This window comes from Brassica rapa, chromosome A09 (genome assembly GCF_000309985.2).
Source record: "Brassica rapa cultivar Chiifu-401-42 chromosome A09, CAAS_Brap_v3.01, whole genome shotgun sequence".
Lineage (NCBI taxonomy): Eukaryota > Viridiplantae > Streptophyta > Magnoliopsida > Brassicales > Brassicaceae > Brassica > Brassica rapa.
Window position 1 is genome coordinate 26,857,657 of NC_024803.2, and position 71,747 is coordinate 26,929,403.

Genomic DNA, 71,747 nt, shown 5'->3' on the forward strand with positions numbered 1-71,747 from the left:
CGATCAAATTCGGCCATTAGGGTTTGAAGTCTAGCTTCTTTGACCCTGTCTGCTCCCATATGTCTCGCTTTGATCGCCTCCCACACTTTTTTAGCATTGTCTATGTCTCTGGCTTGTAACACCAGAGTTTCAGGTATCAACTGGAAAATCAATGCAATTGCCATATCATTCTTCTCGATTTCCTCTGTTCCTTGATCAATCACGTCCCATGCTTTGTGTACTGAGAATATCTGTCGTTTGCAAGAACGAAGTTTTAGGAGAATTGAGCTGCCCACTTTCTTATCTTTTATTCGTAGCCGTATGTGTACGAAATTAAGGTGCACTTCAAGCATAACCAATATCTCACGTCTATAATTAACCGACTTTGTACTTCGTACTGATTTAAATTCCTCTTGTTTGATTGTTGGGATGAAGCTAATCTTTAAAAAGTACAAGCTTTCCCAGAGAAGGCATTGGTTAATGACTCGTTAGAAAAGATCCCCACATGCCTGTTAAGACTTAAGAGAAACGAAAACTGGTAACTTCAATTTTGCCTGACCAAGAAAATGACAACTTAATTCATCACAGAAATCAAATCTAGGTCATACGGATTTATATCGTATCCCAAGTTTTTCCTTTACCATGCTACACCGCTTGGACAATTTATGTATATTTTAAACGATCGATTCGGTTAGTTCAAGATGTAAGAAGTGATGAAATTTTCGTTTCAGATACCGTGTCTTCGAAACAGGTTGGAATGTTAGAAGAGATTTTATGAGGTCAATCTAGTGAGAATCTCCGTTGTTAGATCAATGGGGAGATCTTTGAGACTTGGACGGTCTTTAGACTCGTCTTTGATATGCTTCCATGCATTTAGGTTCTCTAACTATTTATGGTCTACATCACTAGGGAATTTTAGCTATTTATACATAGATTTAATATTAAACCATTGAGGAATAGGAACCTGGTTGTCGTTTGTTGATGTGTTGATATTTATAAGTTGTTCTTATCGTTTCCATATAACGTTCGTTTTAGTTAATTAGATTAGATAAGGAATTACATGTCGACAAAAAAAAAAGATAAGGAAATAGATTTATAACGAGTTTGAATTAGAAACGAGTTCACAATATTTTTTTTTTGTTTGAGGGTGTTGACCATGTTCTAGACACAAAAGACACAGTAACAAAAGTATTTCCTAAAACAATCCCAAACCACACTCTTATTATTCTTTTAACTCAATAATTTCACTCAAGTCCTGTAGGAATACTTTGTTCATGCCTGAAGAAATTCTCAGGATCAAACTTAGCTTTAATCTTCACCAACCTCTCAAAGTTTCCCTTGAAGTATTTATTCCCCCATTCTCTTGCATCACTCCCCTTACCATTCATCCCCAAATCAAGATCTCTATAGTTCACATACGCGGCTCTAGGGTTTTTCGACACATACTGCTCCATGTAACTATACATATCCCTCATCCACTCCATATGCTTGGCCTCGCTCGCTTTCCCGTCTTGCCACAAAGTCAGCCATTGGATCTTGTACAATGTCCCACTCCTATGTGGGAAAGGTGTCTCTGTCTCAGGGATTTTCGCCATCATTCCTCCATAAGGATTCCAGATAGTCAATGGTGAATCCTCTTCTAGAAGCTTTTTCCATAGTCCTTCTAGTCCTTCTATTGGAATTGCCTCTTCTACATAGTCTGACTTGGCCTTGAAGTAATTCTTGAACAAGGATTTTCCATCAAGTAGAGCTTCGGGTGGCGCGGTGCTCGGGAAACCAGCAATGTACATCACTGACTTGATCCAGCTTGTCTCTACACAATCTTTCTTCATTAGTCCAAGCTGTGGGAAACTCCTCTGCATCACCTGTGAAAAAAACAAGGTTGAAATTGTCATAATCAAAATTTTTTTCCTAAATTCGTGATAAACTTATAACCCAGACTTTCATAATATTTCAATATAAACCCGCCAGGTTACCTGCATGAGCCTATTAACGTCACCAAGAAACTGGCCTTGGTACGAAACTGAGATAGTTCTTTCTTTGCTTTTAGGGGTCTTGCTCGCCGGCTGTATGATCGCGCGGATAAAGAGATCTTCGTCGAGCTTGTCTGCGACTTGTTGCCATTTGTACAAGATCCTAGTTCCGTCTTGCTCTAACGTCTTCGTGACAGTGAACACCGTCACTGTCTCCGGCACAGGAACTAGCTTTATTTTCCAGGCAAGGATAACGCCGAAGCTTCCTCCACCACCGCCACGAATGGCCCAGAAAACGTCTTCTCCCATCGCCGCGCGGTTCAAGATTTTGCCGTCCGCGTCAACGATTCTGGCGTCGAGGACGTTATCAGCTCCGAGTCCGAACTTACGCATCATTGAACCGTATGCTCCGCCGATTATGTGGCCGCCGATGCCAAGGCTGGTGCATAAACCCGCCGGAAAACCATGGACTTTGCTTTTCTCTTGGATCCTTTAACCAATGAAAAGTAAAGTGATTATATAATCGGGTCATAATCATAGATTAACCATATATATTCCAGTTTTCAATATATTGGTTCGGTTTAAGAGTCTGGTTATAAAACCAGTTCCTTAACCGTAAAAAACAAAACGTAACAGTTCGGAATATTTCAATGGGTTAACCGGATTTTATGTTTGATAAACCGCATATATCATGATCTGCTCGGTTCTTTCTGGCATCTTATACCAAAAAGAATCACGAGTTCAAAAACATTTTTTCTTAACTTACAGAGTGTGACAGTGACAACTCAGGAGATGGGAGCCATAGGTTTAAAAGTTCTCTTAAAAACTAATAAGATAAGAAACCGATTTATACTTTTGTAAATTCGAATATATTTTTACAATAAGTCCTCTTCCTTCCTTTTTAATAAATTGGAATAATTTTGTGTAAAACAAAATATGTAAACATTTTTTTTTAAACTAGTGTAGCTAATACTACTTTTTGTGGCGTAGTGGAGGAAGGGTCGGGAGTATATAAATCGTTCTAAAGGCGAGATAAATTAAAAAAACTATAACAAATGATTCTCTCATCAAAAAGGACCAAACATACATAAGATCCGTGGAGTAAACAAGTATTTACCTGTAATAAACCTCTCCAATAGAAGCACCTGCGTGAACCCACGCGGTGTTACTTTCCAAATCAACGTTGATGTGCCTAAGCTTCGACAAATCAACGATCACAAACGCCGTTTCCATCTCGGAGACGTAAGATAGGCCTTCATAGTCATGACCGCCGCTTCTTAACCGCAAGTGAAGCTGCAGCTTCTTGGCACAAGCCACGGCGGCTTGAACGTGTGTTTCGTAAAGCGGCTCGAAAATAAACTCAGGCTTCGGATTTGAAGGCATCAAATAACGGAGGTTCTGAGCGGACGTCTCTAACGCCATTTTGTAGGAAGAGGCGTTTAGGTCGCGAGTGAAGAACGAAGAGTCCATCGGAAACGAAGCGTCGGAGTTGTCGACCAAACACATCACGAAGTCTTGTTGGATTGTGGAAGATGAAAATGGAATGTGAGAAAGAGATAGTAATAGCAGCGCTACGAGAAACGCGTTTGCGTCTGTTATTATTGCAGACGCCATTTTTTGGTTTTTGTTTCTTGCTTATGAGGTTTTAAGGTTGCTTGATGAGTTCATATGTATTTTTGGGGTTTTATAGGGAGAGGGAAGAATTTTATACGTAAAGTTGATGTAATAATTACGTCATGCTCTTTTACTCATTACGGCTACTATTTACGTAGTGTATAGTGTTCTTCTGTTTTATTACAGTTTTGGAATCATTAACATTTATAGCCTTTTTGGAATGGGAGTTTATCCGTATAACATTTCCATAATAACTTCTTAATTTAATTAAAACTATCTTCAATGGTATTCTATCTTTTCAAAAAATTTAGAGTACAATATAAAATGACTCCTAAACCAAACTATTATAGTTTATTTATAATTTTATTAAATTTAAAAATAAAATAAATATAACTGGAATAAAAATCAATCTTGTTTTGAAATTATTCTATATCTTATAAAAGAATAGAACTACTTTATATAAAATAAAAATGTAATTATACATTAGAGATGCTTTAATAGTAATATACAATTTTTCAATATTCTAAAAATTGGTTTAGGAGGCACATATGCACATGCGACAAATCTGGATGCCTAGGCGAGAAGTAGGTTTTATCCAAAATAGTTTTCTTAAAATCAGATTTATGCGCTTAGACCATTCTAAAATTAGTTAATCAATCTAAATTGGTCAAATCTCTAAAATCAAATAGTAATATTAGTTTAAATCAACAAGTTTATCTAATTTCTTTCTTCTTTTGTATATCTAATTTTTATAATTCATCAAAAAAAATTATAATTAAACCTAAAATCAAAATATCTTATATAAATGTAAAGTATATAAATAATAAATTAATAATTTGTTAATGACGGGTTTTTGAATAATTTGCATAGTCGCTAGTCCTCTATTAAGCGTCTAGTTACCTCTAAAAAACTTTTAAACATTGGAATTTCTAACTTAACTATATTTTATGCATCTAAAGAAATTATTACTTTTTTAACAAATAGTAACAGTAATTTCAATTCTATTGTACATAATGCTTACTTAATTGTGGAAATTCCTTTAGCCGGATGATTTGACTAAGAATTTATTAATATTTATATACATTAAGGGGATATCTTCAACTCAGAGTTTGAGGTGATTATTTTGAAATGACAAATTCACTGTAATTCAGATATAAGTTTTAAAAACTCATTTAGAATATATTATTATCGAACTTGACATTTTATTAAGTATTATGAAATCCACTGTTATTGAAAATATTTGAAGTTGTATAGTTTTAAAGTTTTTCAAATGATTTTTAGAGCGTTTAAATGGAGTTTTGTAGTTAAGAAAAAAAAAAATCAAATTTCATGGTTTTATGTGATAGAGTAGTTTAGCAACGTTCATTTTAGACTCTTAAATTCATATAAAATCATCTAAATTTTTTATTAAAAATCAAATCACCTGAAACTTTAGATTGAATATAGAGCAAATTAGCTCAATATACTGAAAAGAGTGGGATACCATTGAATTGATGGAAAATGGTAGTGATAGGGGGAAAAAATTGAAAGGAAATAGGGTACGGAATGCAAATAGGGGAGAAGTTGTGTGTAGGAAGTACAAATACTCTTGAATATACTCCCTAAGAGATATTGGGTTCAAGTTTTGGAAAAAATGATTATTAATAGGTATGTAGATTAATAAAATAAAAGTTTACATGAGACTCTTTTAGCATTGTGCAAATATAAACGTATGGCATCTTCACTAATAATCATATGTGACTTCTCATGAAGCATATAGAATTATGGTTTGTAAAACCGTTTCAAATAATAGTTTAAAAAATTGGCATTAAAATTTTCTATTAGTCTTGAGACATTTCGGCCTTAGTCCGCCCGAAACTGCTCTTAAATTAAATATCTACGTATCAAATCATGAATGTGAATTAGAATACATAGATGTCAATATGCCATCTTTCTGGAGTGCACCAAATATAATGTCTTTCTTGCCTTGGCAAGTACGAGTTCCCATAAAATCATAACTAACCTTTTTATTCAAATTATTTGTATTTGTTTCCTTATTTCTTAGCACAGCCATACGAGCAGGTTGCTAACCGAATTATCTGTAACATTGGTGACTGAAAACCTAGCAGAATTTTATGGGAACTCCCACTTGACAAGGAAACTTGCTCGTTTCTGTGATGACAAAAATGAAAAATAAACGAAATAAAATTTGGTTGGTCAAGTGGTTTGAAGAATAGTTTATTTATATCATAAGGTTTGGATTTTGATTCTTAAAAAATGTGAATTAAGCAAAATAACAAAAATATTTATGAAAAAATCTTCACCATAACGTAAAAATTAAAGTACCGTCAGAATTTCATAAGACAAATTAGGACGATGTAGTCAAATGTAAATCTTTATATCATATATTAATGTCATAATTAAGGAACGTGAAAACATAAAATGAAATGAAATGAATCTGTTAATCTATAATTCGTTTTATTGCTAATTGATTATGACCCCAAGTTTATGGAGGAATACATGGTGCTTGAAAGTAGGTCATAATTTGTGGGCTTTGACTTTCGAGGTACAAGGTGCTTCATAATTTCAAAGATACTGACACCACCATCTCCAGTAATTTTGGCTCAAAAGTTAATTTCATTTTCGTATATTTATCTTAAAATAAAATAATTTAATATAACTATATCTCTCCTTTTGACTGTCTAATAAGATATTTACTTTATTATAGATTTGATTCATACATACATCTTCGGGAATTCTGTTAAGTTCTATAATACAAAATATCATATCAACCGTGCACCCTTTGATACATTACATCGAGCAAGTTTAACATCTTTTCTTTTCTTATATGACTATTAGAAATGTCATATATGGTTATTAACTCACTGACTTAAGGGACGTTAGATATAACAAGAAATGTCTGAATTCTATCAACAATAAGTTCTAGACGACGTTGCATTATAACGTTTATTTTAGCTACCTTTTAATATTAACATTTTACAGAGTTAACAACAATTCTTAGTTTTAAATTTTCAGTGGTTGTTAAATTTAAGATGTAAAACTCAAGGAATAGGAAGATTAAATTAATTCCATTATTTTCCTTGTGTTTTTCAAGAAATTCATTAGAAGTGTGTATTTCTAGAAGTAGACAAATGGTTGAATTTTTTTTAGTGCAGTACTATTTCTATTGTTTGATAAAAATATGTACAATACTATTTAACGATATAATCAACTGTTGAAACCACCAAACCATAAGCTCCACCATGCTTGTTAACGCGTATCCACTTTAGAAGTCAACCTATAAAACCATAAGTAATATGCCTCATTTTTTTCATATCCTTTTTCCTTTAAAAGATTCCCAAAAATACCTTGTGTTTACATCTTGTAGATTTCGGTTTTACTTGTAGGTCTAAAATGGCTAGTACCTGGAATCATTTTTTTTATATAGATTAGAAAAAGTAATAAAATATATAAAATTAACCTCCAAAGATTAACATAAAAATCCATATTTGATATAACTTTTTAAAAATAACATGATTTATTAAAATGAAAATAAAATGAAAAAATTTCATAGGATAATACTTTTTAGTTTATTTTCACAAAAATAGTCATCAAAGAGGTCCACAATCAAAATTTTTTTTATTAAAAGGTAAAATACACTTATATTCTATAGTTTGCTAATCTGGATTTAGAGTTTAGTGTTAAGAGGTGGAATTTTGAAACTGGAATTTCCAATTTAAAAAAGAATAAATATTAAAAGATTTAAAATAAAAAGGTTGTTTTGGTCATTTCTTTATAAGGCTATTTTGGTGACAAAACTTAAAAATGACTATTTGAGAGAATTGTCCAAATCAAATATAAAAAGTTTAATCAATATATAAGCCACAAAATTTAACATTCTTTCTTTTATATAAAAATATTTTGAAAATTTAATTTTTTTTTTAAAATAATATTTTTAAAAATTAGCAACTTTATAAATTAATAAAATATTATAGTTTTGAATTATTAATTTATAGAGATTTTATTGTAAGCTGTTTTGTTGATCAAATTGCTTAATGTTTTTAGTATAATATTTGATAAAATAAAATAAAATAATACAGTATGATTTATTACAAAGAAAATAAAATCTACGAAGTTTAATCAATATAAAGCGCAAAAGTAAATTTCTTAAATGTTAGAATTAAGTACTTAACAATCAAATATGCAATATATAACCATAACCAAAAACTAGTATGTGTCTTTTGTCGTCCAAAATATATTTGTTCCATTATAGGATCTGCATTGCTTTTGCGTTTTGGTGTAAGACCTAAATAAGTAGTATGATATTTTTCTCACAAATCAAAATACTAAGATAAGTGGTTATTTTTGTCACAGAAAAATAAAAGATAAGGGGTGATTGATAGTATTTGTCGCCAATTTGGCTTAAATGCAACAAAGTGACATCAGAGGTCTTTATCTAAAGATTAATTATGCAATGACATAAGTGGCCCATACTTTCTTTCAAATCCTAGTTTTTAAAAATATTTTGAGATAATCACACTTAAGTAACTGTGAAATTTTACTTCTTTTACGAATCATAAGTCTTTCTATAATAGTATAGTATACCGGCGTTTTAATGATACGAAGTAGCCTTACGGGCGGACGACGCATCTACATTATCTCGATTCTTTAATACAAATGTAGATTGTATAACGTCACCTGGATTTAATGCTGTGCTCATCGCGCCATGTTATAATTTATAAATAGGGATTCTAATTTATGAGCAGTTTCTAGAGGTAAAAATGTGATGGGAAACAATCCCGTTAGAGGAGTCTAATTAAATAGCTAAAATTTGCCCACCGCCTAAAAAGTCTAAATCATTTTTATCGACACAGAATAGAAAACACTTCACATGTTAGGATAATAATCTAATTTCTTTTAGTTGAAAAACAAACTCTACCGACAGTTCTTCTCAATTGAAGAAAAATTGTAGGAAATTATTTCAAAAGTACAAAAAGTCACTAATTTAGTTTAAACTAGTATTTTCTCCCGTGCTATGCACGGGCATTTATTTTTATAACTCTAATACTTTTTTTTTGTAATTTACAATGGAATTTTTTTGTAGGGTTATGAAATTTACAGTGGAAATAAATATTATTTATAGAGTTATATTTATTGGTGAGCTTAAAAACAAAATTATTTTTTAAATATTAAAACAGTCCAATATGGACACAAGATGAACATTATACAATAGTTGCCAAGAAAAGATGAAAATTATATATTACTTTACTTATAAAAAAAATTTACATATGAAATATCAAATCGAGAAAAAGCAAATATTTTTTAAATAATTAATTAACATATTTGTATTTTTTTATTTTATATTTATTTTTGTTTTGTAGTACTGTTTTCCTAGTATTTTATTAGGTTTTCTTTTCTTAAATTATATTTGCATTAAAAACATGGAATCTTAGTTTCTAACAGAAATTGCAAATGAAAAGTGTATCAACAAACTTCTAGGAGACTATAAACAGATAAAGAAAGTATAAAAAAACCAACCTGATCAGGTGAGATCTTGATCTAGAGAGTAGGCATATTTTGTTCTCGTTTTCTCTACCAGCCGAGTTTCTTGGGTCCATTTGTTGTCTTTTAATCATCTCCACATTTTACATTTTTATAATTCTCTTTTTCTGAACTATCGCTATGAAAATAATTTAAAAAAAAAACTATAGCTACGACAACAGTTCAGTAAATCAGAAATTGATTTTCCATTTAGAAATGATATTTACATATCTTGTTTATCTTTACCTTTTTCACCATGTAATATGTACGTAGCGTTTTCCTTTTTCCAGTATCTGAAAAGAGAAAACTTATAAATTGATCAAAAGAGTACAAAAATTTATGAAAAAAAAATTATTTGAGAATGAAGAGTTTGTGTGTGTTTTTAGTTTCACAAACCTGAACTTTATTCTTCATCCTCCAATTTTGCAGTAGAATCCACCTATCAATCTATAGCATATACTGTTTTTATTTTGCTCATTTAGTTGAAAAGGTATATTTTGAAGACTGTTGTTTTGCTACTATTTGGTGAGAAACTATTTTGATCTGCATCTAAAATTGTAGTACGATCATTAGAAGCTTTAGATTTACAGGTTAGAAGTTGAAAATTCAGGAAAAATCAACGAAGTTGTTGCAAAAAGAAAAACTTACAATTTCTAAATGAGGAAGAGTTGAATTTAAAAATATGCCAACGTGAGTGGATTTCAGAGGGAGATAGTGGGTGTAGTGTGAGAATTATTAGGGATTTTATTTTGTAAAGAAAAGAAATTAATAGAAGCAGTTGATAAAGGATATGTTATTTGCTTTAAATTTTAATCTCAATTTTATTTTTTCTTGCATTTTCTTTTTAATTTAAAATAATTTCCACATGGCAATCTCTGATTCGCCAGGCGACTTGCGCTTCAGTATATAAGGGATAGGTATAAAATTATATGAAAGTTTTATAGAGACACTTCACATGTCTCTAAATAACAAAACAAAACGCTGTAGTAAGAATTAGCTGATTTTGAAAGAAAAAAAATTACCACTATAGACCAACTTCTGGTTTAGATACGTCAAAATCACACGAAACACACAAAATTATGATTAATGTTTTGGTGTCAAGATCGACCCACTTAAAAAAGATGTTAATCTTATGGAATTATAGGTGCATGTGTATGAATTTTATCATTTTGAATTGATCTAATGTTTTTGTTTAATGGCAAGTGTAATTGGCATTGAGAAATTGCGCCGGTTAATGCGCGAATAGATAAAGCATTCAAAAGCTCGAATACAAATCAACAACGTCAGTCAGTTTTATATCTTCCAAATGATGCACTTCCAACTTTTGGTGGGTGGTCCGCTGCGTCGGTATATTTATAATATGCACAGAGAGTGAGAGACACATTTCCTAAGCTTATGCGTATGCGGATAAATTTCTTCTTCTGAAAAACAAAGCCACGGTTTGACATTTTTACATATTTTAAAAAAGACGGGGTTAATAAATATTTTTTTACAGGAACTATTTGTTTTCTCTTTAAGAAATCTCCAGCTAGTCCATTGGTATTTTGAGAAATAAAACATATACCAGCCAGTGAAATTTTTTATTAAAAATAAGCAATATATAGTATATGATTTTTTTTTTGATCGAATGTAGTATATGATTAAAAGGTTTTTATTGCAGGTAAGTTTCAACCCGCATAAAAAAACATAACAATTTGGACTTTGTCTTGGAAAGAGGTCATATTAAATATATGTTTGTGAACATATGAATTACAATGAAGTGAAATTATGGCAAACAAGATTAGGTTTGAATACAAGTTAAAATTTAATTTCAGCGGACCAATACTCCCCAAATATGTACGGTCTGAATGAGTGTTATTTATATAATCAGACACATTAACAACCTTCCGTCAAACTAAAAAAAGAAATCAATAAATTTCTATCGTATTCTAGTTTCACCAACCGGCACATGGTCCGCATGCAAATCTTTAAATCTGCTTTGATTTATTTAACAATTAAAAACACACAACACAAAAACAAATATTTATAAAATTCTCTGTATGGGGTTTTAACTCCAGATTGCATATTTATTTTCATTGTAGTACAACACTATTTTACAAGGGTCGAGACATACTAAACATGTCATGATCCACTATTAGTCATTCTCAACTTCTAGTAGATAATGCTTGCCACAAGATGCCAATAGTAAATATATGTTAACATGTTACCACTTTTTCTATGATGTGGTGGTTGGATCGGGTCAACTCCGATTTAATCTGCCGATTAAGTGCTTAGTGAATATTGCAGAGGCAAACTATATCAAACAAATTAAAAAAACAACATTAGATGTCGACCAATAGAACAAACATGATTTGTGAACGTTTGGTCGAAATTTTCACATCGATCCTTCTGAATCTTGGATGTTAGTCATATACTCTCCTCACGTAGTTATGTGTTTTTCTTGAGTGACATCAAACTTCTCCAATGTTTTAAGTGACATAAACTAAGACATTAATCATTTAACAAAGCCAAGTTCCCATGTTAGTTAGTTTAGCCATAAAGCTGCGAAATACTCCCACGCCCAAGCAGCAAGCACTAACACAAACAGTCACATGTATCTATATTATTTTATTACATTATGCTAAAAATATCTCTTCTGGATAAGCTCTAAAACTAATATCAATTTTATTGATGATTTGTTATGATATGTAATAATCATGATGATGTGAAAAAGCAAATATGTACTTTAAATCGTTTTATGTTCCTTTACATCCTTAATAATGTTTCATAATCAACGGTCTATATAATTTCACAACATAATGGGCATAGCAAAATCATTACAATCTTCTTTCGTGTTCTTTTCCTAATAAAGTTGGATATAACAAAGATTTTCTTTTTGCCGTGAAGTTTTTTTTTTTGTTAAAGCTCTTTGCCGTGAAGTTTGTAAACCAATGTCAAGGTTTTTGAAATTCAGTTCACGAATCATGGTACCTTTTTAATCCGAGGAACTCGAAACTAAATTTCTCTAATACTTCTCATTACCTTAAAATTTGTAAACGAACAAGTAAAAACTTGTACCAAAACCAGTAACCTTTGTTTTTAAATGCGTCGTCTATAGCTAACGAATATACAAACATGGAGCAGCAAAAACTAATATTACTTCCATCTAATGTTTTGAAACCCGACCCAGATCCACGGTTGAACCGGCAAATTTAAAAATCGTATAAAACTATTATTATTTGTACTTTAGAAAAAAACTATTATTTTAAAATGCGAGAAACCCACAAAAAACTGTTAAAACCCGAAATCCGTCTACTGCTTGAAACACTGGTTGAACCCATACGTAAATTTTACTTATTATTTTCTTATTTTCAATTACATTAATAGAAGAATTTGTTTTGTATTTTAATTGAGAAGTTATCTTTTTAGCTTTTTAAAAATAAAAAAGATTATATGATCAATGGATTATGAATCTATTAACAAAACTAGTTGAAGTAAATTGATATTAGTTTATTTTTGTTATTGATAATCTATTACAATTTTATGTTTTACCTTTAGTTTATTTTAGTTTTAAAGTTTAATTTTATTATTTTACTAGACATATAAATATTTAATTATTTTAATTTTTGATATATTATTATTATATATCATAACTCTTAACTTGTTACAAAATTGTTAATTTTTCAATTATTTTTTAATATTTTATATGTAAAATGAAAATAAAAATAAATAGAACTAAAATTAAGTATTTTGTAAATGTTTTTTAAAACATAAAATATTTCGTATTTTTTTCAATAGCTAATATATTACTATATAACAAAATTAGTTAATTTATTAATCCATGGATCGTCCGCGGTCGATTTAATAACCTGGTGGCCTTGGAAATAGTCCGGTTCAGAGGGGTTTAAGAACATTGCTTCCATCTGTTTTCTAACGACCGGTGTTTAAAGTTGTTTTAGTTGTAGTTGGAATTTTGTGTTAATTTTCAATCAATTTTTTATTATTATAATCATTAATAAATATAATATTGATTTAGATGATACTGAGGTATATACTAGACTAGTATAGATGTCCTAACTATATATCATATAAAGCTTTAAATTCCAATATTGACGAAGGAGAGACATGAGCTTAAAGACTTTGTGAAATTTACTACAGTTTATGTAAACCACCGTCTTCCCAACAACCTCTTCTTTCCCATTGTCCCCTTCCCTTCATATACATTTATTGTGTATAGACTTTTTACAGACCATAAAATTTTATCTTTTTAGTAAATAACTTTTGGTTTATTTTGGTTTATCATTATTTATTGGTTTAGTTAAATGTATATATTACATCCGGTTTGTCCCGGTTAGCTGAGTAGCATCAAGTGTATATACGTGATCATTTGGTCACACATAAAAGTTAACAGAAAGTTTCCTTATTTTGTCTTCTTCTCTCTGTCATGCGATCCTCGTTTTCTCCATGATAGCTTGAGCAAGAAGCTCCAATTTCTGTTCGTTTGTTTTACTAAAATGGTATCAGAGCGTTGAGCACAGCTCAACATCGTTTTCTGGTTCGATCGAGCTCAGTTTCGAGGTTTTCTCCTCTGTTTTCTGTTTCGCTCGATCTTCGTTTTCTGGGTTTCTTTCTCCGATCGTCGGTTATCCCACGATGGTTGTTCATCTCCGTCGCGGTCGCCGTTCCGGTCGTTCCACACGTGCTGGTAGCTCGAATCCTCTTCCTGGTAGCTCCCCTTCTGTTCCTGAAGCCGTTGCAGCTCCGTCTTTTGAAGATTCGTTTGCTCTTGCCGCCGTTATGAACCCCGACAACGTTCACTCTCCGCTGTTTCTTCATCACGCGGATCATCCAGGCTTGCAGATCGTTTCCGTACAGCTTGATGGATCCAACTACACCCAGTGGTGTTCAGCCATGAAGATTGCTCTTGACGCTAAGAACAAAATCGCTTTCGTCGATGATTCTTTACCTCGTCCTGAATCAGGTAACCCTCTGTTCAAGATCTGGTCACGCTGCAATAGCATGGTCAAATCTTGGCTTCTCAACTCTGTTACTAAACAGATCTATGGCAGTATTTTATCGTTTGATGATGCAACTGAGATCTGGGATGATTTGCATAATCGTTTTCACAAGACAAACTTGCCTAGAACTTTTCAGCTGATACAGCAGATCCAAGACCTCCGCCAGGGCTCTATGGATCTCTCCAGTTACTACACAACACTGAAGACTCTTTGGGACAATCTAGATGGTGCTGAGCCCGCTGAGATGTGCTTGTGTTGCAACACTTTCAACTGTGTCAGTCAACGTTCTGCCAAGGCAAAGGTCGAGCGGAGCCGTATCATTAAGTTTCTTTCTGGTTTGAGTGAAAAATACTCCATCATTCGTAGCCAAATCTTAATGAAGAAGCCCCTTCCTGACCTCGCTGAGATTTGCAACATCCTTGATCAAGACGATAGCCAACGACAGTTTAACTCTGTTGTTGCTCCTGCTGCTTTTCACGTTAGTCATGACTCAGCTTCGTCCTCTGCGTTGCTCCAGTCACCTAACTCAGCTCAGTCTCCTAGTATGGTTTCTAGTGATGCCAATGTCTCTCAGCCTGGCGCTTTGAATGCTTTTCACAAGAAACCAGGACCAATCTGCTCCCATTGTAACAACACCGGTCATGTTGTGGATCGTTGTTACAAACTCCACGGTTACCCAGTTGGTTGGAAGAAAGGTAAATGGGGTTCAGATAAGTCCAAATCATCTGCAGTGGCTGCAAATGTCTCTTCTCAGGACCGTCCCTCTCCTGTTTCTGGTCTGGATAATCTTGTTGGTCAGTTAAACAAAGATCAGATTCAGAACTTCATTGCCTACTTCAGCTCTCAACTTCAAACTAAGCCTACTGAGTCTGGTTCTATTAATGTCTCTCAACGTCATGATTCTTCTGGTATAACGTTTTCCTCCTCTACCTTCAGTTTTGTTGGTCTTTTAAGTCTCGCTAACTGCGTTACTGACTTACATACCTGGATCATTGACTCTGGTGCAACACACCATGTTTCACATGATAGAGGCGCTTTTCTTAGTCTTGATACCTCTGTTAATCATTTTGTGAACCTTCCTAATGGTTCAACGATTAAAGTTGGTGGTATTGGACAGATAAAGCTCACTGCAACTCTGGCTTTGCAAAATGTTCTCTTTATACCAGAATTCAGATTAAATCTCATGAGCATCAGTTGTTTGACATCCGATCTTGGAGCTAGAGTGACATTTGATTCTGGCTGTTTTGAAATACAGGATCCTTCCAAGGGGTTGATGATTGGAAAGGGTAGACGGACAGCAAACTTATATGTATTGGATCTGGATGCTGCAGGACATACGGATTCAGCTGTTTCTTCTGTTATTTCTAACGCTGTTGTTGATGCTTCTATATGGCACCAACGTTTTGGTCATTCTTCTTTTAAAAGACTTGAGCTTCTACAAGATGTACTTGGGATTTCTAAAGCTAAGAATAAAGGGTTGTTACACTGTGACATTTGCCATAGAGCTAAACAAAAGAAGTTATCTTATTCTTTAAATCCTAAGCTTTGCTCTCACCCTTTTGAGTTACTACATATCGATGTTTGGGGGCCATTTTCTGAGCCAACACAAGAGGGTTATCGCTACTTCCTCACGATAGTGGATGATCATACACGAGCCACTTGGATTTACTTATTAAAGCTGAAAAGTGACGTTCTTACGGTATTCCCGGAGTTTATTCAAATGGTGGAAAGACAGTATTCTGCTAACGTGAAGTCAGTACGCTCAGATAACGCACCTGAACTTCGTTTTGATGCACTTTATAAAGCCAAAGGAATTGTTTCTTATCACTCTTGCCCTGAGACTCCTGAACAGAACTCAGTCGTCGAGAGGAAACATCAACACATCCTCAACGTTGCCCGTGCGTTGATGTTCCAGTCTGGAGTTCCTTTAACCTTTTGGGGCGATTGCATTCTTACCTCGGTATTTCTTATCAATCGGACACCTTCTCCAGTGATCTCAAACAAGACCCCATATGAGTTATTAACTGGTAAGCTCCCTGATTACACACATCTGAAGACATTTGGTTGTCTCTGTTATGCGAGCACTTCTCCCAAACAACGTCACAAATTTCAAGATAGAGCTCGTGCTTGTGTCTTTCTTGGCTATCCCTCTGGTTATAAAGGTTATAAACTGATTGATCTTCAGAGCAACTCTGTCTTTATTTCTCGGAATGTGGTCTTTCATGAGGAGTTATTTCCTTATCTCCAAGCGTCTCCTCCTACTGGATATGAGGACTTCTTTCCTCGGTTATACAGTCCTTCGTCTTCAGTGCCGTCTGTACCCTCCCCCAGCTCCCCTGTTGCTTCTATTCCTCAAGTAATTCCAGATGAGGTCTCTCTTCCGGCTAAACGAGTTTCACGACCACCAAGTCATCTTCAAGACTATCATTGCTCTTCTGCAATATCTTCTACAGAACACCCTATCTCAAACGTTCTGTCTTATGCTGCTTTATCAGATCCTTATATGATCTTCATCAACGCGCTTAACAGCATCCCTGAGCCTTCCTCTTATGCCCAGGCTGTCAAGTTCAAAGAATGGTGTGATGCAATGGGGATTGAGATTACAGCTTTAGAGGACAATGAAACTTGGATCATTTGCTCTTTACCTGAAGGAAAGCAAGCAGTGGGTTGCAAATGGGTATTCAAGATCAAACTAAACGCTGATGGAACAATCGAACGCTATAAAGCACGCCTTGTAGCAAAGGGGTACACTCAACAAGAAGGCTTGGATTATGTTGAGACTTTCTCTCCTGTTGCAAAGGCAGCTACTGTGAAGCTTCTTCTTGCGGTTGCAGCTGCCAAAGGTTGGTCTTTAACTCAACTTGACATCTCTAATGCATTCCTTAACGGGGATCTAGAGGAAGAAATCTATATGACTCTACCACCTGGATACTCACCAAGACAGGGGGAATCATTTCCACCTAACGCTGTTTGCAAACTGAAGAAATCACTTTATGGTTTGAAACAAGCTTCTCGTCAATGGTTCCTGAAATTTTCAGAATCTCTACTCCAGTTGGGTTTTACTACTTCTTCCGGTGATCATACGCTATTCACCAAACACGCTGGTAATGTCTACATGGCTGTACTGGTTTATGTTGATGACATTATTATCGCAAGCAGTTGTGATCATGCTACAGAACTTCTCAAGAGTGCTCTGCAAGCATCCTTCAAGCTCAGAGATTTGGGGCAACTCCGTTACTTTCTTGGTCTGGAAATAGCTCGTTCATCTGCTGGCATTACTTTGTGTCAACGAAAATATATTCTTGATCTCCTTACAGAGACTGGATTACTCGGGTGCAAACCTGTCTCCATACCCATGGATCCCAGTATAAAACTTTCAACAGAGGATGGTGATCTCCTGGAGAACGCAGTGCAGTATCGTCGCCTCGTAGGGAAACTTCTCTACTTGACATTCACTCGACCTGACATCACCTTCGCCGTTCATAAGTTATGTCAATTCACTGCCTCTCCTCGTGCACCACATCTTCACGCAGCTTATAAGGTCCTACATTACTTAAAAGGCACCGTTGGACAAGGTCTTTTCTACTCTTCTACTTCTGATATGAAGCTCTCTGCTTTTGCGGATGCGGATTGGGGAACTTGTCCCGACACTCGTCGAAGTGTCTCAGGCCTTTGTATGTTCGTTGGTCCAGCTCTAGTTGCTTGGAAGTCAAACAAACAAGAGACTGTTTCTTGTTCTTCTGCGGAATCGGAATATAGGGCCATGGCTGAGGCTGTCAAAGAAATGATTTGGTTTCGGAACCTTCTGCAAGATCTTTGGGTCGACAATCCAGGTCCAGCTCCTCTGTTCTGCGACAACACCGCTGCCATTCACATTGCCAATAACGCCGTGTTTCATGAAAGAACCAAACACGTTGAACGTGATTGCCATGTTGTTCGTGAGCGGGTTAAGTCAGGTATGATCAAGACTCTACACGTCCGTTCGGAGAATCAGCTAGCCGACATTTTAACTAAACCTCTTTACCCTGGTCCCTTCCGTCATCTATTAAGCAAGATGGAGTTCATCAACTTATATGCTCCATCTTGAGGGGGAATTTTGGTTTATTTTGGTTTATCATTATTTATTGGTTTAGTTAAATGTATATATTACATCCGGTTTGTCCCGGTTAGCTGAGTAGCATCAAGTGTATATACGTGATCATTTGGTCACACATAAAAGTTAACAGAAAGTTTCCTTATTTTGTCTTCTTCTTTCTGTCATGCGATCCTCGTTTTCTCCATGATAGCTTGAGCAAGAAGCTCCAATTTCTGTTCGTTTGTTTTACTAAAAATAACAGTATATACCAGTTCAACCCTCTTGTGCTAGGATTTCGATCATAAAGATTTGTAAAAGCCAGACCTGGCGATAAAATACATTTAGTTAGACCCATCTGAATTTCAGAAAGACATTACAAATATTGTTTTGTGTGAAACTATACATATTGACAATTTTAATCTAGAACCCTCGCAAATATTCGGCTCTAAACTAATAGGCCTAATAACGGCCCAAAATTCATAAATTTGGGCCGTATCATTTCACCTCTCCTCATTTGACCCTCTGTCTTCGTGAGTTCATCTTCTTCCTCAAGCAAATAAACAGAGATCAAACAATTCAGTCCAATGAAAGCGAAAGAGAACCATCGCTCTCGATGTCAAACCGGAATTATCTCCCGATCGCCGCGCCGGAATCCGCCTCCTTCCGACCGCGGCGTCTCGGAGAGTAATCATATCTCCTCTTCTACCTCTTGACTGCCGTTTATTAACTAAGTTTTGACTATGCTTGAATAAGATTGGATTATATTCTATTCGAAAAAGAAAAGAGAGGTGAAAATGTTAACATGATCATGTACAAGGCCGGCGAGGTCTCATCCGCCGACTCTAGTCGTCTCTTCCTTTCGTATTTTTTTAAATTAAAATGAGATAAATAAGAATAGTCGTCTCTCTGACTTGTCTAGAAGAAGAAGATGATAAGTCAACAAAACAAATGGAGCCATTGATTCCACGCTGCTTCCCCTTTGTGACTGAGAATGCTAATTATATATATTTAATTAAACTCTTCTTCCTCTGTTCTGACCTTTTCTCCGTCTCTTATTTTACCAAGTCTTCCTTCTTGTCCCCACCATAGTTGCAATCCTTGAAGTCTTTCATCTTTTTTTTCTTGTGCGTCTTATTTGGTGTATATTCTTGATTTCCTTTTTTTTTTTTCATAAAGGTCTTGTTTTCTGCTTGAGAGATTTGATTACTTGTTGTTGAAGACAAATGGGAACTGTTTGTTCATCTGGTTTCAAAGATGATGGTCATGACCATGATGATAAGAAGCTGACTCATCATCATGATAAGAAGCTGAGATCCACCGTTGATGATGATGATGATAAGTCAAGAGGTTTCTCTGGGAAGCTCAAGTCCATGACAAGAAGAAAGACCTCTGATCCGTATTATTCTGACCATTACGGTAGCTCAAGGAGGAAAAGCTCCAAGCCTAATGACAACCACGTCAACTTTTCCGGTGAACTCGGGCCCGTGCCTCCGTTAAGATCAGACTCTACCAAGGTTCTTATGTTTGTTAATATGTAATTAATATGAATCATAATACTGTTTTATTGGGAACATGATCATATGAAATTTTTTTCTTTCTTTTTTTGTTTACCTCAGTTTATGCAGAGGAACTCGTTTCTGGGAAGGGCAGGGGTTATGGGGCTAGAGAAGGCGGTTGGAGTAATAGACACGCTAGGGAGCAGCATGTCTGGTATGAACCCGGTCAACGGGTTCCACTCGGGTGTTCTATCGTCGTCTCGTGGTCGCAAAGTCACTATATTGGCATTCGAAGTGGCCAACACGATAGCTAAAGGTGCTGCTTTGCTTCAATCCCTCTCTGAAGAGAGTCTCAAGCTTATGAAAAAGGATATGTTGCGTTCCAAGGGTGTTAAGAAGTTGGTTTCTACTGACACCATAGAGTTGCAAATTCTTGCTGCTTCTGACAAAAGGTTTTGCTAATTTCTACTTTATCTCCATTTGTTTATATTTTATTCTTTATTTATTTCATATTTCTCTTTTACAGGGAGGAACTTGATCTTTTCTCTGGAGAGGTTATAAGGTTTGGCAATATGTGCAAAGACCTACAGTGGCACAATCTTGATAGATATTTTAACAAGTAACTCTTCGTCGAGCAAATCTTTGTACAATGTGTTTTAGTCACTTGCATGCAAGTTGGAATTTTCATTGTATCCGGGTCTATAACGTTTCAGGCTTGACACAGAGAACTCGGAGCATATAGTGCTCAAAGATGAGGCAGAGACAGCGATGCACGAGCTCGTCACTCTTGCCCGTTTCACTTCTGTATGTTTTGTTTTGTTTTTGTTTTCCCTTCACTTCCAAACATATTCGTACATGACTCATTCTCATGTTGAAAGTTGCATTGAACTGTCAGGAATTATATCACGAGTGGCAAGCTTTGGATAGGTTTGAACAAGATTACAGGAGAAAGCTCGCAGAAGTGGAGTCTTTAAACCTTTCTAGGAGAGGTTGGTCTCTCTCTAGCTATTTATTCGATCAGCTCTACACTCTTTCTAGGACTCCCAGTTACATTTTCTTATCATACATGTAGGAGAGAGTATCGTCATCTTACAAAATGAACTGAAACAACAGAGGAAACTCGTGCGGAGCTTGAAGAAGAAGTCGCTCTGGTCCCGGAATCTGGGAGAGGCAAGTGATTATTGAATTGCTGTGTTTTATTTATATTCCAGTTATTTATAATAACTATCTTCTTCTGCTGCAGATCATTGAGAAGCTTGTGGATGTGGTTTGCTATATACGTCAAACGATTGTGGAAGTTTTTGGCAACAACGGTAATGGTTCTTTGCGCTTCTGGTCCTGTGATTATGACCGTACTTGTATAAAATCATGGATTAAAGACACTATAAACCAACAATAGGTCTAAAAGCCAATGAAGGGAAGCAGGGAAGAGAACGATTAGGTGAAGCCGGTCTTTCGTTGCACTATGCTAATCTAATCCAACAAATTGATAGTATTGTAAGCTTCCAGCAGTGATGTTCTTCTGATATCAAGAATGGATTTGTGTTCTCTGGTTGAAACTGATATTTTAAAATTTCTAGGCGTCTCGACCTTCATCACTTCCTTCTAATGTAAGGGACACGCTGTACAATGCATTACCTGTTTATGTCAAGACAGCTCTTCGTCCTCGCCTACAATCTCTTGATCCTGATGAAGAGGTTTGTTCGAAAATATCTATTTATAATATTGCTGCTATTCATGCATTGTTTGGTTCTGTTTCTTTCTTGTTGCCAAACTTGTGTGTTTCTTCAGCTTTCAGTATCTGAGATCAAAGCTGAAATGGAGAAGTCGCTTAAATGGCTTGTCCCATTCGCCACAAACACCACCAAGTAAGCTTTCCTTCATCACCGTTCTTGTTTCAACATCCTTGTGCGTGTTTGTCATAACCTGTAATCTATTTCCGCAGGGCACATCAAGGCTTCGGGTGGGTGGGCGAGTGGGCAAATTCAAAGTAAGTCTCCCTCTTTCCCTCTCTAACAACTGAAGTTTTGATTCTGATCTTGAAACTTGTGGAAAACAGGATAGAGTTTGGGAAGAGTAAAAGCGAGAACAACGGGAATCCAACACGGCTTCAGACACTTCACCACGCGGATAAACCAAAAGTTGATTCGTATGTACTTGAACTCGTTGTATGGCTTCATCGACTAATAAAGTCATCAAAGAAACGAGTTCACGGCGTTAAGCTTCCAGAAACCACCAACCATGGCTCTCAGCCCAACAACATAACCATCTCCAATACGCAACTATCTCTCTCCCCTGACTTCACCTATAAAAAACAACTCTCTCTAGAGGACAGGATGCTGTTGGACAGTGTAAAAAGCATAAGATTTGGTCCTAACCTAAGTAAGAGCCAAGAGTTCGTCGGCCTGAAGAAGAAGAAGAAGAACAAGAAAGGAATCAAGATATGGGCGCTGAGCAGAAGTACAGGTAACTCTCCAAAAGTCAATCTTTCAGGTACGAACTCTTCTAGTGATTTGGATGTCCTTGATGGTTTGAATTTCGCTTTCCGACAAGCGGTTTGAGAAAGCCGGTTTTTGATACAATCTTCTGTATTTATATATTCTTACCATTTTTGTACAAAGCACACAGCATAAGGATACAACAGTAATGTAATAGTTGAAACAGAACAAATACACACACTATGGTTGGTTTAGTTGGATTTATGTTTCAGCTCAACTGTTTTCTTTGTTTCCATCAACTCCTCAGACAACCTTAAAGAAGCTAACTACTCCACTTTGGTATGTCTATAAGATATGATGCTTAGTCAACCGGAAAATGCACTTGAAAAGAACTAAAAAAAAAATAAACATGAAATTCGCCAAAAGCCAAAAGAGGATGATCACAATCATTCTTCTCTGCCTTTTGGTTACATCATCTTCAGAGACTGCTCCACAAACCCAATTGGCCGCACCACTAGAACCAACAGGAGAAGTCACCAATTCACCAACAAAGCCACTAGGTTTTCCAGCTGAGAACCAGAACCAACCAATTCTTGGTCAACCATCTTCTGCTTCTTCTGTAAACCAGCCTTTAACCGGAATAAATCAGCCATTAACCGGATTTAATCAGCCATCATCAACTGGACTCAACCAACCGATTCTTGGTCAACCATCTTCTTCTTCCTTAAACCAGCCTTTAACCGGGTTTAATCAGCCATCATCAACTGGATTTAACCAACCAATTTCTTCTTCATCTTCTAATTCTGCTCTCAACCAGCCATTTGGGAATCGAATCAACCAAAACAGTCTCTCCGGAAGCAACGTTCCATTTCTTAATGGAAGCTCGAAGCTGGAAGTTTCCATTACAAAGTTTGTCTTCATCTGGATTGCTCTTCTCCTTGCTTTGCACGGTACAGACAGGAACTGAACCAAACTTATACATCATGTGGCACTTCTGTATAATTTGGTTTTCATGATATTTGTTCTATAACTTGTCTATTTTTGCTCATTTTGGATTCTACTGAAATGTTTGTTCTATAAAGTGAGTAGTGTGTTATGTGTACATTACTACTGAATGTTTTTTACCTTTTTGTTATTTGATCAGTGTTCGGTTTCATGTCCAGGTGTGGTTCACTTTGATTTAGTTTTCCGTTTTCTAGCATATGGTATTATGGAGTAAATGAAGAAAACTGAAACAACATATGATCCACTTTTAACTTCAACTCAAATTAAATATGATCACATTTTTTAAACTTTAAATTAAGACTAGTGGGTCTTCTCAAGTTGTATAAAAATGTACCTTTTATTTCTAACTATCTATCCTATACTAAAAGCTGAATACTAAGTGTTTTTAGCCTGTCCACGTAGGATGGGAAATTCCAGCCAATCAGATTGCAGGTTTGGTCCATGTCATTACGAATTAATATGTTTTGGGCTTTTGTTGTTTATTTTTTAAATCATAGAGTAAAAAATGGGCCTAAACCCTGAGTTCCACCGTTTGTTAAAGACCAAGAACATAAGGACTGGCCGCAACACGAAAGTCCGAACATGAAACGATTGTAATTAAGCTTTTCCATTAATTTCTATACCAACTCCTTCCTTTACGTTACATTTAATTTCCTCTTTTTCTACCTAAAAAAAACTTCAGAGATATCTACACTATAAATAATGAGGATGATGTGATCAAATCTCTTCCATTCAATTAACCTGCAACAATATTGACCTCTCATCTCCTCTCCTACTGACAGATTTGATGTCCGGTTGTTCTCCGCAGACGCAGACGGTGGTCATGCTCTTGATTAATGAAAAGTTTGTCCTCCTTATCTTACCTTTTGTTTCTTTATCAGTGGGTTTGATGTCAATCTTTGTTGTTGGTGAAAGAATTGTTCATATGAATGAGTTCTTTTTGTATGATTTATTTTTAACTGTGACTATAGGTTGTTGCAATTTAAAAATTTCACTGGCTCAGCTTTAATTGGAATGTTCACTGATATTCATGTATTTTTCTTTTATAATTGTTTCTTGCAAGATCCAACTCAGTCACACTGATATTTTTTTATTATTATTTTTTCTATTACTTGAACTTTAAAGAAGATGTGAAACGTACTGCATTAGGAAGAGATAAACTTTTTAAAAGAAAAAGACATATCAAAATTATATCACAACAAGAAACTACGAAGTTACAAAACTAAAAGGATAAACTGACACAACATAAGCTAAACATGTATCTAACAAAACATAAGTAAAGACCAGAGAAAAGAAAACACATAAATAGAAAAAAATACAACAATAACAAAAAGTTGAGTATTATTAACCATATAAAAAACGATTGAAAACATATAAAAGGTAAAACACACATCATGTAAGGAATAAACCTCGAAAATAGAAAGGTATAATTGAAGATAGAGATAAGCTTATACAGTAAAAATTCTACAAATTAAGGATGTTGAGATTATGGTATTTTATTATTTTATAGAGTTACTAATTTTGTATAAATTTCATTTTAGATTTTTTGTTTTACAAGATGTGTTTTGTATAAATTAAAAAATATTGATTTTACCATATATGCATTAATTAAATTTCTTTGATGTATATAAAATATGTTTTAAAAGTGGTATAAGTAAAATTTCTCCTTTATAGAATTTAAATGTAGTTTACATTAAATTTTATTAAATATTATCAAAATATATTGAAGTGTTAAGAAAAGTAAAGATGAATTACATTGTGAATATAAAACATATAATATAATGTTTTATTATACTTATATAAATATTATGTATATAAATAATTAATTTATGATTTTAATGAACTATATATTTACAAAAAAAATTCAAAACTTTTATTATTTATTATTTTATCAGTTTATGTCGTATTTTAAATCGATTCAATTTGAAAACAAAAAATATTATAGTGTTTATTAATTTATTGATTATTAATTTATAGATTTTCTACTGTATTTAAATATACAATAGAAAAATATGCATTCGAAAATGAAATTTAATAAATATATTTTATTGTAGGTCCATATTTGTGCGGCAGACTATATATGATGAGAAACAAATACTTTCATAAAATTATTTGCCATTAAAAAGTGGAAAGAAAATTATGTTGGTAACAAATATTAGTCCTAAAATAATAATGACTAGGAAAAAACATTACTTAACCATATCTAATATAGTTCAATAACTAATTAAAAACAATGTAGAAAATTAGTTATAGCCTAAACACCAATAATAAGATTTTACTTTAATAAATCCATCAATATTACTCAAAATTTTAAATAAGAATTACCAAAAAATAGAAAATAATATAATATGCAGTCAATGAAAATTAAAGACTTGGATGAAAAAATCACGTCAGAGTAATTTTGCATTTGGAATGTTAGTAATGCTACTCATTTTCTGTTTTGAGAATTGTATAGCTATTGTATAACTCTCTAAACCTAGAAAAAGATGAAAATCATTTAATAAAAATTTATAAAAATAATCTCAAACAAAAGAATACACATAATAATAAAAACAAAAAGTAACAAATGTAAAAAATATAAATCCATTGTATATCTTTAAACCTTGAAATAAAACAAAAATGATGAAAATTATTTATTAAAAAAATATAAAAATAATCTCAAACAAATTACATATTAATCGACAGTCGGAAGCCACAGCTTCTACTGCTTGTGCCCATGACCGGCTTGCAGCAGACCTAAACATAATAAAGGTATTTTTAATTAAAATTAGAACTTTTCACTTCCACAATTTTTTAAAGCTTTTCTGATAAATTATTCTATTCACAGATTTACAATGCCCAACATATCCACCAAACGATGGTACAATCAAATAAGGACTTACACAGAGTCTCTACCCAGTTATACAAGTATGTATCTTTTTTATATAAATAACTATGGTTTGGTATATAATATAATTTAAGTTAACTAATTTAATTTTTACCAATTTTAGGCTATTTCTTTTTATGGTCCACATCAAACCTTACGTTCTTCAAAAGACTTGATCTCCTTTTTATATTACTTATGATTAGTTAAACTACTCTTTTTTGTTTTTAAACAATTGCATAAACTTGATATTCACCATTTTTTCATCATTTTGGAAAATACAATGTTCCCATTAAGCTACTCTTTTTGTTTTTAAACAATTGCATAAATTTGATATTCACCAATTTTTCCATCATTTTGGAAAATACAATGCTTCCATTCAAAACAAAAAAAATGAAACTTATAATCAGAAAATTAACTATCAACACACTTTTCCGCGCGTAGCGCGGACAAAGACTCTAGTTAAAGTAAAATGCTCATTTAAAACTCATACAGTGATGCTTAAGCTTTACCTTGCCAATAAAATTATCTTATCTGGAGAGAAGGAGAAGATTAAACCCGAGGTATAACGTTTTAGAGTAGAATAATCGGTCATTCGCTTTTGTTTTTTTGGTATAGTGATGTTTTCTGATTTTCAACACCCTCATTGTTGAATCCAAGATTCAACACCGCATTGTGGGTGGTCTTAGACTACATACAATTGTGTAGTTGAATCTTTTATTCAACAATTGAACCATTGTAAATGATATGATTTTTAAAAAAATACATATGTGGATTAAATGGAGTTGAAAACATTCAACTAGTTGAATACTCAGAAATGTAGGACATTGATGATACGTGTTGCTTTTTAAATATTTTTGATATTTTCATATTTTCTAATTATTTAAATTTAATAATTTTATTATAATAAAATAATAAAATAAATAATCATATTATTAAGAATGAATTGACCCAATATACCTAGAATAAGCTCATATTAACAAAGTATACATGAAGTGACAATATCAGTCAACGCCATACCTCTTTGGCAGTGAACGAACGAATTTGCCCTCAACGTGATGGAGATATAGCAGGTTTGTACTCTGCTGCAGCAGGTAGCCGAAAAATGTGCCAGGCGAGTAGCGTGGCATTCGAGGTCGTAGGTTGCCAGCTGTTCACTTCTCCTCCACATTCATACCGGATTTAGATAAATATAACTTATGAAGAGAAACTAATAGAGAAAAATAATTAACAATATAATTATAACAATATAAAAAGGATTACTAGAAATGAGTTAGTCATAAATTTTTGGCGAAATATAGTTATAACAACGCGTAAAGGTTTCGCTAATGTAAATTGTAACCGCTAAGACATAGTGTTATGTATGATCTAACATAGCATGTACCAGATAACAAATTATATATCAGCTAACATAACATGTATCAGATAACAAAATCATCTATCGATTTTTTATGTCAAATTATATATCAGGTAACAGAACATGTACCAGATAACAAATATTTTATCAGATAAAAACAAGTCTATATAGCTGGTAACACAACATATACCAAGATAACAAATATTTTATCAGATAACAACAAATCTAAGTACCATGTAACAAAATAATTTATCAAATAACAAATAATTTATAAAAAGTGTATCAACTAGTAAATCATGTATCTACCAATTTATTAAGCAACAAACCATGTATGAAAAAATGTATACTAGAATCGGACTAATAAACAAACATATTTTGGAATTACTAACATGATTTATTTGCCTAATGTTTACGTTTTTTCAGAAAAAATAGAAGAGTTAAATCAATTGGTTTATTTGCTGGATAAAGACATGATTTCTGATTCCTACACTGACACTTAATAGACAGTGCACATGAATCAAGTTATAGGCTAGAGGAACAAAATTGTAAACGAAATTATTTTGGTCACCATCATGGTAGATTGCAAATTATGGTTAAGAGTGGGTATAGAGACGCCAATTATCTTTATTATTAATTAAATAAATATTTTTTTATTTATTATATGGAAATTTATTACTTTGAATTCTTTATAAATAGAAATTAAGTTTATTAATTTGAATACAGAAAAATTAATCATTAATTAGTAAAATAAGGTGTTGAATTTTATTAAACAAAACCATTGTATTGTGTAAAATTAAATGTGTGTTCAATGATGATGTGAAAAAAATAAACGATGCAGAATGTTAAAATATATAAAAAAAAGGTGTTGAATGTTGAGACCATTGTACATGATAAAAAAATGATGAGTAAGCAATATTTATTTTATTATAAATAGTGTTCATACGTTTTTTTTTTCTTGTCAACAATAGTGTTCATACCTTAAACTTAAGTAAATAAACAACAACATCAATATTAAGAACTAGGTGATTTTTCCGTGCTCATGCACAGATATAAATATTTATAAAGTAAATATATTATAATAATTGATTGCTATTTATTTTTAATTTTAAATTAATTTATATTTTTTGTGAATAATTTGTCTTATTACTATTATATTACTTTAGTTAGACATATTATTTTAGATATATTAGATCTACTCGGTTTTTTTACAGTTGATTTAGTTATTATTTGGATATATTCGATTGCATATATTTTTCTGAATTCAACTATTAAATATTTTATTCTAAATATATTAAAATTTTCATTAATTTTCTTATGTTTATTTAGGTTGGTTTTTATTTTAAATATGTAAATATATTTTAGGAAAATTATGTATACCTTAAGATATATTGTGATTAAAATAAAATAAAAAATAAACTAAAGTGTCTCCTTCCAAATTACATAAATCTAAACTATACTAAAAACCAAATATAAAGCCCTCTAAAGGGGTCCACGTCGGACTGGAAATTCGTCCAGTAGAATTGCAGCATTCTTCCACGTCATTAAATGATTACTTGGGTTTGGGCGGATTTGGACTTATGTGGTTTTGGGTCTGTATTTTGGGCTTTTGTTATAATATAATTTCATCTTGCTCTCTCTTCTCCGTCTCTATCTCTAGGTTTCAAACCAACTTTTCATCTTCTTCCTATTGATCCAGAAATCCATAGGTCATTCCTATTAAATTTCTTCGTAAATCCATCGATCTATCTTCAATATCACCTTTTCTTTTCGAGGACGGCCGATATTCGATTATAAAAAGGTAAAAAGGTTAGCATCCCTACACTCTAAATCAGACGATTTATGTTTTGATTGATGTTGTGTTTACATATATATATACCTATATTCGTTTTAAGTCTCATAGTTGTAGATCTAATGAAACAATTCTGATCATGTCTCATCTGATAAATTAAACGTTTTTAGAGATCTGTTATTGAAATGTGAAAACTTTGAACATTGATAAGTCTCTATTAAGCGTTGTTTTTCTTTCCTGCATCTAATACATATGGTTTGGTCTTGAAATTGCAGAAAGCGTGAATGAGATTGTGATGGAGCCAAAATATGGTAAAAAGAAGTCCAGCAGTAGTAGTAGTTCCTTATTTTACGAAGCTCCTCTCGGTTACAGCATTGAAGATGTTCACCCCAACGGTGGAATCAAGAAATTCAAATCTCTGTCTACTCCAACGTAAAGCTTCTTCTTCCCTTCATTACATTACTCTCTCTCTTCATTACAGTATCATGTTTCTTAACAGTGTTTCTTTCTTTATTTACAGTGCGCTAAGAGGCCATCCTGAGTTGTAGCGCACCGAGTCTTCACTTTAATTTCCAGTTTATAATTTACTTTAATTTCCAGTGTGCTAAGAGGCCATCCTGAGTTGTAGCGCACCGAGTCTTCACTATACTTATAGCTGCTTTCTTTAATTTCCAGTTTATAATTTACTTTCTGTTAAGCTCTGTTTCTGCTTGGTTATCCAATCCCATCGTTCTCTCCTCCTACTACAAGTTAAGACAACAAGGTGACATGGCCTTATCTGCAATCGGTTTCGAAGTTACAAGAAGCCGCCCGAGGTCTCATTCTTTGAGCCTAGCATCTTTCAAGACTCCAAGGGACTGGGTCTCCGTACTCTGACCAGGTCCCAGCTTGACGAAATACACACTCCTGCTGCCTGCGAGATTGTTTCTTCTCTCTCCAACGATCACTTCAACTCTTGCGTTCTCTCGGAGTCCAGCTTCTTTGTCTACCCCTACAAAGTCATCATAAAGACTTGTGGCACCACCAAGCTCCTCCTCTCTATCCCGCCTCTCCTTAACCTGGCTGGTTAGCTCTCTCTGAGTGTCAAGTCCGTCAAGTACACTTGTGGCTCCTTCTTCATACAGGTGAATATAATAACCCCATGGTATTTACCAAAATCAAATTAATAATATTAATAATCCCATAGTACTACTATTAACGTATGGTAGCTATTTGTTTTGCCACATTTTGATACCAAAGGGTCAGTCCTAAAATAGATAAAGGGATGTGTCATTAAAGAAACATTTAACCATCAACGTCATACTTTAAATAAATTTGCAATATATAAATAGAAAATTAGTTCTCACATTTATACAACAAAATTATACTTTAATAAAATACTAGATCTCGATCCGCGCAACCGCAAAGGTTTTTGTTTTAATTTATTTTTATATAAATATTTTGTTTTCAATTCTAAATTGGTACATATTTGTCTATCAATTTTTAAAACATAATAAATTTACGGTATATTTTTTCATTGAATAGATTGTTTCAAACTTTCTTATGTATTTGTATATTCTTCTATATATATATATATTTTGGAATATTATTTCATTATTAAAATCGTAACTATATATATAAATATTAGTAAAATATTGTTTTAATGTCATATTCAAAGATATTGTAATATTTCACAAATCTAGAAAGTTTTTAAAAAATTTAATTTTTCCCTTCATAGATTTATATTATCGAGTAAATTATTAAACATTTAGTTTTTGTTTAATGTTTAAAATAAACTATATAGTTTAAAATTTGTTTTCATTGGTTTAAGGTAGTAAATATTAATCATTGTTAGATAATATGATTTTTTTATTTAAAAAAAAGTCCTTATACTTTTAAAATTTAAAATCGACAAATATTTAAATAATTAACATATGGATGTATAATATTACAATATTAAACTATAGCTATTTAATTTATATTATCTATAATTCTAATGGATCATCTATTGTTTAAATTCAGTTATTGATAGCCAATAAAAAATTCTGGTAGTTCCAAAATTTAAATGATAAGATTATAGATTAAATGTAACATGACTTTATAAAAATAGGCCCATTAGGTCCATTTAGAAAAAAAACACATATGAATCAAGGTTGTGACTTTTGTTTTAATATATAAGATGCAAACACTATAAAACATGAAAGCACAGAAATAGATATTAAATAACTAATAAAATTAACATGTGTTATATTCGGACCAACATATGCTTATTCTAAATTAAAAATATATGTTAGAACCAAGAAATAAAACAACTCATGTATCCTACCTACAAATGAATTAATATTTCTCAACTGAAATGAAGATTTATTATCCTACTATATAAAAGGGACTATTTTGGAGGCTTCCAAGGTGTGCTACATGGACAAAAAATATACCATGTTATCCTAGACTGGGCTTCAGCCCAAAAATCAGAAAAAGTCACGTACTAGCCCAGCCTCTTACGTATTATGTCCAAAATAAATATCATCTCCTCCGTAACCTTAAGCGAAACACAATCAGCCTCCCCTGTATCGATGTCTCGATGCCGACATCGATTCCCTTCCTCTTCCCCATCGCCTCCCGCATAACGCCTCCATTCAAGATGGAACTTCAATCATCAGGTTGCACGGGTACGCTGACTTAGTGCCGTCTCACGTATCGGGTTCGGCGCGGGGACGGGTACGGCACGGGTACGGACGGAGAGGACTCAAATGGGGACGGTTTGGTTAGTCGACTGAGACGTCTCGGAAACATTTCTAAGCCATGTTCATGATTTTTTTTGCTTGAAATATGATTAAGAAATGTTTAGATTTATCTTTTACATGTTAAAAGAAATTAAAATGAGATGATGGAACCATAGAAATCAAGTAAGAAAAGTTGATAAAAAAAAGAAGAAATCAAGTAAGAAAAATTATGGCGGCCATAGATTAAGTTTCAGATCGTGTAGAGAAGATGAAGGGTAAATGTCAATGACCATTTTGACCTTCATTTATATGAACAAAAGAAGTCGAACCCAAAAATTATAGTCTGCAGTTGTTTTTTGAAATTTTCTCAGAAACAATATTTAACCATCTGAATTTGTTTATACTAATACTATAGATTTTCTATTACTTTTATGTTTAGCTTAGGACAATTGACACACACATATATATATGTTTGATTGTTTATTTTTGTATTGGTCATATAACTATTATTAGTTTATTATATTGTTTTCTAACTGTTTTAAAAACTGTTTAAATCTTATGTGGGAGGTTTCAATTTGTTGATGTATAGGTATTTTATATATATATATATATATGCCGTACCCGTATCTATGAATTTTAAGTTTTACGTTTTCCGTCCCCGTTCCCGTCCCTGGATTGCTTAGTCGTCTGCCATAAATCCTCTAATCAAGATGACTATTGACCCTCCATATCTCTCCTCCGGCTTGATGATATCTATCTCTTTGTGTTCTCTTCTTCTCAGACTATTTATACATCCTTCCACATCACTCTTTCCTCAGATCGAAAAAATCTATACCTTCATCATGGCCAAACAAACCGCAATCCTCACCGGCGAAGCTTCTTCCCCTCTCCTCTTCCGACATGTTTTACCAGGGCCAGGAGATTCCACCATGCAGTTTAGGCTTCTTCATCACTGGGAAGCTCGCAAGAATGTGAAAGGAGGACCTGGCATCCTTCTTGGGATTGAGATGCTTATGATCGACGAAGAGGTATATTAGCGTCGCTTTGGAAAAAAAAACTTACTTTATTTGTTTTAGCGGAGAAGAGTGCTGTGATAGAGATTGGATTAAAAAGCTTAACTTTGAAAAAACCCTTGCTTTATTTCTTTGTGCGATTCTGTGATAGAGATTGGATTAAAACGAGAATTGAGAGGTTTTTTTATTGCCTTATAAAAAACACTTGATATATATTTGTTTGAGCGGTTAGAGTGATGTGATAGAGATTGTATTAAAAAGCGTAACTTTGAAATAAACATTTGCTTTATTTGTTTGAGCGGATCAGAGTGCTGTGATAGAGATTGAAGTGTTTCAAGAATTGAAAAGTTTGTTTTAACTAAAACTCTACGTTCAGATACTTTATTGTCTTAGTAGTGATCTATTAACTCTTGCTTTGTTTGTTTGAGCGGATTAGAATGTTGTGATAGAGATTGGATTAAAACGAGAATTGAAAAGTTTGTTTTAATTAAAACTCTACGTTCAGATACTTTGTTGGCTTAGTAGTGATCTATGATAGTAGTGATTTTGAGAGAAACATTATTTTGGTTTGAGAGGATTACTCGAGGGTGCTGCGATAGAACTGAAAAGTTTGTTTTGTAACGGTATATCTTTCTATTGTAACGCTTATAAGTAACAAAAAAATATTATCCCTCTGTTATGTAGGGTACTTTAGCTCAGGGGTTCATCGGTCAGAACCGGCGCAACAAATATGAGAAAAATCTCGAGCGTGGGAGCATCTACACACTGACAAACTTCTATGCATCCAACAGCAAGGTGATGTACCATGTTGCTGATCAGAAGCTGGTAATTTGCATTTCACACGCCTCTGTCCTGAAGAAAGTTGAAGAAAACATTGAAGGCATTTTGACTGAGCGCTTCAGAATCCATTCCTTTTCACATTTTGAAGCCAGCTGCGATCTCAGAGGGAATCTTCACGGTAAGGATTAGATGATTTCTTATCAAGTTCAAACTTATACAACATCCCGAACTTATTAACCATCTGTTTGTTTTATAAATTTAAACCCGTATAGCTTATTAATACATTGTTTCTAACCGTTTGACTGTGTGTTGTAGATTTTGTTGGCCACCTTAAGCTGGTTGATGGCCAGCCTCTCCATGAGCATCCGATTTTGACTTACTTTAGTTTAAAAAAAAAAAAACAGATGACGCGCTTCCACCGTCTTCACATTCTAAAAAACAAAACTTCTCAAAAACAAAAAAACTCCCAATTTTAATTTACTGGTACTTTAATTAAACATCTAATCCGCGCGAAGCGCGGACACCGGCTCTAGTTAATATAACGATAATACTCTAAAGTCTCATGCATATATATAAGTACAAAATAATTAACTCATTCATTTTTGGAAGTTCATGAACACATCAATATTTACAATAACTAATTTTTTTTTTAAATTCTAAATAATTGTATGCTTTAGATTTAATGAATGGTAAATTGAAATTTATTTTAAATAATCTTAAAATGAGAATTCCGATTTGCTTTGGTATCTTGATTATATATTAAGTTCTAGAAACATAAAAATTTAAAATAAAATTATATTGAGAAAATATATAATTTTAATAATAATAATAATAAAATATATCTCCCTCGTTAAAGTATATAGTGTTTTGCTATTTTAAAATATTATGTAATTATTTGATTTTCTTTGGTATTCACATTATATACAAATATATATTTTTCATGTAAGAAAATATAGATATAAAAAAACTATTTTATTACTTCAAAATTATATTTTATGTTATTTATAAATATTTTAAATGGAATTTACTACTTTCTGAACTTTCCTTTTTAATGAAATCATAATATATATACATATATTTTCGTTTCTAAATTTGCTTTTTAAACTTTATAAATATTTACTTTTTATTATATATGTTATTTGGAAAATTATAAAAAGGAAACTAAATTAAAAGTAAATAATAGTATTTAAATGTAATATTTTTAATTCATTAAGGGTATCAGTGTAATCAACCATCATGAGACTTAACATGAACGCGACACATAGGAAACTAATGGTAAATTGAAATTTATTTTAAATAATCTTAAAATGAGAATTCTGATTTGCTTTGGTATCTTGATTATATATTAAGTTCTAGAAACATAAAAATTTAAAAGAAAATTATATTGAGAAAATATATAATTTTAATAATAATAAAATACAATATATCTCCCTCGTTAAAGTATATAGTGTTATGCTATTTTAAAATATTATGTAATTATTTGATTTTCTTTGGTATTCACATTATATACAAATATATTTTTCATATAAGAAAATATAGATATAAAGAAACTATTTTATTACTTCAAAATTATATTTTATGTTATTTATAAATATTGTTAAATGGAATCTTACTATTTTCTGAACTTTCCTTTTTAATGAAATCATAATATATATACATATATTTTCGTTTTTAAATTTGCTTTTTAAACTTTATAAATATTTACTTTTTATTATATATGTTATTTGGAAAATTATAAAAAGAAAACTAAATTAAAAGTAAATAATAGTATTTAAATGTAATATTTTTAATTCATAAAGGGTATCAGTGTAATCAACCATCATGAAACTTAACGTGAACGCGACACGTAAGAAACTGAATTCTCAAATAATATTATCTCTCTCTCATATAAGTTTCAACAAACTCAACGGTGCTTTTTTTCAAAAAAAAAAAACTCAACGGTACTTCTTAGGTAATGCCAAATAGTTGAAAAACTTATTTATCTTGATTCTTGAACAGGCTGCAACATACACGCGGCTATATGTCTCTTCCAGGTGCATTCTCATGTGACCCTGACTTGCTCGGTTGGTTACAGAGAGACTACCCTGAAATTAGTGAGTTAAATATAGCAGTGGGTCGGTTTATTTAATTCACTCGATACTGTTTTCAAGTATAAAGATCTTTTTTCATAACACTCAAAACAAAAAATGGATGCTTGGGTACTCAAGTTTCTGCTGCCACAACTTCTGATTGTGTTGATTATTCAGCTTGCTGATGCAAGCTCTGTCATCAAATATCTTCCTGGCTTTGAGGGCCCTCTGCCTTTTGAGCTTGAAACCGGGTTTTATTCAGTTTCATTCTCCAAAATTAATTAGCAGTTTAATGAATGTATATTCTGAGTTTTGGAGTTAACTTCATTTCAGTTACATTGGTGTCGGTGAGGCAGAGGAAGATCAAATGTTCTATTACTTCATCAAATCTGAGAGGAACCCTGAAGAAGACCCTCTTCTTGTCTGGTTAAGTGGAGGACCTGGCTGCTCTTCTCTCACTGGCCTTTTTTATGAGAATGGTAAGTCAATCATCTTTCAGCTTAATTTTAATTCGTCTCCGCAGTGTTTTCAGTGACTTGTGTGGACTGGAAAAATCAGGGCCTCTGGCTTTCAATGTTGAGCCCTACAATGGAAGTATCCCTTCTTTGGTCTCTACTACATATTCATGGACTAAGGTAACTAATGGGATGTACAAAGTGTGTTGTTGGTTTTATTAGTTTGTTCCCAGCTATATGATGTAAACATTATTCAGAATGAGAACTTCTTGATCTTGAAGTTTAGAATGATTGCTTCTTTTCAGGTTGCAAATATAATATATTTGGACCAGCCTGTTGGGACTGGCTTCTCCTACACAAGAAACCCATTTTCTGATAGAACAAGTGACACAAGAGCAGCTAAGCGGGTCAATGAGTTTCTTCGTCAGGTAAAGGGAACATTCAAATGGTCTGTTAAAGCATCTTACTCTTGTTGTTGTTTGGTCTTGTTGTGCAGTGGCTAGACATACAATTTAGAGACTTTGTTATTGTTGTTGGTGATTGTTGTGCAGTGGCTAGACAACCATCCTGAATATTTCTCCAATCCTTTTTATGTAACCGGAAACTCTTATTCCGGTAAGGTGGTTCCAGCCATCGTTCAAGAAATCTCAAATGGTAAGTTTGTTTTTGTATCACTTCAAAATCCTTATGCAATCCCTTTTCTTTGACTCATGATTCAGTTATTTTACCAATTAATCACAGGAAATTATATATGTTGCAAACCTCAAATAAATCTTCAGGTTCATCAATGTTTGCTTGCTTCTTACTTTAGTTTATATACATTATCAAGAATTAAGAACTGAAATTTTGTTTTCTTCCTCTCTACGGTTTCCAACAACAGGGGTATGTGATTGGAAACCCGATAACAAACTTTGATTTTGATAATAACACTCGCGTTCCATTTGCTCATGGAATGGCACTCATATCTGATGAACTCTTTGAGGTACCAATTAAAAACATTAGGATTTATTCGTCTCTTGTGACCACAGTGAAGTATTTGAAGAACCATTACAAACTCTTACTTCTGTAGTCGATGAAGAGAAGCTGTGGAGGAGACTATTTTCATGTGGATCCTCTTAACACTGAATGCTTGAAACTCGTTAACGACTACAAGAAGGTATACACACATTCTGGAATTTAGTTAGTTGATCACGGAATGCGACTCAATGGTAAACCATTAACTTTTATTTTTCTGTGATTCATTTACAGTCTGTCTCTAGAGTACATGAAGCAAATGTTCTACAATCAAACTGTGACAAAACATCTCCTGATTGCTATGTAAGCTTCTTGGTATCTTTGGATCAAAACCTAACCACTTAACACACCGCTGGAGAGGAACAAGGTTGTTTTTGTGCAGATGTATCGGTATTCACTATCCGAATACTGGGCTAATAGCGACAGTGTACGCACCGCACTTACAGTGGCGAAGGTTATATAGATATATATGACAACTTGTTTAGTATCATTGATCATTGGTTAATCTGATGATCAAGCTCTATGATTGCAGGGGACTAAAGGAAAATGGGAGCAATGTAACTGGAGCTTGAATTGCAAGCAAGACATTCAAAGCAGCATACCATACCATATGAATAACAGCATCAAAGGCTATCGATCTCTCATCCTCAGGTACAAAAATATTTAACAACTTCTTCACAAGCTTGCTTCATTAGTTAATTGGTTTGTAGATTTTTATGGCATTGATGTAAATTAATTTGCTTTTAAACTTTTCTAACATCAATGTCTATGGTTAAAAGTGGTGATCACGATATGACAATCCCTTTCATTGGAACTCAAGAGTGGATAAGGTCTCTAAACTTTTCCATTATTGAGAAATGGAGGCCATGGATGATACAAGATAAAGTCGCTGGGTATATATATACACCAATCACTTTTTCTTTATTTTCTTGATTTCTTTTAGTTCGTTTTGTTTTGAGCTTGTCAGCGTTTTTATTTGCAGATATACCCAAACTTATGCTAATAAGATGACATATGCCACTGTGAAAGTAACTCTTTGATCCCAAATTTTCATTAACATAAATGCAAAGCTTTTATATTCTATATCAGATATCTTGATTGGTTAATGGGCTTGGTTTATATAGGGTGGCGGGCACACGCCAGAGTATAAACCAGTGGAGAGCTTCATCTTGTTCGAGAGGTGGATAAGTGGACAAACTCTCTAAACCTAGAAACCTTGATCTTGGAGTTAATTATTATCTGTTTAATTGAAGCCAAAAGTGCTTTGTTTCCGAATGCATAGAGAGACGCATTATGTTATTGTTGTATTGACTAATGTTTTTTCTTGTTTTGGACCGTTTATTCAGTTTGCTATGAACTTGATCGTACGTTGAGTATCCAAGGTTCGATACATAACTAACGTTCATAACGTGGAATATGGTTAGAAAACAAAATTTATTCCAAGTTTCATGAAGAAACATAAACGAAAAGTAACAATGGTCACATGAACTAAAGTTTTCTACCTTCTCTTACGAGGTAAGGTTGGTATACTCTGCTCATTCCTAAAGAAATTATCCGGATCTACAGCGGTTTTCACCCGAACCAACCGATCAAAATTCTCCCCAAAATACTTCCTCCCATAGTTTTCTCCCTTTCGATAACTATCCTTTCCATGGTCATTAACCCCAATATCGACATCCCTATAATTTAAATACGCGCTCCTAGGGTTTTTCGACACGAACGGGGTCATGATTCTATAGGTCGTTCTTAAACTACCAACGTAAAGCCTGTCCGCTTCTGGTCTAGCATCTGACCATGTCGACGAATGTTGGATTTTGTATAGTTTGTGCCTATGCGGAAAAGCCGTTTCGTTGGTTGCGGTCGCGTTTAGATTCCCTCCGTATGGATTCAAAACCAAACCGGTTCTGTCTAACGTCGCCAATTGCTGAATCAACCGGTTTAGTTCGGGTTTGGTTATCTCCTTCTCCACGTAATCCGATTTCCTCTTGACAAATTTAGCCTTGTCCGGTTCTCTTTCGAGCAAAACTTCCGGTTTGACTTTCTCCACGTCTTTGTAGTTCATCCACCACAAGAGCGACTGGATCCACGTCATCTCCTTGCAATCATCCATCTTCAGACCCAACTCGGGGAACTCCTTCGCCATCATCGAAACGACGTCGCTGGCGTTTCCCAAATACAAAGCTCTCACCTTAGCGTTCACCGTCTGCGTCTTGTTCTTGGTCGGGGAGGCTAACAAGACTCTTATGAACAGACCCGGGTCGGTTCTTGGAGCCACGAACTGCCATTTATAGACCATGTCGAGGGCATTTTGGTCCGTCGTTCTATCTATCCTGAAAACGGTTACGGTTTTGGGAACCTCCACGAGCTTCACCTTAAAAGCCAAAACGACACCGAAGCTTCCGGCTCCTCCGCCTCGTAACGCCCAGAAGAGATCCTCCCCCATCGATTTCCGATCAAGAACGCGACCGTTAACGTCGACGATCGTAGCGTCCACGACGTAATCTATTGTGAGCCCGAACTTTCGAATCATGTGCCCGTATCCGCCGCCGCTGACGTGTCCTCCGACGCCGACGGTAGGACAGATTCCGGCAGGGAAAGCGTGCACCTCGCTCTTCTCCCAGATCCGGAAGAAAAGCTCTCCTAGCGTAGCGCCGGTTTGCACCCAAGCGGATCCTCCGTCGTCTTTCATATCGACGGTGATGTTTCGGAAGTTAGAGAGATCGAGGACGATGAACGTTACGGCGGAGACGTAAGAGAGACCGTCGTAGTCGTGACCGCCGCTCCGGATCTTGAGCTGGAGATTCAGCGTTTTAGTGCAGATCACGGCGGCTTGGACGTGGGAGTCAACACGTGGCAGCACGATGACCGACGGTTTCGGCGTTGATGATGTGTTGAAACGAGCATTTCGGATGTATGCGCGTAGGACAGGGGTGAAGGAATCGCTAGTACGGGATAAAACGACGTCGGTTAGATCCTTGTCGGAGATGTTTGTCTTGTTCCTGAAACATCGGACAAAGTCTTCGTAGACATTCGCGGGATCTGCTGCAGCGCCCGGTGATGAATACGATGCAGCAAAGAAGAGAAGAAAGATAAGATACGTTTTATTCATTTCTCTTACTTTTAATTATTTTGGCCACTTTTGAGTGTCTAAAATTTGGATAAATAGAACAAAAATTGTGGCTTTTGCCAAACCAAAAAAAATGACGAAATTTTTGGCCTTGTGCGAATGTGCGGTTACTTTGAATATTTCTTGGTCAAATGTTGCCAACTTTCATCGTGGTAATTACGTCAAAGTCAATTATAATTTATGTAATATATATCCTACCAACTAAAATGTAGGATAATTGGCAAGGGTATCAATTGTGATCCGTGGTTGTCCGCAATTCCTGAAAATAGCTATGTTTAGAAATACATAAGAAACCTAAAATGGTAGATAAAAATGGTAGGATATCAAGAAAATTTAATATTATCAAGAATAATTTAAGGCCGCTCAATCCGGAATTTGGTCCAGTTCTAGTTTGGTTATTCAAATTTTTAGTTTTTTTGTTTATAAAAATTAGCTACTGCATTAAAACTATATCTAATTTGCTTTAACTTTGTTTATATACTGTTGATTTTTAGTTTATTTGGTTTTATACCCAAAAACTAGAATTGTATTTATATTTAAATTATTTTAGTTTATAGATTAAAATCAGATTTAATAAATCATAAATATATTTTAGTACTATAAATTTTAAATATATTTTTTCTGTTTTATTTAGCTGTAAAAATAGTTAAATAAATATTATAATCTTCGTAAAAAAATAAAATTTTAATAATATCATAATATTATTAAATAACTAAATGTTATCACAAATATATGTCAGTATAAGCCTTTACTTAGTAAATTAACAAATTATTCAAATTAATGTCTTAAATATCAAGATCATATAAGTAAAATAAACTATGTAGATATGTTTTCAGTTATATTATATAATTTGCATGTATCTATTCTACTATATTTTAATTAATTGGTTATTCGGTTTATATACCAAACTATATCGATATAATATGGTTTCTTAAAAATAACGTACATTCAATTTATACGATATTACCAAATCTAAACTCTATTTTCTTTATTTTGGTTCAGTTTTAATTGGTTCGGTTTTACCACATTCAACACCCCTAATAATAAATTATCCAAATCCCACAAGTTATAATGCTATCAAAGTTGTAAAAAAAAAAAGTGTGCATGAAATACACAAAAGATTTGACCCAAAAAAATACACAAAAGATGTAGGTGCTAATAAGAATGTGAACTTTCTATTCAATATGGGATGTGTTCAATGTTTCCGATCAGATTTTGTTGTAAAAAGAATAGTTACCAAAGTAAACAAAATTGTATTATTATAAACAAATAAAAGAAAAAAACTGTCACTTTATTGAGATTTCAGTTTTACAGCAAACTAAAATCTTATATATTAAAACAAAAATCACAACTTTAATTCATGTGTGATTTTTTTAAAAATGGACATTCACTATAAATCAGTTATCATTCATTTATTACTAATAATACAGATTAATAATATATCATTCCTAATATAATATCGACTCCTAAAAATCAGGATTGGTTAACAAACTCACCTTGATTCATGTGTGATATTTTTATTTGGATAATCATTTAATTTTTTATTAAATGTATTTCCTTAATGCTAATATATAATCTTTTAACTACTTAAATATCTTAAGATATTGTTATAGTTATAATCTTAAGTGAATAAACATAAAAAATATTGATAAAGGAAATCTAACGCTTTGAATTACGAATCAGGATCATAATAATTGAATGAAATAATTTTAAAATATATATAATAAAAAAATACCAAATATATGTGATGATTTGAAATAATCAATTAACTTACAGCATGAAAACTATCAAATTGTTATATTTAAAATAATTATATTTAAATATATAAGTAGCTTTAAAAATATATTCTAATTATGTAAAATATATATTATAGATTTCAGTTTTACAGCAAACTAAAATAAATATTATAACTTAAGTAAATATATATATATATATGTTATATGGATTGCTCGGGTATTATCCGTCCCCACTCCGAACTTGATGACTAAAAAACTCTGTTAGTTAGAATTAGCTCTGCGACTTTGCCCCGAACCGTACCAGCCGAACCGAACCGACATTTTTGGTTTTCGGTTCGGTTATATTTTCGAGATCGGTTTGGTTCGGTACGATTTTAAAAAATAATTCGGTTTTCGGTTCGGTTCGGTTTTTGATTTTTTTTTTTTAGAAAAACCGAAAATAACCGAATTTAACCAAAAATCCAAACTTTTTTAAAAACCTATACCGGAATTAACCAAAAATCATAAAATCGGTTATTTTCGGAAATTTAAAAAATAACCGAAAACCGAACCGAACCGAAATATAATTCGGTTACTTTCGGAAATGGTTTATAAAATTTCGGTTAACCGAAAACCAACGGTTCGGTTCGGTTCGGTTTCGGAAAACCAAAGTCGCAGGGCTAGTTAGAATACTCGAAATGAAATCATATTACTTTTTTTGGTTTGGGTTGGTTCGGATTAATTGGATTGAACACACCTAGTATATGACAATTCATATTTTATATTATATGATAGAATCATAGAACTATCTCGCTCAGGCCATGTACGTTATGATAGAAATGAAAGAAAGAAAATGCACATGCCTATATCCTCCAACCAAAGATCTCAGTACATTTCACAACATTTTATTGAACAGAATCTTAATACATATTTCTTGCTTTATTTTCTGAAAAACTTAATACATGCATGTCACAAATCATAAGACTTCTGTGATCATGTCGTAATTATTTCCGAACCGGAATACTTTGTTCGTTCCTCCAAAAGTTTATCTCATCGTAGATGGATTTAATATTCACTAACCTCTCGAAGTTGTCTTTGAAATATTTAGCTCCATAGACTTTACCTCCTTCGTACGTGGTTGAATTACCACCTGACCCTATGTCAAGATCACGGTAATTAAGATACGCTTCCCTCGGATTACTAGAGACGTACGGGGTCATGAATCCATGCATCTCTCGTGCACGTGACAAGTAATCCTTCTCCACCGCATCTCCAGCTTCCGACCAGTCTATAAGATACTCAATGTTGAACAAGTTTCCTGCTCTGTGTGGGAATGGAGTCCTCGAACTCGTGATCTCACCCATTCTTCCTCCGTAGGGATTCCAATTCATTTCAACCTTTTCAACTTGCACCAATTTCTTGAGTATCAGATCGAGACCGGTTCTCGAAATCGGCTGCTTCACGAAGTCTGATTTACGTTTCATGAACAACTTTTTCGCAACTGCCGTGTCCAACAATACGGAAGTTGGTGTACCGATGGGATAACCGGCCCAGAACAGTACCGAATCGATCCATCTCATTTCGGTACAATCGGTTCTCTTCAGCTTTAGTTCCGGGAAATCCCGGTTCATCACGTTCAACGTCTTACTCGACCCACCTAAATACATCCCAATGAAGGAGGCTAAGACCGTCTTTTCACCAGGCTTCGTACCGTTGACTATTTTCAACGACAGCTTCACAAACATGTTCCGATCTGTACTGGGAGCGAAACTCTGCCACTTCATTATAAGATCCAAAGCTCCTTCTCCGACGGTTTTTCCGACCGTGAACACCGTAACTCTCTCCGGCACCGGGACCAGTCGGATTCTGTATCCCAGCACTATGCCGAAGCTCGCCGCTCCACCTCCTCGAATCGCCCAGAAAAGATCTTCGCCCATTGAAACTCGATCGGTATAGATGTTCCCGTTTGAATCAATGATTCCGGATCCGACAACGTTGTCCACGGACAAGCCGTACTTTCTCATCATAGTTCCATACCCTCCACCGCTGAAATGTCCACCAACTCCTAACGTCGGAGTCAAACCCGCTGGAAATCCAAAGACATTGGTCTTCTCTGCGATACGGTAATAAAGTTCTCCGATGGTGGCGCCCGAATCTACCCAAGCCGTTCCCTCGGTGAGGTTTAGATCGATCGATCTGAAACTGAACATGTCAATCACGAAGAACGGGACTGTGGAGGTGTAAGAGAGTCCTTCGAAATCGTGGCCTCCGCTTCTGATTCTGACCTGGACAGAGAGCTCGCGAGAGCATGCCAGCGCCGTTCCGATTTGCGACCAATTTTTGACGGTGACGACGGCCAGGGGTTTCGGGGTGGTGGGTTTGTCAAACCGGAGGTTGGGTATGCGGCGGCGGAGGACGGTGGCGAAAGAGGAGTTTGTTGGGATGTAGGTGACTTCAGAGGTTTGATCCGGCGGGTTCAATCCCTGTCGTACGATACATCGGAGGAAAGTGGCCGAATCAATCACGGACTGTGACGTTGCAACTGAAACTGAGGAGAGCAGCAGCAGACAGAACACGAGTATGTTTTCCATATTTGTTTGTTTCAGTTTACTTTTGGAAAGTTTGGATATATTTTTGATAGGTTGTGTGTGTATATTTATATAGAGGTGAGAGTTCGATCCTTGATAGCTTGTTGGTTCAATCGTACTCACTACTTAAGTATTTTAATTAGTTTTGTTTTGTAGATTAATTAATTATTGAATGTCTGTCAAGAAAATAACAATTATTCAATGTCAAAGCTTGCAAATAACTAACTCCTAGTCATACTATCTTATCCTAACCTATGTGAAAATAAAATTTCTCCGTTTAAGATATTTTTTACGTACCAGCGAAACTGTAAAAGGTTAAAAACAAAGTGTCAACTGGTACAATCTTCTTCGGCGTAAATACTACCCTATATAATCGACTATACAAATTACAGAGTTTTGTATAGGGTTTCGGTCTGTGGATTGAAATCAGAAACTAAATGATCCCATATAACTTTTTATTCCAAACCTTTGTTACCACTATAAACATCAAATCCCACGAACTAGTGGTACGTTCGGATTCAATTTTCCTTGAAAGAAATTATTTACATTCTCATAAAGAAATTATTTTATGAGAATTACATTAATCACCTTTTGTTAGTACATGTTTTGATATGAGAATTTCGGTTCTCTAAAAGAGTTCAATTTGTTTTTCACATAATGTTACAGCTAAGATGCTTGTCATTTAACATTTCACCAAAAAAAAATATTTTATCCCAAAAAATTATGGTGAATTATTTGCTTCTCAAGTTTTATACCTATTAAACTAAATTTTTCGTTAAATTATTAACAAGGGGATCTCACTCTATTCTTCTAAACTACTTATGAACAAAAGAATTTATGAAAAAAGTTTCCTCTCTAATTTTGATGAAAAATAAACAAAAGTTCATATTTTTTTATATTTTATTTAATTCCTCAAATGAAATTTTGTTTATTTTTTCCGTTCGATCAACTAATCAAAGCCGTAGTGGACTTAAGATATTTGACTTTAACTTGTACCTATTGTATTTATGAGCACTATACGATTAGCCAATAACGCGTTTCATAATCATAATAATTTACGTAATTAACGACTTTACAAGTTTGACGTATGCAGTATTCATATCAAATATTTTGGCGGTGAATAGATATATTTGTAACCTATTCGTGAAGCAGTACGGATCGAGTATTTTTGATTAATAAACTAATTAAGATCCGTCAAAGATTATGTATCCGATCATATATGTATATCGTGCAAGTCTTTGCTTAGATCCCGCGTTGTCCATTAATACCCACAGAAGCGTTGAATGTCTTGGTCAATAAATGTATACATCTTTCATGCACGTGAGTGTGTTATACTTTACAGTAAAAATGAACGGGAATTCTCCTTGACTGACATATAAATTTCATAAGAGCACTAGCAGTGAGGTAGACTGGTAGTACCTAAGTATCTTATAATTAGCCGTTTGACTAATAATATAAACCTAAGTTTCTTATAATTAGCCGTTTGGCTAATAATATAAAAATCAATTCTCTCCGATAGTCATTTTAAGTTTTTGTCATAAAAATAGTCATAAAATGATCAAAATAGTCTTTTTTTTTATTTTGAAATTTTTAATATTTATTTTTATTTTTTAAAATTTGAAACCATATCCCAAAACTCCACCCCTTAACTCTAAACCCTAAATCTAGATTAGTTAATTTTAGGATAAAAATATATTTTTACTTTTTAATAAAAATTATTTTGATCATTTTTCTCACTGAAGATTATTTATGTGACAAAAAACTTAAAAAGTGACTATCATAAAAAATTTATCTAGTATAAATTGTTTAAATTAATAAATATACTAACTGCAAATGGTTTATAAATTTATAATAATGGTTTGAAGCCATTTATAGCTAAGACTAGTTAGAATTGCTGGGTGTTGAACTAATTACTAACTCAACTAGAAACAAAATCGAAGGGAGAACGATGCTAATGCATATTAATTCATAAGAATCATTTGTTCTTCGTTGATGCTTTTTTTTTTTCTTTTGTCGAGAAGGAGAGAGTGGTTGTAGAAGAAAAATAACGCTGCTCAGAACAGGAGGAAAACTTTCATAAAACTTCGTGAATAAAAAGGCGAACAATACAAATTATCTTATATTGTTAGTTTGTGTAGTGAAGCCCCACCCATATCAACCCAACTATCATGAACTCAAGGAATTATTAGAGACAAACTTGAAACTGTTATTTGATTTGTAATTTTTATTTTAAGAAACACATGCGTTTTTATTTGATTTCTTTTTCAAAACTTTTGGCAATTTTATGACAATCTTGTAGGACCCTTATTTTACTACCATAGGACAACTGATATTTGTAAAGAATAATAAGAACATAAATCAAAATTATAATGCCGAAATATAAGGATAAAGAAGAATTGCAGAGTCGAGACGGTTAATCTCTTTTCTTAAATCTTTAAACGCTTCATAGTGTGACGGTTTCATAGCGTTCATAATCCCATGATACAACTGCAACATTGTTTTTGTTTACTATCACCGAAAAACAAAATCTATCAAAGCTAATTTTGTGCTGTACTCTCAGACTCAAAATAAAAAAAAATAAGCATAACTATTCAACATGAGGAAAGAGATTTGTTGTTTTGTATATCTTCTGTTTATTTCAACTAGAACCTTTTCCGGGCGGGGTTTTTGCAAAAAATTTAAATAAAATTTAAGTTTATATATTATTTTATTTGAGTACATATATATATATATATATATATATATATATATTTACAGCTTTGAAAAATAAAATAATTTATGACTTTGAAGCTATTTAAATTAAACTTTATTGTTTTTACTATCTAAAATATATGTCAAATGAAATAACAAAAACTAGTTAAGTCTTAGTTATAATCCAATTCCTCATCTTTACCTATTTGAGTTCTTTCTTCTTTTATTGTAAACCTACCTATTTGAGTTCTCATTATAAGATATTGTAAGATTTATAATGATTATAATGAAGTTAGTCGAATAAACTATTTGTTGGGTTTTCCTCATTATCCCAAGATGAATCAAAGTACAATCAAACCTTAACCCAAGAAGTCCAAGAAGAAGTGTGTAGAAGATGTAGATAATATCAAGAGAATTTCTAGAAATAGCTAGCAGTTACCTTTCTCTAGTATAAATATAAGTGCTTAGTTCACTTGGAATGTTGGTGCGTAGCTTCTCACAATTATCACATAGACTGAACTGGAAAGCATTTGAAAAGGCCTCTTTCCATAACGTCAGATATCACCAGCTGAAGAGATAACTTCCTCCTTTCTTCGTACTTCCGATCGTGTGATGAATCTCACTACAATGGGCTACAATAAACGAAGAATTCATGATAGACGCTTCAGTTTGAAATCAATAAGGTGACCTGCGTAGCATTGACCGTTGCAGCAATGAGTGGGTTTCCTGCCAACCTTAAACATGTTTCATCAATCAGGTGCGTTCATAAATGTGAATTGTATTAGGTAGAATAACTTACGATGATAAGTATTCAATGGTAGGAGCTACGTCGTTGTCTAAGAATACCCTGGATGAGGACATTGAGCTGAGGGAGAGGTTGCCTGTAGATGTTGGAGATCAATTAGCACTTGGTTACAGAAAAGAGAAGGCAACGGGCCAAAATCACATAAATGGGAACATAGTTTCATGTTCTTGAACATGATGTGGAAACATTTAAGACATAAATGGATCTTATGTTGCTGCCTTTGGATGACTAAAAATTGGAATTAAATCATGCAGGAAATCATTATGTTCTTCATCAAAATGTGGAAAGGTTTTACCTCCAGTACGTTTATCGGTCACTGTAGTTACTAACAGAAAAGAAGAAGTAGCGAGCTTTTTGTTAAACTTGCGGTAGAACTCAATACTCATTAGCAACCTGGTAATCGTGCAACACGATTAATGAATGACTATAGCCTATGTTATATGGGATTACATATTAGTCACTCGATTAGCTGGAGAAGGGAAATAATCATTCTAGGTAATCATTGTCGTACCTATTCATCAATCATATAAGCAGCTCCATCCCAATTAGACTCTCCCAATCCAGGAGCGACATCCTTATAAATTAAGATGCAGTTGCTTTCCCGATTAATCGCGCCGTTCTGTTAGTCATAGCTTCCGACGATTATATTTGTGTGGAGAGAAATAGGTTAAACTTACGGATTTGGAGAAGAGGTATATATATAAGTGTAACTTTGAAGGAAGCAGAAGAGTTGAATGACCATTGATTGTCGAAGTGAATCATGAAGCTTTATGAATAGTTAAAGTAGTACTCTACGTTACTGAGGAGGGTTGGAGGAGGTGAAAGGGGAAAGGGGAAAATTAACTCTGACGTCAATTGGGGGGGGGGGGGGAGGGGAGGAAAAAGACGATAAAACAATTTTTTACTCATCTTTGAGCCAGCAAGATGGGCCAAAAATATATAACTCGGTCCAGATATGTTTAAAATAAGTGACATGGCATTGTATCATTGGTTGATTTTTGAAGCCGACGTGAATAGGCTTCAAGAAGACGATAGAACAATTTTTTTACTCATCCTTGAGCCAGCAAGATGGGCCAAAAATATATAACTCGGCCCATATATGTTTAAAAATAAGTGACATGGCATTGTATTATTGGTTGATTTTTGAAGCTGACGTGAATAGGCTCAATGGGGCTCATATCCCTCTTTTACCTATTGTTTGATATGAGAGAAGTGCTTTATATGCTTGTTCCAACAAGCACCAATAACAAAATGTATGCAACATTGATTCAAAATGATAAATTTTGAACAACAATTAAGACAAGGTCAATGGGAACGTTTCTTATCATCAATGGCAAAAATATTTCTGAATCATAAAATTAATTTGAATTTGACCCAAAGGATCATTAAGGTATTAGACTAGTTGTCTATTTATCAAATTAATTTTTAATTCCAAATCAGTCTATTCCAAATTTAATTTGGTTAACTCGGTTTTATGTGCAAACACATTTTATAATCGACTATATCTTTCTACCAATATACCATAGTATATTTATATGGTCATGAACCAGTTTATTACTTCTCCATATATAAATAAGAGGATTTTCACCTCATAATTTTCATGTGGGATATTTACTAGTTTCTGAAACATAGTCAAATTGTCAAGCTTTACAAGTTTTCCAAGTTAATGACTTTGGACCAACATTTCTCATTCAAACGAACTAAGATTTTGACATGTGGTTAGACTACTTCATAGTGTCCATGGTTATTCCGATGAACGTCTTTGCCCGGAAATTTACTGAAAATGGTCTAAAACCATTTAATCAAAAAAGGAGTTTCAACAAATCTTTCATCATCTAATTCAAATCATAGGTATAAGGCCTGAATCCAATAAAGACATGCACAGAGCTCAAACTCTTTCCGTTTGACATCAAACGATTCGATTGTTAATTTTATTATTAAAATATAACTTTTGTAAAAAAATTCAATAAGGAAGCAAAGAGCATATATGTCTCGTCTCTACTCTCTAGACCCTAGTGGCTTGAGGGCACAGGAATGCTCTGTTCGTAACGGAAAAAGTTGTCTGGATCAACTCTGCTCTTAACACTAACCAATCTCTCGAAGTTGTTCTTAAAATACTTCACCCCATACACTTTCCCTTCCTCGTACGTCGAATTCAAGCTCGTGCCAATGTCTACGTCTCTATAGTTCAAAAACGCCTCTCTTGGGTTCTTTGACACGTAAGGGGTCATTGCTTCGAAAACTCTCTCCGTCTGGCTCATGCATTCTTTAGCCACTTCTTCCCCTGGCACAAACCAGTTTGCCGCGTACTGGATCTTGAACTTGTTGCCTGCTCGATGCGGAAACGCTGTCTCGGTCGATGGAATCTCGCTCATCCTCCCTCCGTACGGGTTCCAAGCCATTGTCACGTTCTCGTTCTCTAACAGGACCTTGAATATCGCATCTAAACCGGTTCTTGATATCGGTTTTTGGACGTAATCAGACTTTCTCTTGAGGTAGATTTGCTTTTGCGGGATCCGGTTTAGCATAACCGATGTTGGTGCTGTACCGGGTGGGATACTGAGCCAGAACAGAACCGATTCGATCCATTTCATTTCTATGCATTCTGTTTTGTTCAGACCAAGCTCCGGGAACTCCTTGGTCATGATCTCTAGAAGCCTTGACGAATCTCCGAGGAACATTCCCATGAAAGAAGCCTTCACAGTTTTGTTGCTTGTGCTTAAAGTTAATCGTATGAACAAACTATTGTCAATCTTGTCTGCGATCTCTTGCCATTTCACTACAAGTTCCTTGGTGTTCACGCCACCTCTCTTTCCGACAGCTTCTACGTTAAAGACTGTGACCTTCTCTGGCACCGGAACAAGCTTGATCTTCCAGGCTAAGACAACACAGAAACTAGCAGCTCCACCTCCACGTAAGGCCCAGAAAAGATCTTCTCCCATTGAGGTCCGGTCCAAGACTCTTCCCTTAGCATCAACGATCTTAGCGTCTATAATGTTATCAATCGATAAACCGTATCTTCTCATCATGTTTCCATAACCACCACCGCTAAAATGTCCACCAGCGCCTAAACCGGGGCAGATTCCGGCAGGAAATCCACGTAGATCGTTGCTTTTATTGGCGACTCCGTAGTAGATCTCTCCAAGCGTAGCACCGGATTGGACCCACGCGGTGTCAAGTTTACGACCAAACTCGATAGACCGGAGGTTGAACATGTCTAGGACAACGAAATCTACTGTTGATAGATACGACAATCCATCATAGTCGTGGCCTCCACTGCGGATCCTGAGCTGGAGGCTGAGTTTCTTAGCGCAGGTGATCGTAGCCTGAATGTGAGTAACATCGGCTGCAGCTACAATAGCGATAGGCTTACGTGTCGTGTTGTTGAAGTAACGGAGGTTACGGACGTAGTTATTGAGGATTATGAGGAACTTAGGGTTTTGTGGAGTGTATGTGAAGTTTTGAATCGGGGAACATGGATTTGAGGGTTTCAAACCGATGATGCATTGGGTGAAAACGCTTCCAAGTGTTGGTGGTGATGCCAATGATGTTTGGATTGTAAAGAGAAAAACAGAGATGATTAGGGTTTGGATTGTTGGAGATTTCATTGCTTGTGTTTCTTGCTATCACCTTCGTTTACGGGTTTGCATTTTCTTATATGTTTGTTGAATCGACATGACTATACAATCGTCTGTTCTTGTAGCTGAATGAATACTTTAAGGTAGTAGATTGATATCTTCCTAAATTAGTTAATTAATCAATATGGAGATTCTATGCTTAATATATGTGATCTGTTTCCTATAAGTTCAATTGGTCCAGTCAATTTATTGAATCTTCACTATTAAAAGAGAAGTACCATTTTTATTTACCACAAAAAAGTCATAATAGGTTTATTTTTTTTATTACATATATATTAATTATTTACATTAATTTATTGAATATATAAGATTTCTAAAATTTTAATAATTATAAAGATATTAAATTAAAAATTTGTTGAAAAATCTGACAAAATCTAATTAATTTTTTAAAATATTGTTTTTAATTAATAAATTAAATAATTTTGTAGTTATTAATAAAATATTATTATACTTAATTTTAAATACAAATTTATTATAAAACAACGAAAAATAAAATTATATGCTAACCTTTTATAAATTTTATAATTATGTATATATTATATTAAAATAGACGTAATATATAAATTAAATATTAAAATATCTTCTTTATTAAAAGAGAATTACTATTTTTATCTACTACAAAATAGTCATACTAGACGTCTAAGTCCATATATTCAAATAATTTTTTTATTGTTTACATTAGTTTATTTAATGTATAACATTTCTAAATAATTATAAGGATATTAATAACAAATCCATTTTAACTATAAATTTAAATTTTAGTTTTAGGAATAACAAAATCTGTTGAGAAAAAATCTAACAAAATCTTTTTAAATTTTTTAAATATTCTTTTAATTAACGCACTTATTAATTTTGTAATTAGTAGTATAATATTATTATAAATTAATTTTAATTAAATTTTATTATAAACAAAATAATGAAATTATATGCTAATTTTATAAATATTATAAGTATATTCTACATTATATTAAAATAGAAGTAATTAATGAATTACATATTAAAATTATGCTGAATTGGTAAACCAATATATTTTGAAAAGTACTTTCATTAAGATGAATAAATAAAATATCATTCACCGTTTAAAGTGACTAAAATATCATTCATCTTTTAAAATGATTATTATTCAAAAATTAAGTAATAATTTTTACAAAAAATAAAATTATTAGCATATGTTAAATTTTAATATTTAGAACTATATATCATCTATTAAATTATTTTTAAAATGACAGTAGTATATTATCATAAATTATTATATACAAAATAATATAAAATTTTATATCTATAAATGAAATGTTACCCGCACGGATGTGCAGGCTAGAATCTAGTGTTGCTTAATATAGTTATATACATAGAATTATAGAAACAAGATTTTTTTTCAAATGTCATGAGAAGAAAGAAATACTTTAATATATTTTTATAATTACAAATTACGTATCATTTTGTTCTATATTAGCATCACTATTTTTATTTAAATAGTCTTCCCTTTTTATGTTTTTCCCCGTAAATATTGATCACATTTTTCGAAGAGCGTAGCATACTTTTTTTTTGTCGTATGAAACCAATAATCTAGATGGTTCAAAAAGTACAACACCAACACCAAAATAATAAAAAATCAGCAAGAGACAACTACACTAACTCAAACTTACAGGAAAGGTTTAAGAGATGATATTGGAACCTCGTTTCGAATGATCTCATGTAAACAAAAGGGCCCTCCAAAAATAAGATAACATTAGAACCGATCATCCCTCTACAAGTAAAGTAACACTGAAACCCACTATCACTCCAAAAATAAAGTAACATTGGAACCGACCATCCCTCTAAAAATAAAGTAACATTGGTACCCGCTATCTCGTACGCTCTTCACAACTTCTCTTGCTACCTTATTAGACTCTGAAGACTCTATTTCGAATATGACCATTGGAAACTCCAGACACAAGGCCGAAATGTGGTGAAACAGAATACAATATCTTGTCCAATTTGTAGGGTTATTGGTTGCGTCCACCATATCCTGAGAATCTGAAGCAATGACTGCATCATGAATATGAAGATCTCTCATATCCTGAGAATCTGAAGCAATGACTGCATCATGAATATGAAGATCTCTCAAGCTCTTCATCACCCAAATAAGGCATCTCAACTCTGCAGTGAGCCTATCTGATGAGCATGTAAAGGCATCTCGAGCATGTTAACCCACCATACCTCTGTGATTTTGAGTGATCCATGCACCTCCGTTATGAAGTTTGTCATTTCTCCAATTTGCATGCATATTAAATATTATCTAACCAAGCATTGGAGGTATCCATTTCCTCAACACTCGGATTTTAGAGATTAACACATCCTCTTCCAACCTCTTTCTGCAACTTGAACCATAAATTAGCTTCATCAAAGGCTTTTTGCACTTGGACCTGTAGAGATTCTTGTACTCTTGCATATATGATACCATTCATGTTCTTCCATATTGTCGATAGTACCATGGGATTTTCTCCAAGGCAATAGTATCATCTAGCATTAACTGGAAACTTTATGATAACAACTCAGATCAATCAGTGTGCTTCGTATAAGCCCATATTTCTCTATCTACGACTTTCCCAATGGTCATCTTTTGTATCATTTGGATTTCATTTGATGAAAACAGCTCCTGGAGAATTTCCATTCGCCATTTACCATTAGACCGTATCAAAGCTAATACCTTCACGTTAATATCGTAAGATACTTTTTTGTTGATTGGCCGCTTAGGTACATCATCAAAGATCCAATGTTACGTTCCCATCACCAATAGATTTGATTAGTCCCTTTAACAATAATTCTCTGCCAAAAAGAATACTTTTCAAGCATAAGAAGATCTGTAACCTTTACCACATTCCAAAAAAATCTTTGGAAGCATAGTATGTGTCTTTGTAAACCCGAGCCAGAAGACTTTTTGGTTCATTGAATAATTAACCGCCATGTTTGCTTGGCTAACAACGCTTGATTGAAATATTTTATTTCTCTGCAATCCAAACTTCCCTTGTTTTTAAGAATACATAATTTCTTCCAAAATATCCAATGAATCTTCTTCTTATCTCAATCTTTATCCCACTAGGAACTTGTTATTGCACTCATGATCTTTTAATTTGGCAGTGATTTTAGTGTGGCGAAAGCATGTCACTGCATACATAGGGAGAGTCGTAGTAATAAACTTGAGAAGTACCTATTTTCTCTAAGGGAAATCTCTTTGGCAAACTACCCTCTAAGTCTTTTTTTTTAGTTCCTGACAAGTGAAAGCTAAAAGTCATGTTTTGATCCATTCAAACATTCAGGCGGGCCTAAATATTTCTTATGTCCTTCTTCATTTTCGAAGTCCAAGATCTCAATAAGTAATCTCTTCGTAACCGGGTCAATATCCTTACCGAAAGTGATGGCTGATTTCTGGAAGTTACTAACCTGACCCGATGAGTCTGCTCCATATAGCTCCAGACATCACAAAAACTCTGCACTCACTAAGATTTTCCTTGCACAGAAATAGGTTGTCATATGCGAAAAATAGATGCTACACAGAGGGATATTTTTGGGTGAGTTGCATACCTGTGATTAGTCCATTTCATTCTGCTGTGTTCATAAAATGCACCAAGGCTTCTATGAGAATATAAGCTCCACGTCGAAGTTTAACTGGGACATCTCTATAATATTATTTGAGATATCAGTTTCGTATGTGTCTCATTCACGTTAATTCTCATGATAGCTAATTACATTGATAACCTTATTGAATTAGTACTATTATGCAACTGCCATTATCAAAATTTCTGTTGTGATTTTTTATAGTAATTTTTTGTTAAATATCAAAAAGGAAAATATCCATATATCTTTCAAAGCTATTTGGTATCTTTAAATATATGTATTTGGATTTGATAAGATAGGTATAACAAATAATTAATTAAAAAATATTTTTCATTTTTTTAGAAACATATACATATGTAATCAATTATACTAAAAAAATATTATCTATTATTTATTTTTAATAAGTATGAGATCTATATTTACAAAAAAAATATTTTATGGATTAAAAATATTTATTATTTTATTTTCAAAATAAAAGTTACTCGAGAAATTGTCTAAAATACCACAAGTTAAGTACCACTTTTCAGAAATACTTTCAATCCAAAATATATAAACATTTGGGTTTAGGATTTAGTGGTTATTTTTTAGTGTTTAGTATTAAACGGTTTGGATTGGGCTTACAAATGTTTTATAAATATTTTGAAAAATTAGCTTAGCAGTATTTTGTCACAAATTTAAAATATTTATGAAAATAGTCATTCATTAATGGTAAATTTAAAAAGTGGTATCAAATTTATGGTAGAATTAAAATTTCCCCTATTTAATATTAAAGTGAGAAATCAATATTTTTAATTTCTTTATTTTTCTTCTTCTACTATAGTTATAAAAACATATATAAAATTATATAGAATTTTATAAATCTATATTTACAAATGTAAGATAAATAACAAAACTAAATGAAAAGTCAAAAATATTAACTTTTTAACCTTAGAACCAAGAAAAACAATTATTTCAATTTAGAGAAGTTGGTGCAATTAATATGTTTTAAAATAATTAATCGAATGGTCTGAATTGTTATACATAAAATTATATGTCAAATAATATAATTTAAAAATATACTTAATTATATATATATATATATATATTATAAACCATCTTAGCAAAACATTAATCATTTATTATTATATATTATTTATAAATATTTAAATATGTTTATAACTTTTTAAAATATCACTGATTATATTGGTTAATGTGTTAATTAAATTGAGACTTAGTTTTCTTTTTGTCAGCAACATAAACAGACTCAAACTGACTCTACAAACCAAACTGGTAGCTCCACATCAATATGGACAACAAAACGATGGTTGCTTCCTTGCACTGCGTGCTAGGCTGTCCGCCTTAGAATTATGTGTGCATGGTATATGGATGATTTATGAGCTCTGGAAGCTCATCTTCAAGATTTTTATGTCTTCCAAATAATTTGCAAAGGTTGGTCATTATTCTGGTTTTGAAACAATTTCACCAACTGAGAATAATCCGTTGCAAATGTAACTGTAAATTGCCTGAGATTTCGCATACATTCCAATGCTCAAATCAAAGCATCGATCTCCGAGTGTAAGGGAGACTGAGCCGCTCTTGTATTCTTCGCTCCCATTAAACCATCAAAACCTTTCAGAGTGCTATACCATCCTTGTCCGGAAAAGGGTTCTTTGGTTTTCCATGACCCATCTGTAAAACACCATCTACCTAAGATAGCCGGTACCATTGGTTTCACCGCCAAGCGAGAATGGTCAAGTGTCTGTATAAGTAAGTGATTACTTATACAGATCCATGCAAATTGATGATCTTCCAACTCTGGAAAGATCCTCCTAAATAAATGATCCATGTTTGTAAAGATAGGTTGGGTGGAAAATATTTTTGGGTTTGATGGAATGCGAGAGAGCGCCCAAACCTGAACCGCCGGTAGACATTCAAAGAAAACATGATTAATGGATTCCTCAGGGTCTTCACATCTTGCACAAATCGTACCACCTTGTATTCCTCGTGCTCGTAATTTTTTCTTGACTGCAATACATCCTATGACCAATTGCCATAAAAAAGGGCTTCATCTTAGGTGGACAACAAATTTTTCAGCAGTGAGCCTTCAATGGATTGACTGAAAGACCGTACTCTGGTAACGTTCTTTCTCCATCCGGATACACTCGTTCTAATTGGTATCTGGATTTAACCGTGTATCTCCCAGTATTAGTGAAATGTTATCCATCTCGATCTGGTGACGAAAATCAGCTGAGTGGAATGATTTCAATTAATTCCACATCTTGAGGATCCACCAGAATCCGAATACCTGTAAAGTTCTTGTTCTTGATTCTATATTGATGAGAGAATCCACCGTAAGGTCCGGGTAAATGTTGTGTTGAAATTTTATTTGCTGGTCTCCGGCGAGTGGATGGAAGCCAAAAATTTTATTTTTCTAATTCTTCGTTAAACAATATATTTAATCATACAAATTGTTATCAAATATATTTACAAGAGGATATGATGAATGAACCAAATATAATTAAAATTCTTTTTTGTAATATATCTAAAAATAAAACAAAATGGGATTCAACTGAAAAGTAAACAACCTAATGCGAAATAAATTAAACCGTTCAAATTGTTATACATATATATAATTAAAATAACAACATAATTTTATTTAAATACATTATTCTGTTTAATTATTTTTCATACATATAGATTATTAAATAATTTAAAATCTATCAAAAAGTGGAAACGATAGATTAATTAATTATAATTTGACTATTTTGTAAATATTTATATATGTGCTTGAGCACAGAAAAATCACCTAGTGAGTGAAATGTGAGAGTAAGTTCACTTATGACAATTGGTTTTTTTTTTTTTTTTTTTTTTTTTGATGAAATGTGAAATTTATTGATAAGAGTAAAATAATAGGCATTTACAAAAGAATATGGAAACTATATGAGTAGGCTATACAAAGAAGCAATATTTTATGAAAAAAACCTATGGCCTGTCAAATACTTCAAACCAACGTTGAAGCAATCCAGCAAACCGATGAACCGGCCCATAACGAAGAGAGCTGATCCTGTTCCGTATGGCTTTATCAACGATCCGGATAGCTTGGTCCACCGTACGAAAGCCTCTCTGGTGTCTGCGTTCATTCCTCTCCTTCCACATATAGTAAACACAAGTCTGGAACACCATTTTCAGTAGGATCTTATCCATAAGCTGAAGATTATTGTTAGTAACAAACTGCAGAGTGAGCGACCAGTCCGGATTGATCCTTCTGCCACACAAACTACCTGCTAGTCTATCCCAAACAGAGTATGTGTAAGGGCAAGCAAAGAAGACGTGATCCCTTGTCTCATCCCACTCACCACACATCACACACCCTTGCTGAATGCCCCACGCCCGCATACGATCTCCTGTAGAAAGTCTGTTCTTAACAGCCAGCCAGACAATGAAGGAGTATCTAGGGACTCCTTGAGTGAACCAGACACATTTACTCCAAGGTACAGTGGCCTTTCTCACACGTATCTGATCCCATGTTCGAACCGAAGAGAACTGCGCTTTATAAGTGTCCTCTGCATGTTTCCAAAGAACCTTATCCCTCCCTTGATCTTCCTGCGGCACCTGAATATTCTGGATACTCTCATATAAATCATGAAAGTGACGACTACGCTGGCCTCGAATGTTCCAGCGAGATTGAGCAACTGCATCAATAACTCGAGCATTCCGGGCTACTCCAAGGTAACAAGTACCTACAGCGCCAGTAATGTCAATAAGCCTGCCCATCTGCAGCCAATCATCAAACCAGAAAAAAGCCTTTTGTCCATCATTGATCTCAAACCTAATAAACTGATAAGCTAGAGGCCTCAGCTTTAATAATTTCCTCCACATCCAAGAACCCTTTCCATGTAAGTCCGAATTAAGCATGATATCAGAGTCCGACACACATTGCCCAAACTGAACCGAAATCGATCCGGCCCATTAAAAGAATGAGAGATACCCTATCGATCCTAAACCGACCTGGCCCGAATGTTCATGCGGTCTGACTGAACTGAATCCTAAATTGGGATATTATCAAGATTAATAGTTATAGGAACTATTATCTCGAGAGATGGTACGAGAATATAAGCTCTCACATCGGGACTCTAACTGAGACATGAGAAATATATAAAGGATTCAGGCCCGGCTTAAATATTAAATGGGCCCTGTGCTAAGTTAAATTTTTCTAATAATTTTAGGTATATAATTGTTACTTTCACAACTAAGACCCTAATATTTATACATTCTAACAAAACAGGGCCCTAATTTCCTTAAGAATTTTTTTTTTTAAAACAAGACCCTGTGCAAATGCACTGTGTGCACTACCTCTAAGCCGGCACTGAAAGGATTATAGCCAATCTATTTATCACAAACTGGTTTGGTTTTAAATTGAAAGCACAATGAACCCGAATTTAGCAGGTTCAACACAAATGATGAAATGATGAATAAGAAAGGAATTAATGGATCTTCATACCTAATTCCCTTTTACGGAGTGAAATGCTCATTAGATTCTCCATTGATCAACCCTGTATAAGAAACAGTTCGAACACAGCACATCATCCAACTAATCTATCGCCTATCAAAACCCATGTTCACAAAAAAATCATAGACTATAATAGAAATCGAGAAATAAATCAATTACTACTAGCTGTATATAACACATCATTGGACTATTAATTATTGTTTCCAACACATGCATATTATTTTATTGATTTATCAAAAATGTTATCAACATTTTGTAACCAATATGACCTAGAGAGTGCTTATAGAAAACATATTATTCTCATAGATATATCCAACAGACAAGTCCTTGCGCATTACTAGTCCAACTCTCCCGTATACAAACGCAATTAATCTCGCGAAACTGATTCTTAAAATCCCTAAATCACACAATTTTCCCAGTAAAACCGAGTTTTTTTTTTTTTTTTGCAAAAGTAAAACCGGAAATTCTTCCGGTCATAGAAACATAAGAGACCATTAGTTTTTCTTTTACTCAACTTCAACTTTCATTTGCCAAAGCCTGATACAACCAATTGTGACCACGGTGCCTCAACAGAGACTTTAGCCACAAAGTGATATATGGAAGAAGATATAGCATCATCTAGGATCACTAATTTGGATCCTACATTACCCTATATATATATATATATATATATATATATATATATCTAACAAGTAACAACCGATCACGTTGACCACCAATGAAAACAAATTAGTTAATTCAACCGGTGAAGATGAACGGAAAGAGACGATTAGTTAGCTCCGTAATAAAGCGAGTCGCAAAAATTAATTATATATGCCTCTCCACATGCACGGCATAGACCAAAATAGTTCATTGCACTAGCTCAAAACTGTAAAGTCCATCCCGCTTTACTACTTGAATTATCACAAGCGAATCCTTATTTCCCAAATGTTAGCATCTGCATAAGCGATCTCAATCAGTCAATCGTATATCTTAGGTGATTGATCAAAAGTGTTCATAATTCATGGGATTCATTGTACTAATTATCAAAATAGCCCAAGAAAATCCTTATCCCACCTCCACCCTAAGCAGAACCGGCTTTTGAGCCAAACTAAAGAAACTCATGCTTACAACTGATATTCAATAAATAACTTTTAACCAAATATTTTATTTGAAAATATTTCAAAGCTCCAACCTTTTAGTATCAAATCTCTTTCCTGCTCTGACTCTTGGTTATGCTTCATTAGAATTATGTGACGGTAAAAATATTAGTGTTGGGATGGATTAGCAAAAGGGTCTATTACTACGAACACTGGTGCCGTGGTGCACCAGAGAACACAAGAATAGAGTGAGATCCTCAAATAAGAGTTCAATGTTCCTTTTTATTGTCAACATAATCAATATTTCATCTATATACTACTATTAGTAAACTCTACTGTAGGCCCGAGCTTCTGAATCTAATACCCATATAACAATCAAACTTTATTTACTATAAACTTTATAAGAATTACAACACAATCATTACACAATAGCAATTTCACTAAATAAATATATGAAACTATGGTTTCACAGGAATACTCTGTTCGTTCCTGAAGAAGTTCCCACTATCAACTCTCGTCTTAATCTTCACCAACCTCTCGAAATTTCCGTTGAAATATTTCTTCCCGTAACGTTCACCTTCCACGTAGCTCCGGACAACTCCGTCGTGAGAATTAATCCCCAAGTCAACATCCCGATAGTTAAAATACGACTGTCTCGGATTCTTGGAAACAAAAGGAGTCATGAACCGGTACAGCTCCCTAGTCAGCTCCATATACCGGTTCGTCAACCTATCTTCTCTCCAGTTCGCACCGTACTGAATCTTCCAGAGGTTCCCTGCTCTGTATGGGAACGGAGTAGCCGTGGACGGAACCCTCCCCATCATGCCGCCGTATGGATTGAAAGCCATCGTTGGGATTTCAAGCTCGATCATCTTCTTCCATATAGATTCTAAACCGGTTCTTGAAATCGGCTCGCGGACGTAATCGGACTTCCTCTTGAGATAATTAACGGTTTGGTTCCTCTGGAGGAGAACTGTCTCCGGCGTACCAACACGGATATTCGTCCAGAAAAGCACTGACTGGATCCAGCTCGTCTCGGTACAGTCTGATCGGACCAGACCCAGTTCTGGTAATCTCCGGTTTAATATAGACAGAAGCGTTGATGCGTCTCCGAGGAACATACCTACGAAAGATGCCCTAACGGTCTTTTTAGAAGAAACGGTACCGTTTACTACGTCAATGACGACTCTTATGAAGAGCTCGTCGGGAAGCACTGAAGCGACTTGTTGCCACTGGTGAACGATCTCCGTCGCGTTTTGTTCCAACGTCCGGGAGACTCTAAAAACGGTGACGTTTTCAGGGACTTCGACGAGGTTTATTTTGTAGGCCAAAACGACGCCGAAGCTTCCTCCTCCTCCTCCGTTGATTGCCCAGTAGAGATCCTCTCCCATCATTTTTCTATCCAAAATATTTCCTGAAATTTTAAAATATAATATAGTGAGTAAATAATTATATATTAAACATAATTGCGTCTAACGTTTATATATATTGTTCAGGTGATTGTCTAAACTGAATAATCCTTTAAATTATCTTAACCAAAATTTTAAGCAAAATCACTGTGTCCTAATGAGTATGGTTGATTTTAGGACATTGAGTAATACTTTAAAATTTTAATCAGCACATACAATAAGGAAGCTACAGGGATATTGATTATACCATTGACATCGACCATTCTTGCATCGATAGTATTATCGACGGTGAGACCGTACTTTCTCATTATGTTTCCGTACCCTCCGCCGCTAATATGGCCACCAACACCAACCGTCGGACAAATCCCTGCCGGATAAGCTAGGGTTTTGCTTTTCTCCCATATATAGTAATAAACTTCTCCGAGAATGGCACCGCTTTGGACCCACGCGGTTTTACTCGCTAGGTCAACATCAACCGACCTGAGATTAAACATGTCGAGGACAAAGAACGGCTTCCCAGAGTACGTAACGTATGACAAGCCGTCGTAGTCGTGGCCGCCGCTTCTGATTTTCATCTGAAGGTTGTGACGTCGGCCACAAGTAATTGCGGCTTGAACGTGTGATTCGTGTGTTGCGGCGATTATAAGCAGAGGTTTGGGAGTTGTGGAGGTGTTGAACCGGAGGTTGCGGATGTAGGCTTCTAGTACTGAGGAGTAGGAGCTGTTTCCGGAGAAGATCACGGCAGAGGAGATGGGATGTTTGGGGTCGGAGTTCGACGTTAGGCATTGTGTGAAAGTCTCGGAATTTGCTAATGATGAGTTTGATTCCCATATGGTGACAATGAATAAGATCAAAGCTAGCAACGTTGTTCTTGAACGTTTCATTTTGAGCAATGAAATAAGAATAAACAAATTTTTATGTTTGTAAATTTCGTTATGGCTTTTGAAGGTATATATAATAGAGAACTAAGAGAAGATCATGCATGACGCCAAAATGTTTGACCAAGAAAAGTCAAATGTGGGTTCAACTTGTCTCATAATTTTTTTATTTTGCGTGATGACAATGTTATAGTATTTAGTTATAGGGAAAATCGCATAAAAAACCTTGAAAGTGTCACTTACTCGCACTTTAAACTTTGAACTTTTTTCACTAACACTTTTAACCTTCAAAGTGACATTTTTATCATAAAAAACCTCCAAAGAAGAAAAATGACCTGTTTAACAGGTTAAAAACAGTTTTTTTTTCAAAAAATAATTATTTAATTAATAAATAAACAAAAAAATTAATAAAAATCGAAAAATTAAACAAAAAACTCCTAAATTAAAAAAAAGTGAGAAAAATAAATAACGATTTAGAAAATTAAATAAAAAATAACTAAACATTCAAAAATAAATAAGAACAAATTAAAATAGAGAAAAAATAATAATAAATTTCAAAAATTCAAAATTCAAAAAAGTCTTTTTTTTTTCATTTCAAATATAATGTCGGAAATTATCATTGGAGATATGCCAAAAACCGTCATTGGAGATATGTCGGAAATAACGGTTTTTGGCATATCTCCAATGATACGGTTTTTGACATATCTCCAATGATAATTTCTGACATTATATTTAAAAATGAATGTTGAATTTTCATTTTTTTTTTGAAATTTATGATTTTTTTTATTTTTCTCCATTCTAAATTGATCTTATTTATTTTTTGAATTTTTTATTTAATTTTTTAAATATTTATTTATTTTTTGAATTTTTTGAATTCATGAGTTTTTTGTTTAATTTTTCGATTTTTATTAATTGTTTTGTTTATTTTATTAATTAAATAATTATTTTTTGAAAAAAAAAACTGTTTTTAACCTGTTCAGCCGGTCATTTTTCTTCTTTGGAGGTTTTTTATGATAAAAATGTCACTTTGAAGGTTAAAAGTGTTAGTGAAAAAAGTTCAAGGTTTAAAGTGCTAGTAAGTGACACTTTCAAGGTTTTTTATGCGATTTTCCCTTTAGTTATATTTAAATTTTAAAGAATATTGTTTATACAATGCGTGTGTCAACGATAGTAGAGATTGCATTAACTCAAAAAACAAAATTAACGCTCATTAGTTACTTAACTAGACCAGATTTTAAAAATCAGAAGGCGCAGTAAGTAGGTTGGAAATTTAATAGAGAAAAAATGAATCTGTTATTGCTAGGCAGTGGATCAAGGTGTGAACATTTCATTTACAGATCAAATGGATTTTCAAAAATATTAAACTAAAAGTATATACTCCTTCTGTTTCATAAAAAAAATACACTTTAACATTTTTCATACATATTAAAAAAATGATTGAAATACATTTAAGTTTTTATTAGTTACACATATTCAACCAACCGGATTTTAGATAAATGAAATTATTTATAAAATCAATGCATTTTAATTAATATTGAATTGAAAGTTTCATTGGAATTCTAAAACACTCTTTTTTAGAATGTTAAAATGACACTTAATATGAAACAAATGGAGTATATAATAATAGATCAGTATATAAAAATTTGAAATACAGCTTCGATGGATTTAGTAATTTGGAAGTTTTGGATTGAACTCATATTAATATTCTCATCTGCAACTTTTACATATAATTCAGAAAGATATGGGAGGCTTGATAAAATTTTGAAGTTAACTTAAAATCAATTGTTTTGCTCTGAATTGTAACCTGAACTCGAGTTTATAATGTAGGAGTTAATTTTGAAACAACACTTGAGTTCATCAGTTAGGCTATCCAAGTTGGGTAAAGATAACTTTCAGTACTCACGAAATAAATTTAATATTTTTAAAATATAGGCCATTCACATATTGACAAATATAAAAAAAACGTTTTTCAATAAATTCTTAGAATCTCTCAAATAACAACTCTCTCACTCCTTTTTTTTTTTACATTTTCTACTTAATTAGTCTGAATGTACTGCAGTACAAAAGCATAAGAGATGCAAGAAAAATGATAATGCAGATGGTACTGCATTTTGTATTAATTCATAGATAAAATGCAGAACTTGAAAATAACAATAATATATTTATGTGCTGCATGCAGAACACTAATGTGTTGTTTTATTGTACTACAGCTAAAAAGGAGGGGAGGAAGGACGGTTCAAAGGCAGATGTCCAATAGCTTTGCTGTGTTACTTTTATTGGATCCAAAACATATGTAATTTACTTTTTTTTGATCAAACCATAATTTCCTTCAACTTATTATCTACAACTAGTACAATACTTTATTTACTTTGATTAAGTAAAAAAATTCACTTATTCTCTAAAAATATACACATGCATTTTCATATTTTTTTTATCAATTTTATATTTTAATACATGCAATATTTTTATTTTTTGTTTAAATATTTTTTTTTCTTCAAATTGATCCATATATCTACATCCATTAAAACAATTCAAAAATTAAGCTATTATTTAATTAATTATAAAAATAATCCATTTAAATAAGTTAGATTTATATTCAATAATACTCAGCAAATTTTGTACTTATTCTCTAAAATATATTATAACTCATGCATGTGTTTTTATTTTTTTTTGTTTAATTAGTTATTTTTATTTTTCATTCTATTTTATATATCTGTATCCATTCAAATGAAATATTAAAATATGTTTTGAATTAGTTATGTTTATTGAATTATAAAAATTTAATATGTGACAAATAAGTTAATGTTGATGAATATGATATTCGATAAAAGTTTTTATTTGTTTCTAATATATATATTACAAGAAAATTATGTATTTTTATTTTCTTTTTTAATTAAAACTAATATTTTATTTTATATATTTAACTTACATTTTTGATGTCTTGCATTTTTACATCTTTTAAGCATTCATTTTCATCACGTTCTAGCTCATTTAGATTTCATTTAGTATTATAGAGTGCATTTGCATGTTCATTTGTATGTTTTCAGGTTTTGGAGGAGATTAAGCCACAAAAGGTTGAAATATCAACATGGATGAAGGTCTTAAATATATTCTTTGAAGCTCATCTTTTTCGAGGACATATGAAATAGAGTTAGCTTTCTAATGGAGGTAGTTTCAAGTAATTTGGAGCTGTATTGAAGAAGTTATAACCGATTTACTGGAATCATATCAATCATACTGCAAAGATAGGATGGACCGCGGTGGAGGCCACGGATTGAAGCCGTCCGCGGATTTGGGCCAGTGAGGTCGATTAAAGAAGCCATGGGCCGCGGGTGGAGGCCGCGGGATGAAGCTGTCCGCGGATTCGAGGCAGTAATGTCGAGTTTGGTGTAGACGGACTGCGGACACAGACTGCGGACTGGTGCCGTCCGCAGATTTAAACCCGAGAGGTCATTGTTGGAGTGGATTGACTGCGGACCACAGCCGCGGACCGAAACCGTCCGCGGTCGATATAAAAACCAACTTACCCATTTTTTATTGGGTCAAACCCGTGTTTGTTGGGTCGGACCGGTTCGAGTTTTAAGCTATTATAAATACATTTTAGACCTAATATTAGGACTTACCTCATTTTCTGTCAAGACTTTGTCTAAACGTGTAAAAACTTGAATCTTTTGATAATCTAAGGAAGTACTTCATCTTATATTTGTGTTTCTCTTGATCATTAACATGATTAGCCTTGATCCTTACATGGGTTTAAGGTGTCTCATGGAGATTAGTGAGTAGTGACCTTGTGATTCATGGATTAGATAGATTAGGGTGATTAAGTGGATATTTAGGATGTTTATTGCTTGATTAACAATGTTCTATGCTTGCTAAGTGTTATTAATGCTAGATTAGACTTGATAACTCTCATCTAGACCTTAAGTTATTTTACGCCCATAAAGTGTTTGTTAAAATGCTTGACTGAGCTTAGCATTGTCTTTTACATATTTGGCCAACGGCAATTGATGTCCGATATGTTTAAGTGGATAGTAGACTTGTGATTTATGCATGCTTGAATGTGTTAGCCAACGGGAGTTGATGTTTGATGCATGACTAGCATAGGGATTATTATCACGGAAGTGAATTAATCTATTGTGAATGAGATCTAGACCTATAGACTTGTTTATTGTTTTGTTTGAACATTCTAGATTGAACCTTTATCACCTTATATCAATTATATTTGCCCATGAATCCATCCTTAGCATTTGATTGAATTCTTGCACTTATTTCTTGATTGGATTTGAGATCACCTTGTTTATATTTCTAGGATATTAGCTTGTTACAAATCATCCATCTTCTTGTTTGCTTAGATTAGTAAAGTTTGTGTATTCTTGGTGTTATAGATCACTAGTTCCTTGTGGATTCGATCCTAAAATGCTACAATGACATACCATTCGATTGTGGTATTATTGGCACATTAGGTTAATTGGTGTGTGCTTAAACGCAGTAATCAATTTGGCGCCGTTGCCGAGAAACTAAGTAGATTTGTCATCAGGATTTCAAACTTTCTTGAGACTAAGCTTTATTTTCTTATGTTTTATTTTGCTTTGTTTGGTTACTAATTCCCTTTCAAGTGATTGTTCTTTTGCAAGGTACATCCAGAGAGGAAGATCATATCTCTCGACTTGGAATCAATTCTCAAAGCTATTTTAGAGAGTCAAGAAAAGATGATATCTAAAAGCTCCACATCTTGTGAAAGAGCTTATGAACCAACCACCTCATTGGAGTATCAACCGCATGAAAACCTTGGTCAAGGCAACCAATATAGATATGGTGAGAGACACCAACACTATATTTATAACTTATTTATAATAAGTTGTATTTGTTCAGATATTTAATTTTTATCAAAAATTTCAACATGTATTTAATTATAATAATTTATTAAATTCTTGATCTGCATTTTTTTGCTTGATCTGCATTTGTTCTGTTTGATTTGCATTTTTGTTTGATCTGCGTTTTTTGATATGTGTTACCCATTTGAAGCAGTGAGAGATTCCTTATAAGACAATCTCCATAAATAACCTTATTTTAAAGTTTGAAAGAATTTTAAATTTAATGTTTGATGACGTTTCTTTCCAAAAGAAAAACCTTATATTAAACCTTAATTTTTATAATTTATATTTTGGTACTTACTATTGATATAAATTAGTTACAATCATCCAAATTTTATAGATAAATGTAAAATCTACAACTGAATATTTTTTATAAAATATACTGTTATGGATTTATTCAATCTGAACATAGAATAATAATATAATGCATTCATAAATAATGACTTTCAATTAAGTCAAATTATATGGGTTGTTTTGGAGATTTTGTAATTTTAAATCAAATTTACATAAATTTTAGTAGTATTTTATTTTTTTTACTTTATATATGACAGTTAAATTATAGAATATATCTAAAATTTTATTATATATAATATTTTAGGGATTAAAATGATAAAAGAAAAAAGTTAATACGATTATTCGAAAAACATAAGTGTAAAAAAGATTAAAGTAAGAAACCTTAAATATAAGATTTTAAACAGTGAAACCTTATATTTATAGTTTTACAGTTTAAAACCTTAAAATTTAAAGTTTTTTTCGCTTTTAAAATGTGCAAAATTTTATTTTTGAAATTTTGAGGTTGTTTTTTGGAAAGCTCTAATAACCCCACCAATGCAAATGCTCTTATAACCAGTTAAGGATCGTTAATTACTAACATTTTTCCGAACTATGATCAAGACAGTTAACGACCTAATTATTTGAATCAAATTGTTGATAAAGATTTGTCGTGTGATTGTTTTTTTTTGGTGTAAGATTGTATGATTGTTTATAATATATTTAAGTTCTAAAAGATAAAGTTACGTATGCTTTTTTGACAGAAAAAAATACGTATGCTTTTCTTGACAAAAATATTTACGTATGCTTTCTTTTCTTCATAAACAAAAGGTATACACGATGAATACGTGTTTTTTATATGTGAGAATTATTGACTAAAGTATAACATGAAGGATACAGTTGAGCGGCTGGTTTGACTTTCATATGGTTGACCTATCATTGGAGCCGTAAACGAAGAAAAAAGGAAAAAGGGAATTTGAGATGGATTCTTCTTATACAGTAACAAACTGATAAGAATATTATTTAGAAATTCACAAAACAAAATTTCTTATAAACTAGCACAAAAATGTATTAGAAACCTTTTTATAAAGAGATTATTTAAGTTTTAGTTCCAGCAAAAAAATGATTAATGCATTTTGTATCAGCACGTTTTTTTTTTTGCCGTACGAAAGCAAAAGATGATTGACGAAAGCACTTGGGTTAGAAGGAGAAGTGCCAATCTGACACAAGTTACATTTTTTCAACTAAAATAATCATAAACATGAAAAGAGATTAGTGCGTCTAGTCATCTTTTATCTCTAATCGCGAAACACGTAAAATAAAACTGATTAACGCACGTAAACAAGATGATGCCATGCACGCATCATGGTGTCGTAATCACATTAGCAGATTTGCTCCAAAGTTGATTTTACCATTTTAAGCAAAATGCAGTAATCATTATGATTGTCTGGCCAATGAAGCGGCTCAAGCCCGATATGCACCAAGAACAGCACAACGAATGTAGTCTTTGTGGCTTTTCTTTTCGCCGAGTAGGTCCATGCATTAATTAGGCTAACTAAGGTCAAATGACTATTCTAGGCTTCTTTTTCCGTCGAACATAAGAAAATTATTTACATCGTCCTTCAAATTTAATATTTATGGATCACCCAAATTTAGTTTTGTTTAATCCGATTCTGTAAGTATGAAAAGTATGCACGAATTTGATGGTAAATTATTTGAAAGATGTTTTATTAAAAACAAATTAAAAAAAGGATTACAGAGGAGATGATTGAACTCTACGAGTTTAAGTTAAACTAGATTTCCACCCGCACAACCGTGCGGGTATATATTTTCACATTTATATATATAGATAATTGTTTTACATAATCATTATATATTTTTAATGTTACTCACATATTTAAATTTTTGTATAATTATGCCAAAAATAATAATTTTATAGTTTTCATGCTGTAAATTAAAATCATCACATATATATGTTGCTTATTATATATTTGTCTTATTGAATTTGCGTTTGATTACTAAACTAAATTTTTTAATGCATGAAACAACATATATAAAGACAATTTTGTATTTAATTTATTATAATCATGATCCGTAATTCAAATCGCTAGATTTTTTTAGTAATTTTTTAATGTTTATTAATTTTATTTAATAAATTACTGTATATTAAAAAGTTTAAGATAAGTTAAATTTTTATAAATGTATTATATAGTTTACTAATATTAACCCGTTCTACCAACATATTATATTTTTAGCATAAATATTTTATATTTATGAAAATAAAATATGTTAACTTATCAATTTAAAATAATTTATCATACTTTGTTCAATATAATATTTTATTATAAAATGATAGATATTATTATAAAATTGATAAAATAGGATATAATTTTATTCTTTTAGTAACATTTCATTACTAATTACAAAATTAGTTGAAAATATTTATATTCAATTTATGACAATTAAGATCTTATTATAATCTTTTTCAAGAGATTTGTTAGAATTTTAATTTTTTTTTTTAAATTAAAAGATATAAAAGATATTATGATTAAAGTAGTTAAAAATATTATGTATATTAGCATTAGTGATATACATTTAATATAAAATTTAAATGATGGTCCAAATAAAAATATCACTCATCTAAAAATCATGATTTTTATTTTATTAGAAAACAAATTTGAAAAAATTAAAATTAAAATAAATATTTATTTCTAACAAAATCTTTAAAAATTATTAGTAAATGTATTTGTGAAATTAATTAATTTTATTTTATTTAAATTTTCGTTTATAAATCAAAAATATATTCAATTTTAATTTCTAATTATATTTTATGATAATTTAAATTAAAACTAACTAATTTTTGAAAGTAAATTTAAAAAGATTCTAAGAAGATTTTTAAAAGATTTTGTTAGAACATTTTAAATATATTCATTTGTATTTCAAATAAAAAGATAATGATGATAAAAAATATAATAGTGAACTTATGTAAAATATGATATTTTTTAGGAATGGTCCAAACTAAAAAAAATCACACATGAAAAGAAGTCATGACTTCTGTTTTAATATATAAGATGGACGAGAACATAAATCAAAAGGTAAATTCTAGTTTTTTTTACTTAAGTATATTTTTCTTGATTCTTTATTAGATTTTAGGTTCTATTTTTTAAAAACAACCTCAGCAACTTTTGCAACTGATCAAGTAACTGACCGCATTAAAAATTAAAGAAGCAATATTTGCAATACATCCGGATAAAGCCCTTAACCTGATAGTTTTCTAGCCAGTTTTTTTTCAAGTTAACTGAGATATAGTAGGACCAGACGTTGTGAAGGAGATCAGAATGTTCTTCGAGACAGGAATCCTTAAACCATCACAAAATGTAACAAATGTTAGACTTATTCCCAAGATTATAGGTGCAAAGAGGGTGGCTGACTATCGTCCTATTTCTCT

At 33.0% G+C, this 71,747-nt stretch overlaps 9 protein-coding genes and 1 long non-coding RNA gene across 10 annotated transcripts in view; 4 read left to right on the forward strand and 6 right to left on the reverse strand.

The window, feature by feature from the left end:
• Positions 1-1,055: 1,055 nt before the first annotated feature.
• LOC103840305 (berberine bridge enzyme-like 13) lies at positions 1,056-3,792 on the reverse strand. The gene is made up of 3 exons (XM_009116801.3): positions 3,070-3,792; positions 1,956-2,442; positions 1,056-1,844 (listed from the first exon to the last, which is right to left on the reverse strand). Exons 1-3 carry the CDS (start codon positions 3,564-3,566, stop codon positions 1,224-1,226), a joined length of 1,605 nt encoding a protein of 534 aa, XP_009115049.1. The 5' UTR covers positions 3,567-3,792; the 3' UTR covers positions 1,056-1,223.
• Positions 3,793-19,140: 15,348 nt separating this feature from the next.
• Positions 19,141-22,369, forward strand: LOC103840306. The gene is made up of 12 exons (XM_009116802.3): positions 19,141-19,672; positions 19,775-20,106; positions 20,181-20,273; positions 20,368-20,458; positions 20,550-20,643; positions 20,727-20,824; positions 20,898-20,967; positions 21,054-21,151; positions 21,235-21,351; positions 21,446-21,522; positions 21,600-21,644; positions 21,714-22,369. The coding sequence occupies exons 1-12, from the start codon at positions 19,382-19,384 to the stop codon at positions 22,213-22,215; spliced, it is 1,908 nt and encodes a 635-aa protein (XP_009115050.1). The 5' UTR covers positions 19,141-19,381; the 3' UTR covers positions 22,216-22,369.
• Positions 22,370-22,413: 44 nt separating this feature from the next.
• On the forward strand, positions 22,414-28,220 carry LOC103840307 (epsin-1). Its single transcript, XM_033279511.1, has one exon. It carries the CDS (start codon positions 22,469-22,471, stop codon positions 23,057-23,059), a length of 591 nt encoding a protein of 196 aa, XP_033135402.1. The 5' UTR covers positions 22,414-22,468; the 3' UTR covers positions 23,060-28,220.
• Positions 28,221-31,053: 2,833 nt separating this feature from the next.
• LOC103840308 (serine carboxypeptidase-like 14) lies at positions 31,054-38,512 on the forward strand. Its single transcript, XM_009116804.2, has 14 exons — positions 31,054-35,921; positions 36,004-36,149; positions 36,229-36,305; positions 36,431-36,553; positions 36,677-36,779; positions 36,867-36,904; positions 37,006-37,107; positions 37,195-37,281; positions 37,374-37,442; positions 37,522-37,593; positions 37,672-37,790; positions 37,919-38,032; positions 38,122-38,167; positions 38,264-38,512. Exons 1-14 carry the CDS (start codon positions 35,788-35,790, stop codon positions 38,342-38,344), a joined length of 1,311 nt encoding a protein of 436 aa, XP_009115052.1. The 5' UTR covers positions 31,054-35,787; the 3' UTR covers positions 38,345-38,512.
• Positions 38,513-38,556: 44 nt separating this feature from the next.
• Positions 38,557-42,580, reverse strand: LOC103840309 (berberine bridge enzyme-like 12). Its single transcript, XM_009116805.3, has one exon. The coding sequence runs from the start codon at positions 40,246-40,248 to the stop codon at positions 38,638-38,640; it is 1,611 nt and encodes a 536-aa protein (XP_009115053.1). The 5' UTR covers positions 40,249-42,580; the 3' UTR covers positions 38,557-38,637.
• A 246-nt stretch (positions 42,581-42,826) lies between these two features.
• On the reverse strand, positions 42,827-44,823 carry LOC103840311 (berberine bridge enzyme-like 11). Its single transcript, XM_009116806.3, has one exon. The coding sequence runs from the start codon at positions 44,570-44,572 to the stop codon at positions 42,986-42,988; it is 1,587 nt and encodes a 528-aa protein (XP_009115054.1). The 5' UTR covers positions 44,573-44,823; the 3' UTR covers positions 42,827-42,985.
• Positions 44,824-46,276: 1,453 nt separating this feature from the next.
• LOC103840312 (berberine bridge enzyme-like 9) lies at positions 46,277-52,102 on the reverse strand. Its single transcript, XM_033279805.1, has one exon. It carries the CDS (start codon positions 51,671-51,673, stop codon positions 50,078-50,080), a length of 1,596 nt encoding a protein of 531 aa, XP_033135696.1. The 5' UTR covers positions 51,674-52,102; the 3' UTR covers positions 46,277-50,077.
• A 6,159-nt stretch (positions 52,103-58,261) lies between these two features.
• Positions 58,262-59,194, reverse strand: LOC103840366. Its single transcript, XM_009116862.2, has one exon. The coding sequence runs from the start codon at positions 59,192-59,194 to the stop codon at positions 58,262-58,264; it is 933 nt and encodes a 310-aa protein (XP_009115110.2).
• A 2,032-nt stretch (positions 59,195-61,226) lies between these two features.
• On the reverse strand, positions 61,227-63,313 carry LOC103840313 (berberine bridge enzyme-like 8). Its single transcript, XM_009116808.2, has 2 exons — positions 62,525-63,313; positions 61,227-62,282 (listed from the first exon to the last, which is right to left on the reverse strand). Exons 1-2 carry the CDS (start codon positions 63,159-63,161, stop codon positions 61,327-61,329), a joined length of 1,593 nt encoding a protein of 530 aa, XP_009115056.1. The 5' UTR covers positions 63,162-63,313; the 3' UTR covers positions 61,227-61,326.
• Positions 63,314-71,189: 7,876 nt separating this feature from the next.
• LOC117128606 overlaps positions 71,190-71,747 on the forward strand; it is an 8,469-nt gene continuing 7,911 nt past the window's right edge. Inside the window, exon 1 of the long non-coding RNA XR_004451994.1 lies at positions 71,190-71,747. This exon is cut by the window's right edge and continues 5,549 nt beyond it. This is a non-coding gene — a long non-coding RNA (uncharacterized LOC117128606).

Excerpts from the sequence above, each read along its gene's own strand:
- LOC103840305 (XM_009116801.3), bottom strand. The coding sequence starts at position 3,566 with ATGGCGTCTGCAATAATAACAGACGCAAACGCGTTTCTCGTAGCGCTG. Across the intron at positions 2,443-3,069 it reads ATTGGAGAGGTTTATTACAG|GATCCAAGAGAAAAGCAAAG; the intron begins GTAAATACTTGT and ends CATTGGTTAAAG. Across the intron at positions 1,845-1,955 it reads ACGTTAATAGGCTCATGCAG|GTGATGCAGAGGAGTTTCCC; the intron begins GTAACCTGGCGG and ends TTTTTTTCACAG.
- LOC103840306 (XM_009116802.3), top strand. The coding sequence starts at position 19,382 with ATGGGAACTGTTTGTTCATCTGGTTTCAAAGATGATGGTCATGACCAT. Across the intron at positions 19,673-19,774 it reads TAAGATCAGACTCTACCAAG|TTTATGCAGAGGAACTCGTT; the intron begins GTTCTTATGTTT and ends TGTTTACCTCAG. Across the intron at positions 20,459-20,549 it reads CTCTTGCCCGTTTCACTTCT|GAATTATATCACGAGTGGCA; the intron begins GTATGTTTTGTT and ends TTGAACTGTCAG.
- LOC103840307 (XM_033279511.1), top strand. The coding sequence starts at position 22,469 with ATGCACTTGAAAAGAACTAAAAAAAAAATAAACATGAAATTCGCCAAA.
- LOC103840308 (XM_009116804.2), top strand. The coding sequence starts at position 35,788 with ATGGATGCTTGGGTACTCAAGTTTCTGCTGCCACAACTTCTGATTGTG. Across the intron at positions 36,150-36,228 it reads TGGCCTTTTTTATGAGAATG|GGCCTCTGGCTTTCAATGTT; the intron begins GTAAGTCAATCA and ends TGGAAAAATCAG. Across the intron at positions 37,108-37,194 it reads TATCTGATGAACTCTTTGAG|TCGATGAAGAGAAGCTGTGG; the intron begins GTACCAATTAAA and ends TTACTTCTGTAG.
- LOC103840309 (XM_009116805.3), bottom strand. The coding sequence starts at position 40,248 with ATGAATAAAACGTATCTTATCTTTCTTCTCTTCTTTGCTGCATCGTAT.
- LOC103840311 (XM_009116806.3), bottom strand. The coding sequence starts at position 44,572 with ATGGAAAACATACTCGTGTTCTGTCTGCTGCTGCTCTCCTCAGTTTCA.
- LOC103840312 (XM_033279805.1), bottom strand. The coding sequence starts at position 51,673 with ATGAAATCTCCAACAATCCAAACCCTAATCATCTCTGTTTTTCTCTTT.
- LOC103840366 (XM_009116862.2), bottom strand. The coding sequence starts at position 59,194 with ATGCTTAATTCGGACTTACATGGAAAGGGTTCTTGGATGTGGAGGAAA.
- LOC103840313 (XM_009116808.2), bottom strand. The coding sequence starts at position 63,161 with ATGAAACGTTCAAGAACAACGTTGCTAGCTTTGATCTTATTCATTGTC. Across the intron at positions 62,283-62,524 it reads AAGAATGGTCGATGTCAATG|GAAATATTTTGGATAGAAAA; the intron begins GTATAATCAATA and ends TTAAAATTTCAG.